The following is a 72,089-nucleotide window of genomic DNA, read 5'->3' on the forward strand; positions in this document are numbered from 1 at the left end:
TGAATAAAGCAATGACAATACACACATATTAGTACTGATATGGCACTCATCTTAACCCAATATTAGTAGTAATTTAGCTCTACATTAACATTCTTCCAACTAAAGTGTTATTATAGAATATAAATAACATAAACTTGAAGGCAATTCTTCCATGAAAAAGGTAGGAAATTTCCTCATATCAATGATAATATTCTAGTGAGGTGGAAAAATAATTAATGACATAAAGCATACAAAAGACAACATAGTCAGGAGAGATCATATTATTATTGGAAAAAATAGAATAGCAGAAATATAATAGAGAAAGAAAGAACTTCCAGCTTGATGCTATTGAATAATAGGTGCAAATTTATACAATAGCTTGACCCAACAAAATTCCTAAATGGCTTCTAATTAGATTGACAACAAATTACTTAATGATTGACAGCACACACATACTTGATAGCTAACTGAAACTTATCGACACCTAAGTCAACACATCTATAATAAGAACTTGATTCAAACTAAAACTCTTTGACTCACACCTAAACTAAACTTGTGTTGCCAACAACTCAACTAGGTTTTCCACATGTGCAACAATTATTATTGACTACTGTTGGAACATTAACTCCAACAATTATCACTGTTCGTTGATTCAAATTTGAAAATACCTAATAACATAGAAGGGTCTTCGTCATAAATTTATTGGGTGAGATATAAACCTTCTAATTTTCTCTAGTACTAATAACCAATAAATTTAGAACATAATGGAAAATACAGTGCTTTGCTCTATGAATATGGATCTCCATGACCTATCAATTTTGGAAAAATAAGAACTTTATTTAGAAAAATAAAATATATTGTGATTAAGACAATATCAACATCATTCTCTTCTTTGAAAACACACATTAATGACAGTGGATGGATAGTAGTGTGACCCAAAAAGTTCTAGTGAACAGTCTTATATGAAGGCTTGTAAAATGAGTTTGAATTATAGGATAATGGATAGATGCAAACATCTAGGGCATCATCTAATAAAGAAATTTCAAAAAGTGATGAAAGGGAGGAACTCCTTCCTTCCTCTTTGAAATTAGAAGATAAAAAGGGCAATGCAGGTGATACTTTGAAGATAAATAAACCGATTCTTCATAATTATAATCCAAAGATGAATAAATCTAGGATCAAATTGGACAAAGAACCTATTGTTTCCCTACAAGAACAATGTAAAAAAAAGTTTTTTTTTGAGAAATGGAAAGGGGTCAAGTTAAAAATTAAGGATGTCACTTTTGGATCGAGAACCACGTATGGTAAGAAAATAGGGTTAACAACTTTGGATCAAGATTTTATTTTGTTGATTATAGTGGCATTGAATTAAAACATCATTTGATCTCTGGTAATAACTTGACTTTTAAGAATCAACCTTTTAGATTTGTGCATTGGCAACCATTCTCTAATCCAAATAGTTTGGAATATTTCAAGGTAGATAGATCAATTTTACTTGTAATATACCTATAGAGATTTTGAAGAAAGAAATATTTAAATTAGTTGGAAACAAACTAGGTAAGTATGTAGCTTGTGAGGAGGAACAATTTTCCTATTCTTGTCTTGTTATTGTTGTTAGTATGGATATTAGTATCAAATCCCTTCAAAAAAAAAAAATTTGAGGTTAATAATCAATCGATATACATATAACATAGACATAAAGGTAACCTTAGGGAATGGATAGATTCATATAAAAAAGAAAACATGAATAATATTACTCACCCTATTTGCAATCTGAATATTCAAGTGATTTAGGATATCATTAAGGGGGGACCTTTTTATTAAGAATTCGAATGACAATGGAACCTTGGAAGATGGAGAAATCAGGGAAGAAAATATTACCCCTCCTTACAATGAATCCCTAGATAATATCCTAGAAGAGGAAAAATAGGCCTTACTTATATTCATATTAATTTTCCAAAGTGAGGACTATAGATGGGGAAGCATATGGATAGTCTAAACTTATTGTCATCTTAAATGTAGGGAAGGGGAATTTCCTTCCCAAGCTACCATGAATATTCTAAGCTAGAACGTTAGGGGTCTAAATGCCCCTAACAAACAACAACTACTTAAACACTCCATTTCTAAAGCTAAATTTGATATTCTTTTGATCCAGGAAATAAAGCTTAACCCTCTAGAAATTCAAGGTCTCAATCATAAACTAGGATTTAAGGAAATTTAGAATTCCCCTCCTTTAGGTGCCTTTGATGGATTGAAAATAATATGGGATCCTAGAAATATAATTCTCTATCCTAGAATTTCATAAAAAAATAGACCAGTGGTTTGATTTCTTTCCTTAAGCTTAATACATCTTTCACAATCATGAATGTTTATGGACCTACTTAGAATAAGGACAAAAGCCTAGTATGGAAGGAAATTGAAGCCTCTTTCTCAAGCTTAAACAATGAATTATGTATATTATAGGGGGTGTTCTAATGCAATTATTAAAACATTTGAAAAGTGGGGAGGTATCACCAAACTCTCTAAAGTTGCGTAAGATTTTGGCAACTGGGCAAGAAGAAACAACCTTTTAGAAGTAGAGACTTCTAGTAACTCTTTTACAACAACAATGCAAAGAAATTGGATAGGTTCTTTATCAAGGGAAGTTAAGTTGAGTTCCCCTTCTCCATGATTACTGAAGTAAAACAATTCTCAAGTTTAGATCATTATCTTTTACAACTAAAGTTGGTTTCATATTCACAACCAAATAAGTGCCCATTCAAATTTTAAAATGTGTGGCTAAGGGATGAAAATTTCCTCAAACTTATCAAACAATGGTGGCAGGAAGCTAAATCCAAGGGCTCTAATCTTTTTGTGGTTAAATGAACTTAAGTTAATCAAACAAAAATTGAAGGAATGGAATAAGAATAGTTTTGGTAATATATTTGAGATTAAAGAATCCCTGGAAGCCAACTTGAAGGAAGTTAATAATGAAGTAATGCTAGGAAGTATGGATGAATCCTTATATTGGAAAGAAAAAAACCTCTTGATGATTATGAGGACATTCTTGCAAAGGAAGAAATCTTTTGGAGGTAGAAATCCAAGGAGGTTTGGTTGTTAGAAGGGGACAAAAATTCAATATTTTTTCATAGAAGTACAAAAAAAGGAGGATGATAAATAAAATGATAAGAATTAGGGATAATAATGGTAATTTCTAAGAGGGTAAAAGTAAATTGATAATATTGTGACCAAACACTTTAAATAAGTATTTAATAATTTTAAAGACTCACTCTTAAATGAACAAAGGAACAGTCTGAAGCATCTACCAAAATTAACCTTGAAGGAACATAATGAATGCCTCTTAAAAAAACTTTCTGTTTGAGAAGTGGAATCTATACTAATGAAAATGAATTTAGATAAAGCCCTAGGTCGATATGTTTTCCCCATTGGCTTCTTCCATAAGTGTTGGGGCTTCATGGGTAAGGAAATTACTAATGCTTTGAAAGGGGTAAGTAATTGAGAAAATCTTCTAAGGGAGGTTAACACCACATTTATAACATTTGATGCCAAGAAAGATGGGACCAATGCTTTGAAAGGGGTAAGTAATTGAGAAAATCTTCTAAGGGAGGTTAACACCACAGTTATAACATTTGATGCCAAGAAAGATGGGACCAAAGTGTTTGATGATTACAGACCCATAACTTTGTGTAATACCTTAAACAAGATCTTTAGAAAGACCCTAGCTAGTAGACTTCAAAATTATTTTACCGTTTCTTATAAGATAAGAACAAATAAGGTTTGTCCTGGGAAGATCAATTCATGATGGAGCAATCATAGCACAAGAAGCAATTCATATGGTTAAGAACAACCTTTACCCCTCAATGCTCATAAAACTAGACATCCAAAAAGCTTATGATTGAGTGGACTAGAGATTTCTGTGTAAATGTTTGGAGGCATTTGGATTCTCTAAACAAAGGATAAACTTAATTTATGAATGTATTTCTATACCTAAAATATCAATCCTTGTTAATGGCTCTTCGACCATTTTTTTGGGATTTCTAGGGGACTAAGATAGGGAGATTTAATCTCTCGCTTTCTTTTCATCATCATGGTAGAATCCCTATGGAGTTCAATAACTAGACCTAGGGAGGAAGGGAACCTACAAGGTATAAGGATAATTAGGAATAAGGACCTTTCAACTCATTAGTAATTTTTGGATAATACTATGCTTTATGGCTAGAGTATGATAGAGGAAGCAAATATTTTTAAGGAGGCTTTAAACATCTATACTAGAGCCTTCTGGTCAGGATTTTAACATAGTTAAGTTGGAAATTTTCTTTTTTAACACTCCCCTAGAATTAGAAAACCAAATTTGTAACATCCTTAATTTTAGAAAAGGGAACCTACCATGTAAGTATTTAGGTCTACAGCTAGAATTAGGGTGTAGATCAACTCAACTATGAGACTTTACAATAGAGAAGATTAAAAACAAAATAGATTTTTGGAAAGTGAAATGTCTCTTAGTTGCAAGTAGAGCTACTATGGTTAAGAATGATCTTTTAGTGCAACCCATCTACTGGTTATCCCATTTTGACCTTCCAAACAATAAAAGGTAGAACTTAACAATTATCTACAACCTTTCTTCTAGAAAGACATAGGTGAAAAGAATAAATTTACCCTCATGGCATGAGATAAAGCTTGTAGGCCTAAATAATATGGGGGTGTTGGCATAAAAAATATTAGAGATCAAGGAAAAACACTAGGAGCCAAACTGGTTTGGAGAATGTACTGCTTGTCTCATCTAAAATGGGCAAGGATCATTATTTAGAAGAATCTAAACAATTCAAACCTAATTGATATTTTTAGAGAGAAAACTCCTCCTAAGGGGTCTAGAACCTGGAACTTCATGTTGGAATATCGTAGTGTTATTATGGAGAAGTTGACTCGGAACATTAGAAATGGGAGAGAAGCAAAAATCTAGCAAGACTCACGGGGTAGATATATTATTTTGGAAAAAGAGATGAAGTGGCCAGACTCAAAGGCTATTTTGGAAAATAAATAGGGTTCTAAAGTTAAGGAGTATGTAGAATGGGATGTTTTAGCTAATAAATGGAATTGGAAGAAGTTGGTTGACATTGACATCCCTCCCCTGGAAAAAGCTTCTCTTGAGGAATCCTTGAATTTTGGAAAGATTTTACCGAATCAAGTAAGTGATAAGCTATTTGGGATAGCAATAGTTCTAGGGAATATTTAATTAAGACATGATATCTTGTGTTGACTTCCAATCTCTTATATCCTAAATCTTATCTCCCTCTAAAGATATGTTGGGTTAAACTCTCTTTACCCAAGATTGGTATTTTCACTTGGCCAGTCCCCTAATAAGAAAGTTTAAACAACGAAAAAATTCAGGAGGATGGGCTATCAAGGACCAAGTAGATGCCTTATTTATGCAAATGTGGAGGAAGGTATAGATCATATATTTCTCCAATGCCCATATGCAAGCCAATGTTGGAAATGGATTAGCTCTCAGTTAGAATGGTCCTCCACCTTCCCCAACGCAATTTTAAAATTTCTTCAACGTTGGTACTGCCTTAAAAAATGTTGTATTTATTAGGGATTATGTATAATTATTCCCTCAATAATTCTATGGTAATTATGGAAGAAACATAAAAAAGAATCTTCCAAGATAAGAGACTCAATGTTAATTAACTTCTAAACAAAATCGAATCTTCAATCATATAGATTTCCAGTAATTGCATCCAAAATTATTTGGGTAAGGAAAAGGTTACGACTTATTGGGACAAGAAGCAATGAATGAAATGGATGGATCTCAAGCTACATCCCTTTATTAGTTCAAGAGAAAAATGCTCTCAACAATTGAGAAATGAATGTTCTTGGAAACTTCCTTTGTAAGGATGTTTTAAGTTAAATTTTGATAGAGAGTCAAGATATAATCCTATTAATGTTGGTATTAGATATTGCATCCATAATGTGATGGGATAAGGAATCACAATAATTGTGAAGGCTATAGGTAAAGAGACAAATAATTGGGCCAAGCTCTTAGCCTTTGTTGAGCGATTGAAACAATGCAAAGATTTGGGCATTTACAAATTAGAAATGAAAGGAAATTCTATCAATATTATTAACGCATTAAGGACTGCATCAACTCCAAATTGGAGACTAAATTTGTTACTATCCAAATCCTTATTTTAAATGTAAATTCCTTGACAATTTTACTATAAAACACATTTATAGGGAGGGTAATAAAAGAGAGAATGAATTGACAAATATAGAGGTTAATAAAGGTATCACTGGTAGTATGTCTTAGGGATATTCATTAGCTCTAATCACAAAGTAAGATTTTAATTATTTATCCCACAAAACTTTAATGAAGGAAAACTTAATTTTTTTAGGGAAGATAAACACATGTAATCTAAGTAAGATTCTATATGAGATATTGGAAGACTAATGATGTTGTGTTCAAATACGTTGATTCCGAGGGCTATTAGTACTTTATATTGATTCTTCAACTCTATTTTGCAGCCTTTATTATTCCTTTGACTAACTATTTCTTGACAAAAATCTTCTAGAGATGTGATTAAATATTCAACTATAGTATTGAGGTGATTTGAATTTTACTTTGCAATAATGAATTTATTATTCTTTTAAGAAATTATTATCTCAACATTCTTGGTCCTATTAAGATAATTGTTTTCCTCACCATATTTAGTTTTATTTCATGTTGATTTTATCTTTGTGTTGGCAAGAAAGAAAGTGTTTTTTTTGTAGATAACACAATCTTAAGAAAGGATATGATCCGAGTCTTGGCTATTCAATGGTTCAGACGAAGGGATGTGATGCTGGTTGATTTATTGAAAAACATGGTCTTTTCTAGAACTAAGTGAATAAAGAGTTCATATGTTAAATTTTTTACTTTTCTAACTAAAAAGACCATAGGTCTATTATTGGTCAAAAAAAAAAAATTATTTGAAGTTTTCCAATCTAACATGAATAATTTGAAGGTAATTTATTAGATTGTCATCAAATTCACTTTTGATAAACATTTTTTAACAATCTTTTAACAAATTATTACACCTTCTTTGGTACTTGAAGAATTATATTGACGTGACATTATTTTAGACTTATGTTTGACATGTATTGTCGCTCGCTAACCTTCATTTTGGAGAGGTTATAGATTAGAACTAGAAAAAGGTGATTAGAGAAATTATTTAATGTGTAAAATAAATAATTCAACTATGAGCTACGTGTATGAGTGGGAAATGAAACATAATTACAATATTATTTAACTAAAAAAATAGAATGAAGTAAAAGTATCACAATCTTCTAATTGAAAAATAAAGAGAATCTTAAAGTGATTTGGAAGTTGTAGTCAACCTTGTATGTCTAAGCTGGTAATAAGGTTATACTAAAACTAGATTTGACAAGTTGCACTCAACCTCATCCCTTTTAAATATGTCAAAAGTCTAGATTGGAATGAAATTGATTTAATCACATGAATTTAGTAGTTTCATTTTGTGCCTTTTTTAATACTTATAATATTTTACTGAACCTCACTATTTTTTAGTGTTTAAAGTATGAAAGTTTATCAAATTTATTTTTGATAAGATGTATTTTTTGTTTATTTTAATAGTGTTTTAAGAGTTTATCACACCTTTGTGGTAGTTGCATAATTATATTGATGTAACAATATTTTGGATTTATGTTTGACATAGATTATACGTTCTTTAACTTCCTTTTGAGAGATGTTATAGATTAAAATTAGGAAAACAACATTTTAAAAAGTTATTTTGTATGTAAAATAAATAATTGAATTGTGACCTGTGTGTATAAGTGGGAAATGGAACATAATTAAATTATTATTTTAGGTAGGAAAGCAATGAAGTAAAGATAACAACAATCTTTTAATTAGAACACAATGATAATTTTAAAGTAATTTGAGAGTTGTAGTCAACCTTGACGTTTGAGTTGGAATTAAGGCATTACTAAAATCAAATTTAGACTTGTACTCAACCTTATTACTTTAAAATATGTCAAAAATCCACAAAAGAATATTGTTCTTGACCAAATAAGATTAGTACTTGCATTTGGTATCCTCTTCTTTAAAACTTATATAGCCTTTCACTCAACCTTATTTCTTTTATATGTGTGAAGCATGCAAAATTGTGAAGTCAAAATAAATATAAAAGCCACATTTAACCTTATATATTTGATGCATATCACATGTTGAAGAGAACGATAACACTAGCTCAATTTTTTCTTTTACCATATCCATTTTATACATGTCTATAATGCTAAGCCAAAATTGACTTTGAATATGCTTTCCATCTCATCTCTTTATGCATGCCAACTTTTAGCAAGAAAGGCAAAATCAACTCAAGTGGTACACTTGGCTTCATCCATTCATGTGCCTTCTTTCTACAAAGAACTAATATATTATAAACAACATCTTGTTTATGATGAGAATAACTCATAATATAGAATATCAATACATTGACCACAATGTACCAACCTTTTAAACTCTTCCCTAATTTGACTTAGGAGAAGTATATCTAACACTAAGCGTAGGAAAATACAAAGAAAAAAATGAGCATTTTTACATTCAACTTCTAATAAAGTTTACATTTAACTATGGATGAAACTTTGTAGTTAAGCCCACTCGAGTTGGAGTAGTACTAAGATGGGTGACCTCCCAAGAAGTTCCAGTGCTTCACCCAAGTGTGAGCATCACCTAAATCCAATAAGTGTTAATGTTCCATTCATTATCATGAGAAATGGATTCTATGAACCACTACTCATGAAATATGGGTCAATGCATTTGATCAAAAACTATAAATCCTTATAGCAATATCACAATTTGTCTTGTTGTAGAAAATATCTCCTACTTATCAACTTATTAAAATTGAACTTATTAAAATTGTAAAACTAAGAAACTTATTGAAGAGAACATGAATTATTACAATTCAATAATCTCTTGGGATATTCTCATTTGTTAGTATTAAATCATTAATAAAGAATTAATATTGTAACAAATTTAATTGTAAAAATATGCGTTCACTAGATCAGATTTATAAATTAAGTAGTAGCTTCAAAATCATCCCCTTCCCACAAGGAGTTCCTAGTCTACATAGAGTTCAAAGTTAGTTTACATTCCAAAGTTCTTAACTTTCTATATTATGTACATACAATTATCTCTTGTATTTCATTCTTAATTTAAGAACTATATATATCACTTTTAAATTTCTAACAACTATTTTACTATTTGTCAAATTCCATTATATAAATTTATATTGTTTAATAATACTTACTTAATTAACATAAATAATATGTGATTAATTTTTTTTGGTAGTCTGGCAATGTAATATGAATAATTTGAAGGTAATTTATTAGATTATCATTAAATTTATTCTTGATAAACTTTTATTATTTTTTCTTAATAGTCTCTTAACAAATTATTACACCTTCTTTGGTAGTTGTACCATTTTATTGATGTGACATTATTTTAGACTTATGTTTGACATAGACTATTGTTAGCTAATTTTCATTTTGGATTATTTGGTATGTAAACTAAATAACTCAACTATAAGTTGCGTCGATTAATGGGAAATGGAACATAACTAAAATAATATTTAATTAAAAAATGGCATGAAGTAAATGCATCATAATCTTATAATTGACATAATATTTCACTCAACCTCGTTATTCTTTAATGTAAAGTATAAAAGGTTATCAAATTTATTTTTGATAAGTTGTATTTTTTATTTATCTTAATAGTGTTTTAACAAATTATCACACCTTTATGGTAATTGTATAATTACATTGATGTAATATTATTATAGAATTATGTTTGCCATAAATTGTACATTCTCTATCTTTCATTTAAGTGATGTTATAGATTAAAATTAAGATAAAATATTTTAATAAAAAGTTATTTTGTATGCTAAGTAAATAATTCAATTGTGGTTTATGTGTATAAGTGGGAAATGTAACAAAATTAAATTATTATTATTATTTTAGATAGGAAAGCAATGAAGTAAAAAATAAAGAGCATTTAAAAGTAATTTGGGAGTTGTACTCAACCTTTATGTCTAGGTTGGAAATAAGGTGTTATTAAAATCAATTTTAGATTTGTACTCAACCTTATTCCTTTAAAATATGTCAAAAGTCTACAAAAAGATATCACTTCTTGACTAAATAAAATTAGTACTTGCACTAGGTATCCTCTTTAAAAAAATTATGTATAGCATTTCACTCAACCTTATTTCTTTTATATGTGTAAACCATGAAAATTTGCAAAGTCAAAATAAATACAAAAGTCATACCTAACCTTGTATTTGATGCATATCATGTGTTGAATAGAATGATCACACTAGCTCAATTTTTTCTTATACCATATCCATTTTATACATGTCCAAATGCATATCATATGTTGAATAGAATGATCACACTAACTCAATTTTTTCTTATACCATATCCATTTTATACATGTCCAAAGTGACTTTGAATATGCTTTCCATCTCATCTCTTTATGCATGCCAACTTTTTCTAAGAAAGGTAAAATAAACTCAAGAGATACAATCAACTTCATCCATTCATGTGCTTTCTTTCTACAAAGAATTAATACATTATAAACAACACCCTATTTATGATGATATTTATTTATAATATAAAATATTAACACATTGACCACAATGTACCAACCCTTTGAACTCTTAATTTAACTTAGGATAAGTATATATAAGTCTAAGTATAGGAAAATTAGAAGCCAAAATGAGCATACTCACTTTCAAATGCCAATAAAGTTTACATATTTAAGTTGAATATAAGAAAAAGAAAAATAAAGTTTGAGCCAGTCATATTTCTTTTGGACATCACTCTTCCAAAAAAACCGAAAGTAAAGCCAAAATTAGCTTTACTGATGTTTGATTACATTCACATATACACACATTCTTTTAAAACTATGATTTAAATGACATTTAACTTCCATTCCCACCATTCCTACTTTCATTTTATTCAAAATTATTATTAAAATATTACAAAATTAGTTGAAAAATATTTCAACTATAATACTTTGTCACATTCTCCATATTTTAGGAATAAAAGTATTAAGATATAATTATATCACCATCAAATTCAACTTTAGTGTAAATGAAATGAATCATACACTATTATTTTATAATTGATTTACAAAAGAATAATATACATTCATGATAACAAGTATATTACTAAAACTATAATGAATGGCAAGGGTTAAAAAACCATTATAATTACAATCTTCTTACACTATTAAAAACATCATTAAATGTAATTTATAACTCAAAGAGAATCTTCATTTGAGGATATTAAATCTTTAATACATTCACCATTAATCTCTATGAGTACACCAAAATTACAAACTACTTTAGAATTAAAAAAAATTAAAGCTCATATGACATAGATGGCTTCTTACAGCTTTAGTGATCCACCAACTCCATGATTAAGAGTGGGAAAAGCAGAAAATGAAAAGTGAGTGGGTGGGGATGATTAAAAGTTTGGCCACATACAGAGAGGCCAACACACAAGTCCCCTATTGCAGGAGGGAACAGGGAATTGCAATCTAAATTAAAATTCCTCAGGAATATTAAAACATTTAATACAAATAAAATTCGATAATATAACAGGAGCGCATGTGACAGGCCCCGGGTTTCGCGGATCGGCAATCATACGGGAGAATAACGAGCTCCTTCTATTCCATTCCCCGCCCCAAAACCGGCGGTTTCACGAGTCCGGTCTCGGCACTGAAACCGGAGTGGTTTCAGTAGGTGTAGGCGGTAAGGGGGACACGCGGTGCGGGGCCGTGATGACGTGGCGACTGTAGCTGACATTGTTGCCGGCTCGTCAGTAAGAAAGCATAGGTAAAAGTGTACATTTTTTATCTTAAATTATTCTCCTGCTCTGTTTGTGTTGAAGTTATGTTTGGTTTTTTGTCTTCTGTAAGTGTGTTCTTCTCTGGTTGCCTTGTCTGCTGCCTGGGCTTATTGTGTCTGCTCTTTTATCTCGTCGGACGGCGCCGAAATCGGGTGGCAACATTCCTCACCGCCGGATCGGAGGCCATCTGCCTGGAGATTAAGCCCGGCTTCCTCTCTGGAGTCGAGGGTTCGAGGCCTAATCAGGCTCTGGCGATTCTTCTGGATTCGACCCGTTTCAGCTGTATTGGTTCTTCTTTTGCCTCGCCTTTGGTGGCTTCTGCGACAGGTAAGCTGTCAGGACTTTATCCGAGGTGTTCATTTTATTTGTTCTGAAGGGGCTCGTTTTGACTTGTTTCGATATTTGAGTGAAATAGAGCTGAGGTGTTGATATTCGGGGAAATGCTTTCCTTTTGCGAGAAAGCTTTGAAAAGCAATTGCGTTTGTAATAGGGGCTTTGAGATTTGAGCGTGTTGGCGATAGCTGCAGCCCCTCTTTTTTTGTTTTTGAAAGCTATTTTTGGTCTTATTGCGAGTGGAAGTAAGAGAAATGCTTTCCGTTTGTGAAAAAATTGAAAAATAAATGCGTTTTGGATATGGATTTCTAGATTTGCCTGTGCCGTGGTTTTAATCGCCGAGCGACAGCTGTAACTTTTTTTTGTCGCTTCTATCTATTTCTAACGAAATAGACGCGAATGCTTACTCTTACGAAGGAATTAGAGGAATATCCTCTGTATTCTAGGAAACTCGGGAAATAAATTTTGTTGCCAACATGAAATGAGAGATTAGGCAGAAGCGCATTTGTGGAATAAATTTAGGTGACATTGGTGAGATGCTACATTTGTATCTTCGATAGTGCGATTTCTCGTCTTGTTCAACGGTAGGATATTTTGAGCTCTGACCTCTCCAAACCTCCGTTCGTTGTCGTAGACGACAATGCTTTTCCTTGTCAAGATGTTTACGTATTGATTTTAATGGAAAGACGTTTCTCTGCATTGTTTTAAACGGATGTGTTTCAGCCTTTGTTCAGAACGTATTGTTTGCTTATGACGACGGCAAATTGTTTCTGGCAGTAACCGCTTAAAGTGGCATTTTTATTGTGGGATTCGACGAGTGTAGATAATACGTACAACTTTTAGAGAGTTCCGTGCTGTAACAATGTAGAATTCCTCAAAATGACTCCTGTCGTATGGTGAGAGGTTGAGGAATTCTAGTGCTTTGCAACACACCTCATTCCTTAAGCTTTATGTACTACTATTATTATTATTACAACAGACATTGGAATTCTTTTTTCTTCTTTTCAATGGCTTTCTTTTTCCGAAGGGCTAGAGGTTCGGCTTTTTGAGTAAGGTTAAATGCTTTCCTGTTATGACTTGTGAGTAATACAGTTAATTCCAAATTTTATATCACTAATTGGTAGCCCGAGGAATCCTTAAAGCTTTTAAAATACGTATACATCAGATGGTTTTATTCCATCAACTAGTGGCTTCAAAAATTACACAGGTAATTTTGAAATCAATATCACTAAATACTAGCCATTTCTTGAAATGTTTGAATAGATTAGTATTTCGCAGTTCACTCTATTTAGATTAGAAGCAGGCCGGTTCATTCCTGCTGGGAAGAATTAAAGGAATTTGGTTGATCTCACTATAGTTAAGTTAGAGCTCGACTGTGGCTCTCTCTTTATCCATGATGTAATAAATTTAAACCGTGGACACAACCTGTTTGTTATAATTTCACTATTGTTGACCTGTGAATGTTTAGAATCTTTAAAATATGTTAAAGATTTGCATTGTTACACCGTAATTAGTGTATTTTCCTTGTGTTCAATAGAATTTTCTTCCAAGCAATATTTTTTTCTTGCAGACACAGACTAATAATACCAATCAGTTATTGTTGTTTTCATTATCAAATTATTGTTGGATTGGAATTTAAAACTGTTTGGTTCATTCCAGTTGCGATGAATGGAAAGAAATCGGCTGACTTCACTTCATCTAAGCCCAGAGATCAGTTTTGAATCACTGTTCAACGCCTTCAATCACAGCCTTACAAATTTACACTTCGAAGATGACCTGCTTAATATAATGTTACTACTCTTTGCTTTACGATGTTAAGAATTTTTAACATAGGAATAAGAAATGCTTTGTTATGCTGTAGCTAGTGATTTCTCTTAGTGTGCTGAATATTGTTTTTCATAAGCCATCCCTTTCTTTGTAATATTCAATTGTTGTTGTTGTTGTTCTCGATTCTTGAGTATAGCTTATATTTAAATTTCTAGAAAATATATATATTATGCAAATGAAAAATTGATCGATGATAAGGGACTATTCATCAAATAAATTGATCGATGAGACTACAGAGAGAACAATGAGACTTATTTATATAATTTGTGATTTTTATTTTCACCGAATTCTGTGAACTGTGACCAGAGCTTTCCGTCATTGTTAAGCAGCATGTGGGCATGCATCCCTGGGGGTCTGGTGACATCCAGAATGGGAGTTCAGAATCTAGAGGGGGTGAACCCTATTTTTGGGACTGGATAGTCTGCCCAATTTGGAGCAAAAAATATAAAAAGGTAACCTTTTAAGGAGAATAACTATAAGACAAAAAAATCATAAGAAGATAAAAGGGGGTTTAATCAAGATTGCAAATGATATCATATTCACTTTTTGAATTCTGAGCTACTTTTGTTTTGTTTATGTTAGTATGACAACTCACCTGATGTCCCAGAACTTGGGAATTTTTTTGCCATCTGTGCAACTGTATCACCGGATTTCCATGTACTCCAATGCCAGAAACATTGTTGTTAAGAAAGATGAATTTTTTTGAAGGATCTATTAATACAGTAATTGCTGGGAATGATACCATTGAAAAAAAGTGGTTTGCAGGAAGTTTTGCTCCATTTGAGTTTATTTATGGAAAAATATTACTTAATAGGAAAATTTAGTGTGAATATTTGGAGAGCCTGTTTGTGCTAATATATAGTTAGTTTTGAATATTTGGTTATGTATCAATGCTTTACGGTTTGGAGAAATGATCTTTTTGTGGAAGAGTTAAATTAATAATACAATATCAACTGATCTAGAACTTTGTAGAAGAGATGCATTTGTAGAAATATGGTCCATTTTATAGTCACTTACAATAAATATTGAATTAACAGAGAGAAATCAGATGATGCAACTGAAAAATTGCCCGCATGAATGACAAGTAGGAGGTGTTATTTTTTGTATTGTATCCAATGATGATGTGCTTTTAGGATTCTACCGCATATTTTTTTAAGTTACCCAAATTTCATGAATAGTGGTTCACACAAGCCCATCTCTCATCAGCATGACATGGATGGTCTTCTTATGCTCATTGCATTCGGTTGATGCTCACAGTAGTGAAGCATTTGGACTTTCTAAGAGGTCACCCCTTCCAGTACTACTCTGATTCAAGCATGCTTATCTTGGATCTCCCCCCAAGATCCACTATTATTTTTGTGATCCCATTTGCAAAATCTTTAACATGTGTTGTGCCTTATGAACCATATATTATCGAACCCATTTTAGATCATCCAATAACAATTTATAGGTACTTTTTGTAGTATAGAAGAAATTACGATGTGTTATCAATATTCAATTGTGCATCTTGTGTCAATTGCATGACTATTTTTGTTCCTTATGGATCATCCATTGTAGACCCCTTTAGCCTATCCAATTACAAGTAGGAACTTTTTGTAGTATATAAAAATTAATGACATGTTATCAAGATTCAACTATGTATTTTTTGAGTTAATTGCATGAGCATGCTTATCTTGGATCTCCCCCCAAGATCCACTATTATTTTTGCGATCCCATTTGCAAAATCTTTAACATGTGTTGTGCCTTATGAACCATATATTATCGAACCCATTTTAGATCATCCAATAACAATTTATAGGTACTTTTTGAAGTATAGAAGAAATTATGATGTATTATCCATATCCAATTGTGCATCTTGTGCTAATTGCATGACTATTTTTGTTCCTTATGGATCATCCATTGTAGAACCCCTTTAGCCTATCCAATTACAAGTAGGAATTTTTTGTAGTATATAAAAATTATTGACATGTTATCAAGATTCAACTATTTATTTTTTGAGTCAACTGCATGAGCAGTGGTTTATTCGAATCCATGTTTCATGAACACAAATCTTCCACTTAGCATTCACTTCATCTAGGTGATGCTCATGAGAGTGGGTCATAGGAACTTCCCATGAAGTCACATACCTCATTACCACAACTTGAGTGCCAGCCATTTTGGACTCTAAATTATGTATAATTGTTTTTTTCCCTGAAAATTTGTGATGTGTGATTGTGAATTTGGTTCATTGCAACAATTGTCGGAAGGTAATTTGCACTCAAGTTTCTATTTTAATTTTTTTTGCAAATTTAAATGATGTGCTATTGAAACATCTGTCTGTTGTTCCTATTCTGAAATTCATGTTGCAGACAAGATATTTGTGCTTCAATCGTTTTCCCCAAATTTCTGCTTTATATTATCAATGTAAACAAAATAATTAATTCAATGTGCTGGATTGGAATTCGCAGATTGTAAGAGGAAGAGAAGCTCAGAAGAAATTATGAAAGAATGTAATCTACAATTATTCTGAGAGAGAATTTTTTTGTGAAATGCAACTTCTTTGTTTATTAGTCACCAGCTTTGCAGATATCACAGAAAGTGTGGATCATGGCAATTGAAGCTCCAAAAATGAAACCTCTTTCAACCAGCTGTATTTCTACAACTGTGGAGGGTAATTTTTTTAGCTTTCATGCATTATTGCTTTCAGGATTTTGTGTTGGAGAAGGGTTACAAGTGGAGTTGATAGTAATTGGATATTAATGGACTAGAGATATGAACAATTGCAATCACTTGTTTTATTTAACAGTCTATTTTTATTTTAGAAAATTAAGGGTCTGGATAAGCCATGTTTGATATTTTTGGTTCCATGTATTGAGTGTTAAATTCCTTATGGTCTATTCTTATGAATAGAGTTTGGGAGGGTAATTATATGACGTCGTTTTCTTGTTTCTAAATTCTTCCATATTGATATGTATAACCATAGTTGGCATAATCGCCGATTAATCCCGGAAAAAATCGTGACTCGGCACTTCTCAAAAACTCGCCATTTTTTTTAGTTTCCCAGCAGCAGATTAATCACGAGTTTTTACCTGTGACTCGGCCATGTGACAGATAGCAGTGTTAAAGGCAAAAAAATGTATTTTTTTGTTTACCAGTTTCATTTTCAGCGTTTTGAGGCTTGAGGAGTGGAGAAAAGAAGGGTTCCCAGGCATTCTTAGGTGATTGCAAGCTATTGAAGTTGGCTTTGAGAAAAAAAGTATTTTCAAATAAATTTAAGCGGTTTTTTAGGTTCCCAAGTTTTTTTGAAAAACTGGCCGATTTTTTTCCTGAATAAACTTTTAGGAGCTTGGCGAGTTGTTGCTGAGTGAGAGTTTTCCAACTATGGGTATAACAATGACAGTATAATTGGCAACTGACGTGATTGTGTCACAGAACTCAAATCAAGCATCTCTGCTATCATTCTCTCACATAAAGTTTAGCTTAATGTGATTCCCATGTTTTGGCCTTTGTAGAAGTCAAACTTGGTTTTAGTGTATTTTGTTGCAAAACTTCTTTTTATGTTATTCTGAAGGAGAAGAAATTTACAGTACTCTTCATTTCTTGTTTTAGTAGATGGAGTATGTGAAAAGTGCCAAGCTGAGCAGTCTAATAATACTTGTTCAGGAAAAGAGAATTTAGCTGGAAATATAGAGATTCTCTTTCCTTTTTTATCAATATAAATGGATCTTTCATCATATATTGCTCTTATTTATTCAAGAATGCTGGTATATTTTCCTATTTAACTCGTCAACATAATTTGCTCTTCAATGCTTTTCAAGTTGAAGCACAAGCAGAATTTGTTTTCTTCAAAGTACAATTTGGACGAGTATATTTTCCTTTTTGTAACCATTAATTTTCAGGATGTTGATATTGATTTGAAATTCTGTTTGAACCTTCACTTAGTTCACATACTAATTCAGGAAGTTTTGCCAGTAAATGGCCATTTTTTGTATGTTGAAAGGCAAATACTGGAATTCTTTGGTAGTAGTTCTATTTCTGAATCAGTTAGGATTAGAGTACAGTTTGTTGGAAAGAGAGATATTCCTGAGTAGAATGTTATAAAGATAGTAGAGGGAATCATTGAAATAGCAGTGCACTGAAAAGGCTTGACCTTTGGAAAACTGGGCTTTGCAATATTTCTTTTATTTATAACTACTGATAATCCAGATGTGTTGAATTTTTTAAGTAGTGATGGTATATTTGTAGGGAAACACATTGCTTGTTTTGTTAGCTGATGATAATTTACATTGTTTGTGGTGTTCCTGCATTGATGGCCTGTTTACAGGAGAACACAAAAGCATAAATTCTGAACTCTGGCATGCCTGTGCTGGTCCTCTTATTTCACTGCCTCCAGTTGGTAGTTATGTTTGTTACTTTCCACAAGGACACAGTGAGCAGGTGAGAATGCAGTCATTTCACATTAAAAAGCTGGCTAATCATATTTTTGCATTAACACATTTTTCATTGTATGTGTGTTTGTTTGGTTGCAAATTTTACATTCCTGGATGTTGTTTAGCACTAGTTTTGCACAAATCAACAAAACCTCAACCTACCAATGTAAGACATAAATATATAAGTTGCTGAATATTTAGATAGAAGATGCAGTGTGAACTGATTAACCATCTAAGTAAGTGCATTTCATGTGAACAAAAGAGAAACTAAACCAATGTAAGATATAAATATAAGTTACTGAATATTTAGATAGAAGGTGCAGTGTGAACTGTTTAACGAATCTAAGTAAATGCATTTCATTCGAACAAAAGAGAAACTATCTTCTTCTTGTACAGTCATTTGGTCATATGAAATCAAATTGTCTATGGAGACAAGGTTGTCTTTATGTGTTATTACTTGCATTGGAACTAAATACAAATTAAGCTTAACTTCTTTGGTGTAATTTCCCAGTATTTAGGAAGGTAAGTTTGCATAGGTAACTGTCACTTGAAATGCATTGCTTTATCTGCATATCCTGTAGGTTTCACATGCCTTCCTCTATTCCAACCCTTTTACTAAGATATTAAGACTACAGAATACCTTTCTCAGATGAAGAGGTCTTTCAGCCTTTGACGACTATTATGACCAGGACATAGAGATAGCACTTGAAAAGTATAAAATATTCTGATTAGCTCTACTGTCTAGGAAGAAATGTTTAATACTTCCAAAAAGTAACATCTAATGGTTGAGAATACTAACCTGATAAACCTAGATCAATATTACAGGAAGCTATTAGCATCTGCTTATCCTAGAAAGTTGTCTTTATAGACAGGAAGAACTAAGAGTATCGTAAGTATAGTTTTTCATTTTCGATCTTGTAAGTGATTTCTTAAAGTATGATTATGTTTGTAGTTTGAATGTTAAGGAGTTAGAGACATGGTTCTTGAATCATTTCTACATGTATTCTGTCTGGTGCCTAGTATTTGTGGCTAGTGTTTCTTTTGAGGAATGACCTCTCCCTTATACTCAGCATTTCACTTCAGTTCTATACTTAAAACCAGAGTTCCGATAATCACCATGAAATCGCCTGAATCGCCGGTTTGGCGAATCGATTCAACCTGGGTGATTTTTCATGAGTTGTGAATTGGATCAGGTGATTTTTTCTCATGAATTGCCTGAATCGCCGATTCATGCGATTCATGGAAAAAATCACCTGAATCGGCTCCATGAATTGGCAAGGCAAGATATAAAGTAATTCAAGAAACATACAAAGGATTAAAGAATCATCATTCATGGTATGTTTGAGCAGACTTGCAGGAGATTCATGAAAACATAGACAGAACAAAAATAACATCCATGGCATTGTGTATATTACCATATATACTTCACTTACCAGATCCAGAACAGGAACTGCATTGCTAGAGACTCATATCAAATAAATGTAGCGCTGAAGGTATATGTATTGCATTCTTTTTGTAAACATACGGGTGATGGAATATTCCCCAGTATTAAAGAAGCGTTGAAGGATACAATGTACACAATAAAAATATTCCAGTCAGCATATCATGAAGTATTAGTGGAAAAACGTAATACTAAATACACATCATGTCATGTACAATAACCAGTTTTGCACTATTAATATGGAATAAAATAATAGGATGAAATCAGTAAGATGCTCAACGATTAGTATGAACAATTCAATATACAAGCAGAGACATACACATGGAACTTGATAAATCTAAGGATGTGGCAACAAAAGTTAAGAACTAATCAGCGAAAACAATAAAATCTCCCAAGTTTGATCAACATCAATAAAAAGACTCGAACTGTTGTGTGTGTATGCCTATGCAGTGATAAAAGTCAAACCTGCTGCATCAGCAAAGTAATAAGAATGTTGAGTAATTTATTGTGTATCTAATATTTCAAGCGTGCCATTTATGGAACCATTTAGAGAAAGGATATTTGTGTTTCAACTTTGAATCATTATGATCATATGATTTCTATTTACTTCAGCTACAGCCTACAATTTACATTTTACGTGTAACATAGTTACGTATGTGATGGATTTATCATTTATGTTCCATGTTTATGTACGTTAACTTCTATTTGATGATGTTATAGTGTGTTTAAGTTATATTCAATAAAGGGTCATGAAATAAGTTATAAATTGTTAAAATTTCTAAATTTAAAGGGTTTTTTAAAATTTGCCGATTCATAGCCGATTCATGGGCGATTCATGGGCAATTCACGATTCGATTCAGCCTTGCCGATTCTGATCTGATTCTGATTCTCGTTACTTTGCTTAAAATTGTTGAAATCCTACTTAATTCATCTCTGGTGCATTCTCCATGTATCATGGTTTGAGAATAATGATATATGCAAAATGGTCAGTGAAATTGAGTTCACTTGCAAACAACTCTCTCTTTGATGAAGATAGAAAGAGATTTAAGAAACAAATCTATCCAAGAAACAAATTAAATGAGGCATATTGTCATTGACATGTTTTTGCTCCTTGGAATGTTATTGGTAATAGCACCTTGAAATTCTCTGAAATCCTTTTACGTAAAGCTCTTGTGAATAACTTAACCACTCTCTAGTTTATTATTCAGCATTTAGCATATGACAAGATTTCTTCTTATCTCTGCTCCTGCTGTAGTTATCTTCTCCTTGCTTGATTGGCATCTGGTCAAGTGCTGTTTTAGTTTTACTTTTATCAGGAGTAGTATCTGAAGAGTGGATTAATGGAATGGGAGGCAGCAAAATAATGTTGCTGATGCTCCACCTGGTGAAATTCCGCACCCACAACCTTCTTGCTCTGGATATATAAATGTATATGTAAATATCGAACTGGTAATTACTAATTTACCAACTTGATTTATGCTTTCCCACATCCTTTTTGACCCTTTGCATTCCTTATGGACACATATTGCATTTCTTGTGGACACATATATTTCACATTTCATGGGCTCACAAGTTATCACTTGTCCAATGCATGTGACTGCTTGATGATATAACCATTCCAATGAATTCACTGTTTGACATCCCTTTGATTTTGGTATGTGATAGTAGCCTTGGCAGTTATATTTATTTTAGCAGATCAAGTGGTTTCTCTGCTCTTCTTAAGAGCCAACTCAGGCCTCAGGACAAACTATTCAAGATAATGATGGACAATAATTGTTGAAAAGGCTAAGTGTAAAGATTGCTTCCTCTATGAATCTCAGCCTCAAAGAAAACCAGTTGGCCTTAGAAAATATAATGGCCTCAATGTAAAATTCTGCTGCTACTGTGTGATTGCCCTTCAACTGAATGGTATAGCTGCAGCATCCTCAACAGAAGCCTCAATAGAAGCCTCAACCATAGGATCATGTTCTGAATGGGATGAACCTCTGTTGTTGGCTCATTATCTCCGCCTTGTGCCTTTTTAAATATTACTACCTCGACTTGCCATTCTATTACCCTCCTTTCAAAATTATAGCCAAATCATCATCTATGAATGAAATATGCACATCTTACGAACAATTTTAAAATGAATTGATTTCATCGAAGTCAAGCATACAATGAGTCCTCGGCCCCTCTTCCTTCTTTGCATGCAACCAAATTTTTTATGGCTCAAAGATAAGGTCATTCAAGCACTTTTGAGTCAACATATTGTAATTTTTTTGGGGATCGCCTAAAGTACATTCCAGTCATGTTCACAACCAGAAATATCATATGGCTAGGACAAAATGTGGATGGAAAGGTTTTGAAGATTGGTGGTTGTTCCAAACATCTATAGGTTTATTTGTAAACATAAACCTAAAAGTTAAACTAATTAGAGGACTTAAATTAAATATATTTGTTTGTTTTACCTAATCATAAAGTGGCCTGTCTTTGAGTACACAGAGGTGAAGAAAACATCCCCTTAGCTCTCTTACGAATTTGTAGCTAAATATTAGTATCTTGTTCCAGAATTGCTTAATGTTGATTAGCATGGGCTGGAACCCCTTGAGGGGTGGAGATGCCCCTTACCTAGCAGCTCCCTTATGAATCTGTAGCTCATCACATATGGTGTCTTTAAGGTTCTCATTAATGACTATCCTTTCCATACATGTGTAAGGTCCATCCATAACCTCCTCATCTCCTTTGAATAAAGTGGAGAAGAAAGAGTAGTAGGCAACAACATGAATATGTTGTTGGAGTTCTAGCTTCCACCTTTGACAAATAAAGCAACATATGGTTTCAAATTTCTTTCTATTCAACCATGCAAATGTTAAATGCTTTGGTCATATATGCGGTTTATCTCCATCCACTAATTGTAGTAGCCCAACCAATAGTTTGACACCTAAAAAAAAGAGAATGTTAGAAAATTAAACTAAACGAAATCTTAATTAGAAAACTAAAATAACATATTAAAATATCATAATTTTACAAAATTTACAGAATTTTATTTTATAAAATGTATTAGAAAAGTGTACATTTCCGACTAAAAATGAAATTAGAAAATTAATCTAAATTGAATATTAATAAAAAAACTAAAATCAACAATTTAAAATATCTTAATTTCACTTAATGTTCTTGTTTTTAGATTTGATTGTGTGAGAAGTTTTAACATCAATGTTTCAGATCGCACTCCGTGACCCATCATCTTTCTTTTCTTGCTCCTCTCTTACATCTTGATGATGGATCATGGAGTTTGATCCAATAAGTTGATGTTAAAAATTCACACACAATTGAATCCATAAATAAGAGTATTATTATTATGGATTCTAGAAATCTGATAGCTTTAAATTTTAATTTTATAAAATGCATAAAAAACCATCAATTTGTTACCGAAAACTTTGACAGTTTCACCCACGTCCCTGGCAAATGCTTCATAAAAAATGGTCTTCACAACCCTCTCAAATTAAGACTTGCAGCAGGGACTCTCCAACTACCTTCCCACTTGTGCTTGACACTAGGTGATTCAGTTGTGCTACTCTGCAAGGTAATGAAATCAGCGGCAATGTGTGTGACTTCAAATTATAGAAGCTCCTTGCTATTAATGTGCTCTATCAAGAAAATCAAGACCTGAGTGTAGTTGTATATTTTTTTTGTGACATTCTTTGCATCTTCTACCACCTTTTTCACCCGACATAGTTGTCCTATGGTGTTCCTTAAGTAAAGGTTAAGGCAGTGGGCAGCACAAGTGCTCCAGAACAATCTGTTAGTTATACATAGCTGTATTGCCTGTCACTATTTTGACAATATTTTCCACTCCTAACTTCTTCATTCTACAAGTTGCTCAAGGGCTTGGCATTTTTTACTTCATTGGAGGCGGCTTCTCTTAAAGCCAGTAGAAAGCTAATCACCAACTTATCTTTGCCATCTTTTCAGATTTTAGGGAAAATGTTTTTTGAACTCTTTTTGAAAGCTAGTTTTTCTTTTGCCACTAGTTGATCTGTGTTTTTTATCACATCTTGCAATTATAGGCTACTCGACAATGGATAACTGTTCAAAGCCGTTCAACCCCTATTTGCCACAATCAATGCAATGATCAGTTGCTTCCAGTTAGGACTTGTATCAACATTAAACAAAAATATTGTACTGACCACATGTCAGCTTTGCTTCATGTTGCAGTTCCTTATTCCGTTCAGTTTTTGCCAATGAAGGTTGCATACACCGGATATGCAAGGAAAAGAAATTTGGAAATATCCATCTTGCAATAGTTGCAAAAACAATTCCTAGCTATGTACTTCTTGTCTCAAGTTTCCAAGCAAAATGGAAATAAACCATAGAAAAAGAGAAACAAGAAATAACATAAAAAATAAAACAAAAAATTAGCATTGTATAAGTAAACAAAATAAAGACTTTGGACTGGTTACTAAACCCTGGCAGTAAAAATAAAATAAAAGAGATAACCCTTGCTCCAAGATTGTTGCTAAAAAAAGAGCCCCCAAAACTATGCACAATGACCTTTTTTTGTACAAATTTGCATTGTGAAACTTGGGTGCATAGTCGATGAATTTTTTGTGAGTTTTTGTCAATAACTCAGAACTGAGTTGTGAGTTTTAAAGTTACTTGTGAGCTGATTTGGCTCGTGAGCAGTTGGCAAGTTTTTCAACTATGTTACTTAGATATATACGTATTAAAAACACAAACATAATATAACAAAATAAATATCATAAATATCATAAACATAAATATATGAAATTTGAAAGGTATATAAAAATATATTTTGTGAAGCTATTCTCAAGACCCTATATAGTTGAATAATATTTTTATAATTGTTATATCTAGCTTATTTATGTATAACTTTAGACTTATAAATAGATGAATATATGCATACTTTTGTAATTATTGTATATAGCTGTATTTGTATCAAGGAAGATTTTGAAAATTCGCTGTATCTGTATCCATGCAATCTGGTTGAATGAAAATGAAATTTAGCAGGGTTATTAACTTCGTAATTTTATAGATTGAAGCTCGACCCAAGTTTTCTGTACAATGGAAAATTAGTCTGCTTCAGAATTACTGTTACTTCTAAGTTATTGGTCATTTCATTCTGGGGTATTATTTTCATTGCAAGCAAAAGATTTTTGGAAAATAACACCATTTTCTTTCTCCATTTTTTTGTGAATTTTAAAATCCATGTGATCTTAATGTTCTTAGTAATTAATATTAACTAGTTCTTTTCTTTTTATAGGTTGCAGCTTCTACTCAGAAAGCTGTTGAGACACACATTCCAAACTACCCTAATCTTCCTCCCCAATTAACTTGTCAGCTTCACAATGTTACAATGCATGTAAGGCTATCTGGTTCATTTGACTTTAAAACAATCTTTATGTTTAATATTGAGAATATGGTGTGCACATCAAACTTATTCTGTTGTCACGGTTATATCAGGCAGATGTGGAGACCGATGAAGTATATGCACAGATGACTCTGCAACCTGTGAACGGTGTAAGTCACAATGATGATTGGCAAGTAGATGTGTTGATAGATTCCTTAAAGAACTTATTAAAAAAAGTTGAAGATTTGTTTATACTCAATGTGGCAGTTCTTAAATCATTATAGTATTATACCATGGTTAGGATATCTGTGACAGTAAAACCAACCAGTCTATATATAGGTTATCTTAGTTGTCATGTTCCTCACATATTATTGGCATACTCCAATAATGTTCTAAAACATGGTGTTTGGTGAAGATTCACATGTTTCTCACATATCATTGGCATACTCCAATAATTTTCTTTTTGCCGAGGTTCCTTTTTCTAGTGACTTGGATGTCAGGATTTGTTAGAGTATTTCCCCCAATTACACAGGTTTTTGAGACTACATTATTGCTGCTTTGGAAAATTTCTTTTTAGATGGCTTTGCAGTTAGTAAATTCTGCATTTGAATAGAATGTTCTTGAAACTCAGAGGCCACACACATTAATGATTTAAAACTTCATCTGCTTGTTCTTTTTACAGTGCACTTTATGTCGCAAATGGCCTGCTTTGGTCACTATTAGACCTTATATATTTTATTTCTTTCTTAATAAGTTCTATAACAAAAAACATTCCTATATATCTTGGCTGTTTCTTTTTTCTTTTCGGGACCAAAAGTTTAAATAAATTATCACATGTTGTTAGTATGTCCAAAAATTGTATTTATTGCAGATAGAGAATAATATATGAATACAACCCACCATTCGTTGTGCTTAAATCAAGTCCATCTACCTATCTAATCATTATCATTCAAAAAATTGTATTCTATGATCCTTAGAACTGGTTTTGTTTACCTTTCTTCCCTTTCTTCTTGAGAAAGGTCTTCTGATTCTTTATGATCATTCTATGATGGGATGGTTCATTGACATTCTACTCCTTGGGACTAGACATTTCACTGAAGCCTTTGTCTTGAAAAGGTGGAGACATCATTTCACGCAGGAGGCATGGCACAGGGATTCAGGAAGTTTCTTTCTAGCTATGGTCAATATGGAACAAGGTTTTGCATTTCGAACCTCACATTGTATTGAGAAGAAACAATCCTGCAATATCACCATAACTTTAGGAAAGAGCAGATCGGGCTGTAGGTTTGAGATTTCTTTGACAAACCATGCAATTGCTGTTGATGCTATTTTCATTACAGATCTACTTGGAATGGACATTTAAATTCACACAGTAAAGTTGTTAACAAATGTGTTTTGAAATCAGAAGGAAAATGTGCATGTGTGCTTGTGATTTGGAACTAGAACTTTCTGTCATCAAAAGTCTCAATTCAATATACCTAGTGCAATCAGGAAATGATTTGCATTAATAATATATAAGTGACATTCCAGCATAAATGAAACATCTTTGTCTTTGAACTTTCATATCTCATCTTGGCATTTTTAAAACTGTGCCCAATAGATGAAATTTAGAGAATTGTGTTTTGGCCACATTGTAATACATAAGCATGCATGGATGTACGTCCTTAGCAGATGTTTCAGTATATATGTTCGTCATTCACACTATTGAAAGAATTAGTTGAGAATCCAGTCTAGTTTGGTCAGATGATTAATATTTTAATTTTTGCAGTACAATGAGGATGCTGTCTTAACATCTGATCTTGGGCTTAAGCAAACCAAACACCCAACAGAATTCTTCTGCAAGACCTTGACTGCAAGTGATACGAGTACCCATGGCGGCTTCTCTGTCCCTCGTCGTGCAGCAGAGAAAGTTTTTCCTCCACTTGTATGATTCTGCTCAAACCTTCCATGAAACGAAGTCTTTCAAACAGTATTAATTAGTCTAGTTTATTTAACTATCCTGATTCCTATAGGTACAAATATCTTTTTAAGCTTATTTGTTTGATGTTCTCCATCTTACCATGATCTGATGTTTCAGGATTATTCACAGCAACCACCGGCTCAAGTGCTTGTGGCCAGAGACCTGCATGACAATGAATGGACATTTCGACATATATACCGCGGTAGGCAATTGCTTAAGTAAATACTGTTGGTTGCTTTTTTTGGCATGTAAAGATTGCCCAAGTTGATGACAAAAAGTTTAAACTCACGGATGTGTATTGGAGGATTGGCCCCTTGAATTGCACTGTGTTGAGTCAATTGATAATTGAGGTTTTTCAGATTTCATGGCTTGTAAACTCTTGTCTTCTTTTTTCCTCATGTTTTTAGGGTTTTTGATTTTCAGGTCCAGGTGAAGTTTTCATGTCTATTTAGTGCTGTGTGTTTTCCTATGTCAGGTCAGCCAAAGAGACATCTTCTAACAACGGGATGGAGTGTATTTGTTAGTGCAAAGAGACTCGTTGCGGGAGATTCTGTCCTATTTATAAGGTAGTGGTAATGAATTTGGTCACATCACCTGAAATATATCAACTTTGATTCTTTCTAGCAATAAAGTATTTGCTCTCTGTCAATATGTTTTGTTCTGGATAAGTCCGTGTGCCAGCTTCCTTCAACCTTCAGATTTAAAAATGGTAAATAAGATAAGAGGAAAAATAAATGTTAGATATGATTAGATGACAGTTTTGAGGACATTCCCTTCATTAAGTATGGAGTTTTAAATGGTGGGATACAAGGGTGATAATTTAGAAAGGCTGCTGTATGGATGTTCACTGTTACTATGTGTTGAAACAAGGGTTGATACAGATAATATGCTTGGTAAATTTCTAAGTACACTTAGGTTTCAATAATAATTGGTGTAAAAAATGAGCACTTTTCCCAAGATGTTAACCTTGACTTAAAAGGTCTGCAACATATTCAACACATGAAAATACGTTCCCAAATTACTCTACTTGTAGACATATTAAAATTTAATTTCAAATGCTGGTTTTTTACAGGATGAGTCTGTTTACACTATGCAATGAACTTTCATCATTATTCCATGTTACAGCCTCTGACATATATTATGGTCTTTTATTATAACTGTCTCTTGATATTCAATATATCTTCATTAAACAGGGATGAGAAGTCACAACTACTTCTTGGTATCAGACGTGCAAATCGGCAGCAAACACCGATGCCATTGGCAGTTCTGTCCAGTGACAGTATGCATATTGGTGTTCTTGCAGCAGCAGCTCACGCGGCTGCGAATCAAAGTCCGTTTACTGTATTTTACAATCCAAGGTCTGTATAAGTGTAATATCAGTAATATTTTAATTTTTAATTGATCATCACAAATAATTTTTTTGTAATGACTTGCTCTAGGAGATATTTTAATGGCTTAAAACCTTTTATATCACAACAGGACAAGCCCATCAGAGTTTGTTGTTCCCTTAGCAAAGTACAATAAAGCACTTTATGGTACACAAGTTTCGGTTGGCATGCGCTTTAGAATGATGTTTGAAACGGAGGAATCAAGTGTACGCAGGTAATTCTTGTTTCATATTCATTTGTTATCACTAATCTTTAAGGTTGATCATGTTACCTATTTAAAGCATTTAAAAAAAATGTACAAGAGATACCTATCATAACTAGAAGAGTAGGTGGCACGGTATCACTGTACTGATGATGCAAGTGGAATAATATACTGCTGCATGGAAACTCAAACATATGAGATCTCAGATGTGGATGTGGTGAAGAAATTTCAATGTTCAAGAGCCCCTAATATTTATATGACTAGATACAACTATTATAAAAATGCACATGATAAACAATTATTTGTGGATCTTAAGGGCACAAAATATGATATTAAGAATTAATAGATGAAAATTTTATTTTTTAAATTATTTTCATTTATAGTACTTATTTTCAATATTGTATCTGTCTTTTTTGGCATGTGGAAATGTGTGTACATGAATGAATGATTTATTTTTTGTCAAAGTTACCGGAAACTCCTCTGTCCTTTCTTGGGCACATGCACCCCTCTATCCAATTTGGAAATGTATCCGATACTGCCTGGATACACGTTGAATATTGTACCCATGTTTCCCTAAAAAATGTTGATTTTCCAAGTGTGCCAGATACTACGTAATTTGATTTTTTAAAGATGTGGCATAAATCTTCTCAAATTTAATTTAAAAAACTTTATTAATACAACTTTTTAAAAGACTGGTATAAACAAAACCCGCACCAAATGAGAAAGACAAATAAAATGTTTTTCTATTCAGCAACCGATTTTGTTGGGTTATCTTCTAATGCAACTCTACAATTTTTGCACATTGTAAAGTGTTAAATTAAGTTATAAATATATATGTAGCATTTATGTGCCCATATTGTTTTTGAAGTAATGAAAAACTCCTCTAATAACTTAGAAAATTGTGTTAAATATGTATATGTGATATTTATTAATGTTGCATCCAGCTGTATCCTATTGGGGATCTTAATTAATGGTCGTATCCATACCCAATACCGTATTTGTATTTCTATCTGTATCCCTATCCATGCAACTTTGTTTTTTCATGTTTCATTTATTTATTTGCAAACTCTGAAGGTTTTTTCAGAACACAAAACTGATATGGCAGGAGATGGGCTTGTACTGTATTAAGATATCTTGGAGACAGCCTAAATATGATATGTTGCACACAGTACTTGTGTTTTCAGGAATACCATATCTATATCGAATATCTGATGTGGAGATACACACATCCGGGTAGGGGAGGGGAAAAATCTGCCTACTCAATATTCTGGCTCCATATAAATTTTGTCTACAAAGCTTTAAAAATTATCCCTGGGACAGTGAGCAGCAACAATGTAGGGCAGCAAATGAGATGGTTGTTTGAAGAACATTTCTAAAATGTTATATTTTCTCATTTCTAATCTTTTTCATAATTAACCTACAGTATTTAAAATAGAAGAAATGCAAGACTAATAGTTAAAACAATGTGCATTGTGAGATAACATAGATTAATCTACATCAAATAACAAATAAGATTTACATTTCTTCTTGACTTGTAATTTGCTGCCTGTAGTTATTCTCTAATAAATATGGCAGTAAAGCAGTCAATAGGATGCTTACAAAAAAAAATGTGGTTGTGGCATTTCATTTTTGCATACCAAATGGGAAGGGATGAATATGCTTGGTCATTACAGGATACCATATATACAGAAGGTATAGGGAAGAGCAAATGTGTCTTTTCTTTTCACGATTGTCCTATTGTTTTTGAATATTTGTTGAGCCAAGCCTCCCAAGTGCCAAAAACTCAGTCAATCTTTGTTAGTAAACCAAATCTAATTTTAGGGCAGAAGTGCAGCATGGTTACCAACTTAGCATATACATTCTTGTTCCTCACTTTCCATAGACAGTCAAACTTGAAAATTACAGTTTGGAAAGTGAGCCATCTTTTGGGGAGGGTGGCAGAACAAGTTTCGTTAAGATGATGCACAAAATAATTGACTGCAAAAGTATCAATCAAACTTATAACATTTTGACAAATTTCTACCAGAAAGGGTGTCCATAGACAAAGTGATCCCTTCTGCTATGCCAAATCATGATGCTTATTTCCAGTGTTTGAATACCCTGTAGATAATTCTTTTCTTTTGGGTGCTCCATAGGCCATTTTGGAGCCTTATATGTTTTACACTAGCTCAAGGTCAAATCTTGACTGAAGTATATGCATTGATATGTATCTAAATGAGGGTATCCTTCTAGAGATTGAGATAAATTCTTTACTTGTTCCTTATTCCATGATGCAGACGTTGCAATTCCTTGTGGTGGAGGCCTACATGCCCAAAATGTTAATTCTGTAACTCTGATATCATAACTGATCTGAACTGCCAGATCGTACAGATCTAGTAAAGCATGAAGATCGTTAGATAGGATTAGCCTCTTAATACCTTATATAATTAAACCTAATCGGTGTCTTCCTTGGGAACATTTAATAATGTTCTATTTGCATAGTTATAGTTAGTATATTTACTAACTAATTGTAAATCCTTGAGATGCCGATCTTGGCAATATAATTATTGGTTTATATGTAGGGCCGACCTGGAAAGAGTCATGTCCTTTCTAAGGACATGCCTCTTGGGTGCTATATAAGTAAGAGGTAAGAATGTGGATAAAGGACACATGAAATACAATAAGTCTGCTCCTTTAGCATTGCTGCCTTATGCGAGTTATAGCAGGGATAAAAACACTTTCAGAATAATTATCATACTCCAAGCAACACTTAATATACAAGTCTGGTATATTTAAAGGCCATCTTCAGCAAGACTAGAAAGGGATTATATCAGTTTGGTTGTTCATAATTTGCAGAAATTTTACATGGTATTAGAGCTCTAGTAGTCGAACCTAGGCTCTGCAAATTGACAATCAGATTTAACATATTTAGCAACATTCTTCTACCTTCAATGGCTAGCACAGTTAGAGCCGAAGACACGTTTGATGGAAAGGAACACTTCGTTGCTTGGAAATTCAGAATTATGATGATTCTTGAAGACAATGATGCAATATAGTTTGTTGATAAGTAATCCAAGCAACCTGATGCTGATCCTCATAAAACTATTTGGATTAAAGGAAACAGGAAAGCCATGCAGATCATATTAGATAGAGTTAAAAATGAAATAGTACCTATGCTAATGAAACATCATACATCATTTAATATGATGAGTGCATTATCGAATGCATATGAAGTTAACAATGCAACTAGAACCCTTGCACTAAAAAGACAACTAAATCATATAAAGATAAGGAAGGGAGAATTTATGAATTCATACTTCCTAAGGGTGGCTAGTCCAAGAGATGAACTTACAAGTATAGGGACAATAATTGAAGACAGAGCTATCACTTGTGGCTATAGATGGGTTATCGGATTCATGGGAAACATTCTCACAAGGAGTAAGTGCTTAAGGAGATTGCCTTCAAGAAGAATCTAGGCAACTCAAGAAAGGAGTGAAATTAAAAATTGAAGATGAAGAACTTCATGTCCTCAACACAATTTCCTATAAAGGTAAGAAGAAGCACTCCAAGAAGAAGGGTAATCTGAGAAATGACAAACATAAGAGAGATTTATCCAAAATAAAACGCTTCAAATGTGAAAAATTTGGACGCTATAAATCTAATTGCCCCGAGAATGCAAAGCAACAAGTTAATTGTACAAATGTTACTAGTAAAGGGGAAAACTATGATCCTGAGAAACGTATATTCTATTCAGCACTATCAAATGAACTATCAAGCAAAGCATGGGTAATTGATAGTGGATCATCTCGACACATTACAGGATACAAAAAAGTATTAGACTCAATATCAGAAGAAGTTAATGGCGGAGTTACCATAGGTGATAATTCCACTCATTCTGTCAAAGGAATTGGGAACTGCACCTTGAAATTGTAGTCGGGTATTTCTCTTCATCTCAAAAGAGTACTCAATGTACCAGGAATCAAGAGGAATCTAATTTCTGTTACAACACTTGAAGATGATGGACATAAGGTTGCATTCATGGACGGTAAAGTAATGACTTGGTCTAAGAACTCTTCATTTAATAAATCAAAGTTGATTGGTCAAAGAAAGAGATACTTGTATGAATTAAATATAGAACCTATTCAAGCCTTAAATCATGAAGTTGTTGATATAAACGAAATGTGGCATAGTAAGTTAGGACATCTAAACTTCAAAACCTTATTGACTATGGAAAAAATGGTCATTGGTTTACCTAAGTTGAATAAAGATCATTCGAGCATATGCAAAGGATGCGCTCTAGGTAAGAACGTGGGAAGTCCATTTCAAGATAGCATTAGAAAAACTAACAATCTTTTAGAATTAGTCTATTCAGATTTATGTGGACCTATGCATGTTCCTTCTCTTGGAGGATTATGGTACTATATACTTTTTATAGATGATTTCTTTAGGAAAACATGGATTTACTTCTTAAAATGTAAAGACTCAGAAGAAATCCTTAAGAGATTTAAAGAATTCAAATCCTTAACTAAAAACCTATCAAGACTCAAAATTAAAACTCTTATGACTGATAATGGAGGGGAATATACTTCAGATTTGTTTAAAGATATTTATAAATAAGCATAAATTAAGAGGGAGTATACTGCTCCTTATAACCCATAGCAAAATGGGGTAGTAGAAAGGAAGAATAGAACAATTATAGAAGCAACAAGAGCTATGATATTTGAGCAAAATTTAGAATATTATCTTTGGGCAGAAAACTCATGTACTGCTGTCTATATTCAAATCAGAAGTCCTCCCTCCCATTTTAGAGATAAAACTCTTGAATAAGTCTTTTCTAAGGTTAAACCAAATATAAGTCATCTTAGGATATTTGGGTGCCCAGTATACATACATGTTCCAAAAGAAAAGAGAGCTCAGTTAGAACCCTCCGAGAGGAAAGGTATTTTTGTCGGGTATAGTGAAACATCTAAAGCATATAGAGTTTCCATACTTGGTCAGAAAAAATTGAACTTAGTAAGGATGTAATATTTGAAGAAGATTTAGCATTCAAAATAGTCCTAAGTTCTGAAAATCCTACACATATACTTAGTTCTGAAAAAAATCATGACTCTGTTTCAAAGGGAGAACATTGAAGAAACTGAAAGTGAAATTCAAAATTTTAATCTTGAGGAAACTCAAAATTCTAAGAAAAGACCACTTTGGGCTATTAAGATTGTGGAGGAAGCACAAGACTTTGTTGCACCATTTGGAACCTTCAGAGAAAGCAAAAGACCCAAAAGATTTTCTAGCTATGCAACAAACATGAGTGATTTATCTAAATCAGAACCAACCAATGTTTCAGAGGCTATGACGGAAGAATACCAATCCATTATTAAGAATATTTAATAAATTGTTCCAAGGCTTGAAGGAAAATTTGTTGTTTCTTCTAAATGGATATTTAAAATCAAGCATGTTGCTGATGGTAGCATTGAAAAATATAAAGCCAGATTCGTAGCCAGAGGATTCTCTTAGAAGGAGGGAATTGATTACGAAGAAACCTTTGCTCCAGTTGCTAGATACACCTTTGTAAGAGTAGTCCTAGCTATTGCAGCATCCAAGGGATGGAAAGTACATCAAATGGATGTGAAAACTACATTTTTGAATGAAAAGATTATAGAAGAGGTATATTTGGAACAACTTGAAGGATTTGAAACTCATAATCCTAAAATCTTTGTTTGCAGACTCAAGCAAGCTCTCTAAGTGCTTAAATAGGCTCCCAGGGCATGGTATGAAAGAACTAATACATATCTCACTAGTTTAGGTTTCTCTAAGAATGAAGCTGATCCAAATCTCTATTATAAAAGGAATAAAGATGATATGATAATTTTGATACTATATGTTAATGATTTACTAATAATAGGTGATGATCATCTTATAAATCAATGCAAGAAAGATCTAATCAAAGAATTTGATATGAAAGATTTAGAACTCCTACATTACTTCTTAGGACTGGAAGTGTGGCAGAACTCTGACAACATCATACTTAATCAAGGAAAGTATACATTAGACATCTTGAAGAGATTTGGAATGTGGAACTGCAAACCTATGTCTTTTCCAATAGAGACTAATCTACACAAACTTAAGGAAGAAGCAACAAAATCACCTTCCATAGATTCTACTCTTACAGACAGCTGATTGGGTCCCTTATGTACTTGGTAAATACAAGACTTGATATTTGCTATGCTGATAATGCTTTAAGTCAGTTTATGTGTGAGCCAAAGGAGATTCACCTAGTTGTAGTCAAACACATTATTAGTTACTTACAAGGCACTCTTAATCTTGGGTTCAAATATGAGCAAGTTGACTAGGACTTTCATGGGTTCACAGACTCAAATTGGGCTGAAAGTGTCATTGATAGGAAAAACACTTCAGGATGCTATTTCAATTTAGGCTCAATGATGATATCATGGATATGCAGAAAGCAGACATCAATAGCACAGAGTTCCACATAAGCTGAATACATTGCAACAACAATGACCTCTCGAGAAGCAGTTTGGCTTAGAAAGTTACTTGTGGGATTATTTGGTCAACACATGAATCCCACTATTATTTACTATGATAATCAGAGTTCTATCAAGCTTTCTGTGAATCCAGTTTTTCATAACAGGTCCAAGCATATTGAAATTCCTTACCATTATGTAAAAGATATGGTAGACAGGAAAATGGTCGAGTTAGAATACATTTGTATTGCAGATTAGACAACAACTTGAGTGAAGATGGATCACTTTAGAAAAAGACTTGGTATGGTTGAATTATAATACATTTGTATTCTTTAAATTATTAATAAAATAATTTTGTGTTTAAAATTATTATTATCAGGTTATTGACTGTTATGGGTTTCACCATTTGTATTCATTCTCTAAGAGGTGATGATCTCTGAGATAATTAACACTTGTATAAAAGACATTATGAGAGATGACGATCTCTAAGATAATTTACTGAACAATAGAGAACTACTGTCATGAGTTCAAGATCACATTGTGATGTAGACATTTCTATGTCTATGAGTCACAACTTGGATAAAAGAAGAATTTAATCATTTTTCGGATTTTATCCTGTGGATTGGTAGATTTTAACTCAGGATCATATTGTGATATAGTTCTGCCAGTACCTACGAGTCACAACTTGGATAAAGGAAAAATTTAATCATTCTCGGATTTTATCCTGTATATTGCATTCCATGCAATATTGTTATCACAAGTGATAAGTCATATCATAGGTATAGTAATATGACATGGTATCATGTGTTCAATGATACCACATGCTTAGAAGATTCAAATAGATATAGAGTATCAATCTATGCTTATTCATCTTAATTGATGGTGCTAGGTATGTTATCTATCAGTATGCTTATCAAGTTTAGAGGGAGTGTTAATTTGGTAACTCTGATACCATAACTGATCTGAACTGCAGATCGTACAGATCTAGTAAAGCATGAAGATCCTCAGAAAGAATTGGCCTCTAAATACCTTATATAATTAAACCTAATCGGCGTCTTCCTTGGGAACATTTAATAATGTTATATTTGCATAGTTATAGTTAGTATATTGACTAACTGATTTTAAATCCTTGAGACGACGATCTTGGCAATATAATTATTGGCTTATATGTAGGGCCGACTTGGAAAGAGTCATGTCCTTTCTAAGGACATGCCTCTTGGGTGCTATGTAAGTAAGAGGTAAGAATGTGGATAAAGGACACACAAAATACAATAATTCTGCTCCTTTAGCATTGCTGCCTTATGAGATTTATAGCAGGGATAAAAACACTTTCAGAATAATTATCATACTCCAAGCAACACTTAATATACAGGTCTGGTATATTTAAAGACCATCTTCAGCAAGATTAGAAAGGGATTATATCAGTTTGGTTGTTCAGAATTTGCAGAAACTTTACACAAAACACTCGAGTTTGTTAGTTTATCATCTCTTGTAGAGGCCTTTGATTGCGGACTGATAATCCTATTCTGTTTCTTGTCATATAATTGAACACATAAATCTGTCCCAGTAGTCCATATGAGCTTGAAATGTTTCTGGATTTGACTCTAAACTTTTTTTTTAACATTTCAAGCTAGTGTCCTGTAAGCTATTTATTAGACTCAATTCCTGCCTATGGTAAATTATAGGGGGGCAGACATGAGTTTTTGTTCTGCTTATCCTTGCCCACTATAACCACTTTTCCAAGTATGACTTGATTCAAAGAATGTGTTTTTGAAATGTCATTTTACTTTTTAGGAGTTTTATTTGATTCTCAGGGCTCTATCTTAGTTTCTTGTTGTTTCTGTGCAGGTATATGGGAACCATTACTGGGATTAGTGATCTGGATTCTGTTAGATGGCGAAATTCACAGTGGCGTAATCTTCAGGTATACATGTTACAAAGGAAAAGAAACAAACTGTAGTTCCTATCCTGGTTTCGTTGTGGTACAATATTATTCTCTGTTTTGTATCAGGTAATCTAACTATTTTACGCTTTAAACAGGTTGGGTGGGACGAATCAGGTGCTGGTGATAGACAGAATAGGGTTTCCATTTGGGAGATCGAGACTGTTGCAACCCCCTTTTTTATCTGTCCTCCCTTTTTTAGGCTCAAGCGACCGTTGCAGCCTGGGATGATGGGTAACAACACTTCAAAACCTGTCTAAAATTTGGCATTTGATTCAAAATGATAAAGATCTTGTCAATTTGATGCCTGCTCTCTTTCACACCCTTGCAAAATACAAGTCCCTTAATTACTGTATGAATTAAAATCATTGTATTAAATATAGCTACTGGTCGATTAGTATGCTAGAGGATTTGTTTTATTCTGGGAACAACTTAAGTGATTAGGCTGAACAATTTTTTATATGGCCACTAATAGAATGTGTGAACTGAAAATATCACAACAAAAAGAATCATTAATATTAAGTTAAATTGGAATTTGGGACTTAGAATGGCTTCCTTTATAACATATTTGAGCTTTGAATGTTGAATGGCATTGTGATGAGACCAATTGGCTGTCTTTAGAGAAGTCAGTAGTGTCTTTGTTTCTTAAGTTCATTCTCCAAGCTGGTCTATCATAAAATATCCTTCCACTTTTGTTTCCACTTGTTTATACTGAAAGTAACAAAACTTTCTCAGAAACAAACTGTGCACTCTAGGTTTCTTGACTTGTAATTTGAAGCAGGCACACAGAAAATAATGTAGGCTGTTAAAATCTTCCTATTGATTTTTATTTATTTATGATGTTCACAACAGAAGCAGTATATCATTAACTTCAGTTCTTGTACCTTCTAAATACATTAATAAGTTCCTGTACCTTCTAAATAGATTGATGGGCTTAAAACAGCTGAATTTTCTATGATAGTTTGAAATTAAGTTAAAATAATACCTTGAGAACAAATATTTGGCATTCCTAAAGCAGATTATTGCTTTGCCAGTATCAATAACTATACGCCAAATCATTGCCTTCTGTGTCTAAATAGTGCATTTTATTACTCATTTATGATATCACCAATGCAGATGATTGATAAAATAGAGAAAAAATGCGTATAATTGTTCTTTTCTTTTTTCTATCCACTCCCCAAATTGTTGCTGTCAGTCAATAAAATAGTGCAGCTATCACTCATTTATAGTTTTATGGCATCACTTAAGCAAATGAGTGATAAATGAAGGAAAAAAATGCATATAATTTGTTTTTGTTCCTACCCCTTGAATTATGTTTTGATAATATTTCCGCTCATCTTTGCTTTTAGCAATCCATTTTCTTTATGGTGGATTTTTTTGTTTAAGCTATCTACTTTCTATCCGCTGTATTTTCACATATAGAAACTTCTGGAACTCTATTTCACATTCACAGTAAACTTCAAGCTCAAGGATTCAATAATTGTATTCTTGAGCTTCATGATTCTAAGGTGTAATTACAAACTACAAAGAGTACAATTCTAATGCAAATAATAGAGCCTGATGTAAGAATGCCATATGTTATGTTCTGGTCATATATTTGCTCAACCACTCAGGAAAGCCTCAGGTACTGACTTTTAAAGTCAAATGTTTTTCAGGAGAACAAACAGACTTTGAAAGCACTGCTAAAAGATCTTGGCCCTGGCTAAGAGAAGAACAAAACATTCTAGATTTTCAAAACCCTTTATCAGGTCTTGGGTTAGAACAGTGGATGGGGTTGCAGCAGAGACATGAAATGGTGAATCCAGCTGTCCAATTAGAATTCTACCGTAACATGGCTGCTGCTGCATTACAGGATTTCCGGACAAATGATGCATCTAAAGAGCTCTGTGCACCTCAACAGACATTACAGCCTTGTCATACGTTGCTTAGTGTTACACAACCACAACAGCAAGACCATCAACACCAACCTCAAATCTCATGGCAACAGATGCAAAAACAAATTCAGTACCAACAGCAACAATTGCCATCACAGCAAACAATTCTTCAGCAGAATACAGGTCTGCAGCAGTTTCAAGTGAATGTGCCAGCACAACAGTTACAGCAGCAAGTGCATCTGACCTCATCACTGCCACAGTCACAACAGTCAGTTCAGCAGACCTCTGCGCTGCCACAGTTACAGCAGCCAGTGCAACAGGCTTCATCGTTACCACAGTTACAGCAGCAAAATCAGCAAAACTCATCATTACAGCAGTTACAACATCAGCATCTGCTTCTACAACAGTTACAACATCATCAACCGCCACATCAGTCAAAGCAGTTGCAGCAACCGTTACCACTTAAACAGTTGCAGCAACCGTTACCAGATCTTAAACAGTTGCAGCAACCATTACCAGATTTGAAACAGTTGCAACAACCATTACCGGATTTGAAACAGTTGCAGAATCGACCTCTGCAACAGTTACCGCAGTTACAACAGACACAGCCATCTCTAATAGGACAGCAACAGATTCAGCAGCCATTACCACCAGCTTCACAGCAAAAAACTTTGGCAACAACGACACAGCAATTACAGCAGCAGCCACAGGTACGACAGTCTCCTTTGTCAAGTCAGTCAACAGAAAACCAACTCCATAGCCAGGAGTTTCTGCAACATGAGCAAACTATTATGGAGCATTATTTGGCACAGCAGCATCTGCCATCACGTCAGCAAATTCAGATTCAGAAAATACAAGAATCATCTCCACCACACCAACTTGGGCGAAAACATTCTCCTGAACATTGCATCAATGGACATCCACAATTGCAACCGCAACAATCGATGCAGTTGCATGAATTAGAAAGCAAGATGCAGATGTCATCTACTCGACCCATGGGTCCATGTAATGTGTCAGTGCCAGCCAGATCTCGATCCGGCTTCACTGAATCTGATGTTTCCTTTTGTTCAACCTCAACTTCTGCCAACAGTTGCCCATTGCAGAATATTCTTACAAGGTCACAGTCAGGCACAGTTACTTCAGAGGAGAAATCTCAATATGCTAACATTTCAAGACCTGCTCCAGTTAATACACAAGGCTCAAGTTTTATTTCAAATGGTGTTTCAGAACCACCAGTTTCTTCTTGGTTTACTTCTAACAAGGAGCCAAGTCAAAGTGTATTACAAACTCTGCCAAATTTCCAGTGCACTGAATTAGAAGCCCCATCTTTTGGGCCACCATTTTCTACAATGCAGGCTAATGCTGTTGTTGAACAAGGTTTTCCCAATCTACCGAACCAATCTACTTCATTTTGGTTTGGAAATAATTCTCAGGATGGTGATGATCACGCTGATCCTCGTAACAGTATACTATTTGGTGTTAATATTGATGGTCCCATCGATCCTTCCACATCGAGTCCCTTGGTAGCCAGAAGATTAAATGTGGGAAAGGAGGCTCCAGGACAGCTCTCTGCTGAAAGTATGTTAACTAGCTTCAGTACAAGTAAGGAAGTTAAACCACAAATTTCTTCTGCGAGCATGCTTAGTTCCCATTCATTGTCCATACAAGACCTTCCAGACAATTCTGATGTTGCAAGCACTGTGGAGTTGGAATTGGAAGACAGTAGCTTGTTACAGAGAGGCTCGTTTCAAAAGCTACCGCAACCTGTGCGGACCTATACTAAGGTAAATTGCCACTTTGCTACTCTGATGGATGATGTAAAATCTTTGATGTTTAATTCTTGCAATGTTACGAGGAACATTTATTCAACAATGCATTCTTGGTAGCTGTCATGATTATTTTAAAAAATATTGTGAGGGTTCTAGTTAGTTGAAAGAGCTGTTATCTCTTGGTGGGTTGCAGAGGTGATTTTGATTTTTGAACTGCAGGTATACAAGCTGGGATCTGTTGGAAGATCCATAGATGTCACACGATATAAAAATTATGGTGATCTTCGCCGTGAGCTTGCTCGCATGTTCGGGTTGGAAGGTCAACTTGAAGACCCGAAAAGGACAGGTTGGCAACTAGTGTTTGTCGATAATGAGAATGATGTCCTACTTGTGGGAGATGATCCCTGGGAGTAAGTCTCACACCTGCTTCATTCCATATTTATGATGTCCAATGCTCATTCTGTGTAGAATCAAAATAGAGTCTACTTAATAATGCAAAAAGACTTTGTTTTTTCTGTAATTTTCATGTGTACATCACTTTCCGTGTTTTCAAAGAAAATCAGTCTCCCTGGGACCTATACACTAAATTCAATTAAAAAATGGAGTCTCTAGTGGTGTGGTAAATTTTTTTAACATGTGCTTGAAAACTTAAAACCATGAACTTTCTGATAAGAAGCAAAAGAAGACTCACCTTTCTTAACAAAATGGATTCAAACAAATAATTTATTAGACCTATTTGACAAGTTTCAGTAGAATATCTTAAGTAAAACGAGTCCTGGTTTTTTGAAATATTGATCAAACAAAGAAATTGTGGGGTCAAATTATTACACAACCATGAATTTTAGTTTTGTGTAAGTTATGGTTGTGAAAGTTCTGTAAATATCACCATTCATTCTCCTGAGAGATGGGTTCTTGTGAACTACTCAAAAACTACACAGTTGAATCTTGATAGCAATATAACAATTTGAACCAATTTATCACTGTTGAATCTTGATAGCAATATCACAGTTGTCCTACTTATCAAGTTATGGTTAGTTCATCAAATTGAGCCAATTTTCATTCAAGTTGAATTGAGCATTTAAAATTAGGCAGCATCAAGTTTGAAAATTCCCTTGTAATTAAACCAAGGCTACTTGCTCAGTTTAGGATTTTTATATTGTTTTTTTCATTAGTTGAGTAGTTACACTTTGTTGGACTTTTTACCATCATCTTTAGGTAAGTCTTTGTTTATGTAATCCCCCATTATTCTTTTGCATATGCTCTCTTGCTCTTTAAACAATTGCGACAGACGACATCAAGAGTACAGAAGATATGGTATAATTCAAATAAAGTGCTTAGAAATTGGCATGGGCTTGCACCATTGCAATCTTTTGGTTGCAGTTCCCATTAGCAAAGGTATCTGCAATAAATTAGGATATTTTTGTAATTATAAATAGTCCTTACAAGTAGAACTAGAAGAATGCTTAGAAATATCTAAAAACATCTCCAAAGACAAGGTACTGTGATTGGCGTTCCTCCTGCATTTTTTTATTGACTGACAGAATCTGGTTCAACATAGAATTTGACATAGCAACATCGGATAATATTGATAAATATGAAAGACACTATTGATAAATATGAATCTGTTTTCAGCGCTAATTGCAATGTCTTAAAGCTTGAACAAGCTATTTTTTCTTTATTTTTTCACCAAGGAATACATACTATTTTCTCTTGTCTGAATGAGATGATGCCATTTTTTACAGGGAATTTGTAAGCTGTGTTCGTTATATCAAGATCTTATCACCTTGTGAAGTGTTGCAAATGAGTCAAGATGGCATGGAGATTGTGAATAATCCACCAATGCAGTTGCAAAATGGTAGCTGTTCAGACGATCAAAATGTTTGGAGAGATCCTCCTTATCAGAATTATACTAATCCTTCAAGATCTTTTAATCATTAGCATAATTGGTAACTCTCCTTAGGTTGCAACATGTGGTCGTGTTAAGTACTACCCCATTGGGAGATTGAGAATCTGTACAGCTGAAGGAGCATTGCCAACTGCTCATCCTTCTGAGTAGACTGCTTCGATGTACTGAATAGCTCTCAATCAACATCCATGCAACCATGTTTTTAGAGAAATTAAAGAGCAAATATTGTTCCAACTATTTGCCTCGACGGAAGTTGTATGGAACACTTCTGTCTACTAATTTCCAGAGGCTGGTTTCAGTTCTGAAATTGGAGCTTGGGGAAGTTATATGGAACATTTACTAATCATACACCGGTCACTGCAATCTTGTATTATATACTTTAATGTCAACCTGAATGGCATGTCTAAAGGGTCGGGAGCTGAGATGAAACATGCCATTGCTATGTGCCCATTTTAACCTATGAGAAGCTTCTGATTTGGTTGTGGTGGCAGTGTTTTGATGAACAAGCAGTTCTACTAAAAACTTGAAACTTGTCAGATGTGTAAGTTGATTGGCCATAAGGATCTACCAGGTTGAACTTGAAGCTTTCTTGGCCAATTGAAGTGAGGATGCTGTGCAGTAACTGATCCATAAGTTCTTGGTCCCATCCAAGTTTGAAATGCAAACCACTTTCCAGGTGATGCTTGGAGAGCCATGTAATTTAAATGAACTATGTACCATATGCTTTTGTCTAAATGTGTTGTCATATGACCAGCCAAAGCCATTGGTGGATTTCTTTTAGGTAAATTGCAATATTATACATAGAGGCCAAAACGTTACATTTGACTGATACCCAAAATTTTGCTGCTGAAGTTGTTTTTTTAAGAAATGCCTGGGATTTATAGATAGTTTGGTTCTTTTATATTGACTCACTTGCCATTAACCAGCTGTACCAAAATTAGAAAGCTTCTTTCCTAAAGAAATTAGCTCAAGATACCTCAAGGACAGTTCTTGGCCTTTGATCCCTATAAATGGATCATGAAAACAGCATTAAGATGATCATTGGCTTCTTTCGTAGGAAATTAAGATGATCTCTATATGGATCATGGAAACAGCCTTCTGTTATTTAATATTTTGACCACGAGAGTTTGTCATTTTGTGTATAGTCGGCATATCATAAGAGTAATACTGCTTTTATTTACAAATTATAACTAATGCTGATGAAGAAATGAAAATGTATCCAATAAATTATAAACTAATGTCAAACAGTTGCTTTGAGCGCTTTAACTGCAGAGGGAGTAACTTTGAGGGAGCCATGCCTCTGTTAGTCTTCCTACAAAATGGGGAGGGGGAAAAAGGAAAAGCGCACAAAGATTTGGGGTCGCATGGAAGTGGCTTGTTGGTACTTCTTTCACAAAAATATGTGGTTTGGAATATTTTACTCGAAGCAAACATTTTGGTACTACTATCAGAAATAGAAGATTGAATGGTTGCCCGCAATCGATGGGGTTAAGACAACCCTTATTGATGCCTTAAACAGGTTTTTCTTTAGCTTGATTCAAAATTCCGATCTCTCAAAGGTCAATATGAGTTTATTATAAAGGCTTTTCTATAGCTTGACAACAAAATTCCAATCTTCGAAGGTCAATGGGTTCATTTAAAAAATATAGAGAGATTTCTAAATTATCAAGAAGAGTAGATGGTCAATATCTTCATTTGTAGGAATGTTTTGTTGGGATAAGGTGACTTGAGCTTAAGATCTTTTATTGGTTAATTAATTGTGTATTTTTTGGAAATATGCTTAAATGGGACCAAATATTGTACAAGGATAAACTTGGAGTTAAAATTAGAAAGTTCATTTTTTAGGTACATTCTCTTGAATTTGTATTTTATGCAAGAGTGTACACAAATGAAGTTTCCAGAAATAGATTGTAAATAATTGTGTAGATGTTTTAAAAATCATTTTTTTGTATGAGATTTCTATAAGATACAATGTTGCTAAAGAGAATGGTGAGAAAAGTATTTGAAGAGCATATTGTTAAAAGTATTTTAGATTTAGAAATTATTGAGCGGGAAGGTGATAGAATTAGTTTGCAACAGTCTCCATTAAGAAGTGTGTAAAATCTTATACCTATGTCTCCATGCTGTACAACCAATAGCTATATGAATAGCATTAATATTTTCAGCAGTTGAAGTTCACTCATCATCATAAAATTTAGACAATAAGCAGTTGAAGTTAACTCATCATCATAAAATTTAGACAATACATCTCTTGCTCCTTTTGGGTTAAGGATTATGGATACCTAAGTTTAGAGGACCAATTGTAGCTCCCCATGACAAAGCCATTACAATTATGGGAGTGCTAAAGGGTACGAGTTTTATGACCACAAGTAGGATAGTACCGAGAAGGATAGGCCCTTGATAAATTGGAGATACATGGGCTTTAGGTGGAGGTGGAGGTGGAGGTTTACTTCTTGACCTTTGGGTTGGGGAGAATATAGTTGATGGATTTGAGTTATACAATTAGTGAAATATTTGATCAATTAACCCCTCACAATGGGTGTATTGTCTCGACTCTAGTATGATGGCTTTATGTTTTAAATCCCATCTTAGTTGTTGATTTCCTTGAACTATAGGAGCCTTGCCTACTTGTAAATTTCTTTCCCACCTTAGTCTTTGTCTTGCTAACCAAAGACCAAAGACTCAAGTTTTCAACCAACTCTTTCTTTTCCAAGATTCGACTCACCCTTTGCTATTCCTCAGTGTTCTTCCTAATCCTCCTGGCCAAAGTATTCAATTGGCTTACAATGTCTCCTTGATCATCTTGGAAACCTAGGTTTAGTTGCAATGTCGGAAAAATGTTCTCTTACAGTCTCACCATTATTAAACATTATGCTTGAGCTAATCTGCACTTTCAATGACTCCCTAATAGAGTCCTCAAATAAATAGTTGGCTAACAAATTGTCCTTTTCCCTTTTAACTCAAAGTAATGACTCTTCATTAGGTCTATTAGGTTTATCTTTAGTGATCTTTGAATTTTGACAAGGTACAAGTCCCTCAAATTGATAGTCAATGAATTATCAACTGATTATTGCTAACAAATGCTTTCTACCAAAAAGCACAAAAAGGCAAGAACATTTATCACATCTATATATAATGATTACATCGAATATAAAATGGGTTATCCTTTCTACATAGAGACATAAATCATATATTACTATAACGAAAATATTCTAGGAATTAATTATTGATATTCCACTATACATTTTAATCATATACATGTTAGTACAAATAATGAGATCAAATTGAAATGAGCTTCAACAAAACACATACCATAAGTCTCAAAACACATATTTTAGAAGACTGATCTATTTTCCAATAAAGGAAGCTTTCATGCATGAATAAGAGTTTTCACTTTCTAGCATATATCTATATAAAAAATATAAAGTTATAATACAAAATGTACTTGCAGACCAATATTTAGAAAAAGTGTCTACACTCTATGCCAATCATACAATCATACTTGCAGATCAATATTTAGAAAAGTGTCTACACACTATGCCAATCATACAATTAGTTATATAGTTTATTACATAACCAAATATTAAAATATGGCTTGAATTTTTTTTTGGTTGAAAATATGGGTTAATTTTTAACCACTATTCTATTGAAAGTTTTGAGAGATAACTATCCTAGTACCTAAAAACTAAAAACTTCTTCAAGAGATAACTATCCTAGTACCTAACTCTCTACTCTCTACTCTACCAAAACTACCCAAAAATCTATCTAATTCTGTTCATGCATAGGCTAAGATTGGGTTGCTTCTCCAAATCTTGTAGGATGAGTTGGCTGGTGGCTTTCCACTCCTTGTATAACCCCACTGATTCCTAAATCACTTGCACATCGGGCACGTTAATGTGAGACATTTTCTACCTCCAAACTTCTCCCCTTTCATTTCCTTAATCTTGCTCAAACGAGCAGTCAAGTGCTCAAAGAACACGTGCACTAAGGCCTCGATATGTGCTAGTTTTGATATGTCTTCTATTGGTATAATCATGGTTTCTTTGACCTTGCCCACTTCTTCATTCAAAGCCTATGGTGTAGGAACACCTAAGTTATGTAGCAACTTTTTATGCGTTTTAAGTTACTCGTGTGTAATAAGATCCATTGGCAACAAATATAGTAAGAGTGAGCTAATGGAGTGCAATATTGGCTTATAAGTTCCGAAAGTTGCTTTGGAGCAACTTAAGGTCCAATTTCACCACGTGTGGTAATTAGTGAGTCACCGTGTAGTTAGGCATGTTAGGAGGTCAATATGATGTTTTGATGACTCCTAGGAGGTGTAAAAACCTTTGTATCAAGTTTAAGGAAGAGATGTTAAAGTTTTGCAAAAGTTGACAACTTTTATACCTTTTTGTACAAGAATGCAAAAATGCCACTTAGGACTTGACAATCAGTTAGGAACTATCTTAATCGATCCAAGAGCATACAAAGGTCTGGGAAATTTGCTTTTAGGAGTTAGTTGATCAAGACAACTTTCTTAGCAATTTGCTCTATTTTTTTGTTTTTTTTGGTACAGTTTTTGTACTACATTGTACTTTCTTGCAGTGAAATTGATTGGAGATTGTAGAGAAGAGAGTTAGCTTTCATTTGCAATTTTTCTGAGGTTCTAAAGTGCCAATAGGAGAAAGAGCCGTGAGTTTGAAGCTTCACCGGTCACAAACCCTCCGAAACAAGGGCTTTGACAAAGAAATGACTCAAAACCTTACATTCCATGGTTAGAAAATCAAATTGCTTGGTTGAATGCTAGGTTAGGATGTATAGGATCCAATTATGGTAGTTTTAGCCAAGTCTTGTTTGATTTTCTATTTTTGCATCAAAGCCCTAGGCTGATCATTGTGTAGTGTTGAGCTAGGGAAGATGGTAAAAGAATCCTGAATAATGGCAAGATGGATTGAAGAGTGTGATCAAGAGTTGGTTTAATGTTCTTTAGACTCTGGTAGATCTATTGCAACCATTGTTTTGTTGTGGTTTTGACATCCATTTCAAACTCGGAAGAAGTGATTGTTCATAAAGTCTAATTAGACTAAAAATGGCTAAATTTGGGTTTGGTGGCCTAACGATCAACCCACATCCAATTCTGTGAAATTGTTTGAAACTCCCAAATGGGTGTTACGAATGGTGAAAAGATCCTAGCCTTGTTCAGTCAATTTCAGAATTAGGTTGGAAAAACTCAAATTGGAGCACTAATACATTTTAAAGCAAATAGCGACAACTATGTGTTGTAGTTGTGACACATGTTGGCATTGCAACAATTCCGTCGCCACTTGTGATGCTTCCAGTCGTTTGTTGCAATTTGGCTATGCAACTGCTTCCACATTCTGTCACAATCTTAGTGTTGGTGTTGCAATTACGATAGATGTTTGTGGAAAATTCCCACAGCAGTGCCATCGTTTGCACAACACAACCGTGGGAATCGACGTCGCCATTTCTTAAAATGTGTTGCAATTGCGACGAGTACTTGTGGAAAATACCCACGACAGTGCCGTCATTTTCAAAACACAACCACGAGAATTAGCATCGCAATTTCTTACGAGGTGTCGTAATTGCAATAGGAACATGTGGAAAATTCCCATGATAGTGCCGTTGTTTACACGATCACGGGAATTGGTGTCGCAATATAAGGTTTTGTGTCGCAATTGCGATGACAGGTACATGGTCTTTGATAGGGTCATTTCCTTCTTAAAGATCACCTTTGAGACGCAACGCTTGAATGCGACACAGATAGCTCTCTATCGTTAGTCTTCGATCCTCCTCACAATGGCCATAATTCGACAGTCGTGAGAGTCATCAGCTCTCTTTTGTAAGTTAAAAATCAAAGCAACGAATATGCTGCAATTTAAAACATACAGAAGAAAACAAATGAATCCTGATTGTCAAATTCTGACCATTGCGGGGGATCAAGGACTAACAACAGTGACCTATCTCTATTGCATTCAAGTCAGGCATGTTGAACATGACCTTCAAGAAGAAGATGACCCTATCAAAAACCATAATGCATCCCCCAAATTATGTCATTTTCTGCAAGCATCCACAACCAATTAAAGAATGAGACAAACATTAGTTAAGAAAAACTATTTCATTGTTAGAACAAGAAAAAAACAAGACAAACTCAGAAGCTAGTTGTAGTTTTTAGTACCTTGGACTTGAAGATCAACACAACACTAAGAAAAATTCAACCACAAGTTAGTGTGTTGATCCTAATGATGCTAGATAGATTAATAAGGGAGTGCAAACAAGACTAGTTGGAAAGTGCACTAAATGAATCACTAGTTGATATACATAGCAAGATAATCCCAAACTGTACAACACGGGATACTCCCAAATGAGATAATCCCATATGCACTGTGTAATTTTCACAATATATAACTTTTAGGCTTTCTAATATGCCTATATCAATTTAAAAGATTTGTGTAATTTTCTTCTCTCCTTTAACATTATGTGCCACTCTAGAAGATCTTAATCAAGATTACCTAGCATAACTCTAATGCATGAATTTGAACATAGATATAGCCCTCTTTGTTTTTGGCACTTGCCTAATGTCAAACCTTGATGATGATGATTAATAGATGCATGAATTTGAACATAGATATAACCCTCTTTGTTTTTGGCACTTGCCTAATGTCAAACCTTGATGATGATTATTAATAGCGATCACATTCACAACTAGGTACACAAGGGGAATTTGTAATTAGAATTTGTAATTGTGGATAGGAAATTTAACAACATATGGTTTAGGGTTTCTATTCTAACCTTGACATCTACTAAGTTTTGTGACATAACTATCACCATTTGAAAAATAATTCCAAACACAAGTTCTAAACTTTAAGTGAATTTTCTTAGTAGCAACAATGCCAATTAAAGTCCTATTAGGACAAGGTTAAGGCATAAGGGCCCATAGATTGGCACAATAATTCAAACCTTAACTTACAATTTAAAAAATAAAATTAGTTTGGTGTTAAGAGACACTTTATCCCTTGACTGATCGACCTATCTAGGGATGGGACATGATAATCTTGTCTTCTTCAAATTAGTTGTCCTCAAGCAATATAAAACTTGGCTGCTAAAAAATCTCTATTACTTTTCATGTAGTTTTAATTAAGGATTGTTCTATTAAATCTCTATCTCTATTTTATTTCAACATCTAGTGCGTGTATCTCTAATGAAGGATTGTTCTATTGTCCAACTACTTTCTTTAGGCATGACATATGAAAAATGCTATAAATTTTGCCATTCTCTTGAAATTCCACTTCATGAGCCACCTCATCAATCTTCATTATGATCTTGTAGGGTCAATAAAATTGTAGCTTCAACTCTCAACTTCACTTCCCTTAAGGGAATATTGCCTATAAGGATGCAACCTCAAAATTATTATTATTATTTACTATGAATTATTAAGACAAGTGCAAGCTCATCATGTTTACTAAGAATTATTATTTACTTATATAGAGCATGCCAATTTTCATGGCATTTATCAATATCAAGATTAATGGAAAAAAGAGACAAAATATAGTAGTTTTAACTTAAATTCAAAGGCAAATAAGAGATAGTGCAAAAAAGAGAACAAGATGTCAAGTACCTTGAACACGACACCAAAACCCCATTGTCATAGTTTACAACTCGGATGAAAGTTCTTAGTAGGATCTTTTAGCACATGATATTGGCATCTTGTGACTTGCTTATCAAGATAACAAAGTCCTACAAGAATGCTATTTTAATACCGAGTTAGAAATTTATAATGTAGTCAGAGGTTAATATTGAGCTTCACTTTGTTTTGAGAATAATTTAATATTCTCTACTAAACAGGGCCAACCACATGAAGGTGAAAGCTCATTTGGCGCCCCCTTAACATGATTCTAAATTCCCCATTAACATCTACCATTAGTCATTCTTTTAATCATACTCATTCATAAATAAAATGTAACATTCATTCATTATACATGATAACATTCATTAAGAAATTTGATTCAATATTAACACGAACATTCATAAATATTCATTACCACATTATATAATTCATGAACATTACTCAATTGCACATAATTAAATTTGTTGGCAAATAAAATTCAGTAGACATCAAATAAGGTACATAGTTTAGAATCATTTTTCCCTCTTGATCTTTATGTAATCCCTAAGAGGAGTATCAATGTCATCACAATTTCCCCCTTGATTAGTTCTTCTAGTGAGCTCTTCTTGTGATCTTATTGTATGCCTATTGCTATGACGTTGAATAAGGGAGGACTTTGCAATAGAAAATAAAAGGATTAAATTATACACATTTATTGTAATTGTTACAATTATTTCATTCTGTTAAAGAACATAACTTTGATGCTATTTACTTGTTTTGGCCACATCATTTTGTCTGACCTCAATCTCAACATGCTCTTGAACACCAACCTCTCAATCCATTGGAGTATTGTAAAACAAAATGTTACATTAATCCAAACACCAATTTCTATTGAATTTGTGTTGCTACACCACAAACAATTTAAGATGTTTACTTGTACTAATTATTACATAGAAAATGTGTACCTCCACTACTGCGATGCACATCTGAAACATCATCATCAACAGATTTTGTAGTAGGATTCTCAGACTGCATTCCAATGTCATGAAAATTAAGATGACACTTTATATGAGACAAATGAAGGCAATGACTATTTGAGATAATAGACTACTTGGTAAAGTATTAAATTCGAAATTTTAATTTTTTGTTTAGCTTACTTACCTGGATGGGCACATGTCCATCATTATAACCTTGGGCACTCATCTCAGCTCGTATCTATTTAGCCATGGCTTTAAAGCCATGCTGGAAGCCTATCTTTTTATCTTCTTCTGTGAGAGCTCTACGTAACTCCATGCACTACATTTTTTCTTTGCATCGTCAATTTTACTTACATTGTTTCATCAAAATAAAATTCATTGCAATTTATAAATATTTACATGCAGTTTTTTATTTTTTGATACTTACAGCTTGTGTGACAAGTTTGGAATAAACACCAGAGCCGAGTTTGTGTTGCCCCTGTTTATCTATTCTTGCTTGTGTTACCTTTGATGTATCAAATAATCTATGAAAAGTTTAAAATACGTTAGATCATACAAATATAATTACTAATCGGTACATGATTAAATTCTAAATGTTATCGCATACCTTTTTTTACCATATGCTAGTGTACCTATGTGATGTAGGAGCATCCTGGGTTGCCTTGTTATCCTCCTCATCTTTGTTCATCTTGCATGTTGGTGCCGAGTTATTGTAGCTCTAATGGATGCCGAGTTATTTTAGCAATCTAGTGTTGACCGAGTGTTCCTTCATGTGCCGAGTTACCTAGTATATGTTGAGTGACTCTTCATGTGCTAAGTTACCTAGTGTATGTCGAGTGAACCTTCATGTGCAAAGTTTTCCTGTTTATGCCGAGTGTTAGCATTTTGGACATGATTTCTGCATTTTTAGTGCGAACCGACTTGTGGGATTTATTTTAATTGTGACATTTATGTTAAGATCTTTTCTTGGGATGTGTCTAGACCGTTATTGGGTTGGCTTTCCTCTTATGTAATATTCTAGAATGATCTATAAGCCATTTTGGAAAGTATAAATAACGTGTTTAGGCTTAGAGTTAGGACATTTTTTTGGAGGGAGTCTAGAGCAGAACAAGAAAGTTTGGAAAGTTCGTTGCTATATATATTTGGAGCTACGAATTTGATGTTGGATCTTTGTTCTTGAATATATTTTTTATCTAGCTATAACCTAGAAGGCCTTATAGTTGGGCATGTATGCTGATATTTTCATGAATCAATAAAGTGTTTTGTTCTCCCTCTCTATGTGGCGTTGTTCTCTTTATGTGTTTTCTTCTGTTGTGTTAACTCTGCAAGGTTGGTTTGGATTGTTGGGTTTGCCTTTGGGCCTGGTGATTCCTCGCCCTCCTTGCGTCAGGTGGTATCAGATTGTAATGTTCGTCCTTATGGTGATTGGATCATGTAGAACCCTGAGTGAATTGGGTTGTAGGGTTGTAGATCTGTGAATTTGACCTATAACTTGTAAAGGGTTATGATCTTGTAGGAACTTGATTTGTAAAGATGGTTTGAGGTAGAGAAAATGTTGATAATGCAATATTGGATACATTGAGATAAATTGTAGCCAGATTAGATGCTGTGGAGAAAACCCAAAGAGGAGGAGCACATCTTGATGATGTAAGTGATGATGAAGCAATAGCACAAAACCCTAAATCAAAACCTAAAGAAGACCAAGATGAAGCAAGGTTGTTGAGAATGTTATCTCGAGCAAATTCAAAGCCTACTATGGAAGTTGTTCCTTATGATGAAAAATTGGATACCAATGCTATGTTGGATTGGATCTAGGATATGGAGAAGTTCTTTGAGTATGAAAACTCTTCTAATAATAGGAAGGTGAAGATTGAAATTACTAGGTTGAAAGGTCATGCCTCACTATGGTGGGAGCATTTGCAAACTGATAGACAAAGGAGAGGAAAGGAGAAGATTAGAATTTGGCCAAAGATGGTGAACAAGGTGAAGAACAAATTCCTAATTACTGATTACCAAGTTAGTTTGTTGAGGAAAATGCAAAATTTGAGGCAAAGGGACATAAGTGTGAAGGAGTATACTAAGAAATTCTACAGGTTGGATATTAGATCTGGACATGTGGATGATGATGTCGAGAAAATTGCAAGATACATAAATGGTTTGAGATCTAAAATTCAAGATGAAATAAGTTTTGTGAAGTTGGAAAGTGTGGAAGAAGCACACGAATATGCTTTGAAGGATGAGGAGATCTTGACAAAGAAGCATGAACAAAGACAAAGAGGTATAGGTGGTAGATTCCAGAGAGGCAGAGGTAGATCTTATGGTGAAGGTGGCAGATCTGAAAATTCTATACAAGATAAGGGAAAATCCAAATGGAAAAGTTATGATAGAAACAAGAATAAATGGAAAGGTGGTAATTCTTATCGAGGGGGTACTAATTCTTATCGAGGAAGATGTAATTTATTTCAGAGGTGTTTTTCATGGTAATTGTTTTAGATGTGGTAAAGAGGGACATAGATCTTTTGAATGTAGATCCTTTGAAGGTGGGCAAGGTAATAGAAATGTTGTGATTCAAGGAGAAGATGAGGGTTCACCAAGTGGACCTAAGGCCGAAGAAAATCTGATTGTGAGAAGAACCTTATGTAATCAGAGAAGTGATGAGGAACCTATTTTAAGGAGAAGTCTTTTCAAGACAAGATGTAAGATGGTTGGAAAATGTTGCAAAGTGATCATTGATAGTGGAAGTTCTACAAATTTGGCATAAGAAGAGCTGGTTACAAAGTTGCAATTGCAGAGGTTGAAGCATCCTAAACCCTATCATGTTTCATGGATCAAAGATGAGCATAAGATATTGGTAAGTGAGCAATGCCTTGTGAAGTTCAAAATTGGACATTATTTTGATGAAGTTTTGTGTGATATTATACCTATGGATTATTGTCATATTCTATTGGGTAGACCTTGGAAATATGATAGATATGCTGTACATGATGGAAGATTGAATCAATAAACTCTTTTGGGTGAATGAGAAGAAGCAAATATTGCTACCTATGATTGAAAGTCCAGATGAGGTTAGTTGTACGACAATAAAAGTTTGCATGGTTAATGGGAGACAATTTGAAAAAGAAGTGAAGAAGAATTAAGTCTATTTTTCCATAATTCCTAGAGGACCGAGTGTTGGTAGTAATGATCGAGTAGCAGAAGTTGGTAATGACCGAGTGACAATAGATAGTGATATCCGAGTACCGGTAAAAAGTATAAAATTGTTGAATGAGTATAAGGATGTTGTTACTGAGGATATTCCTGATGGTTTACCGCTTGTGAGAAGTATAAGTCATTGTATGGATCTGATTCCTGGAGCTAGTTTTCCGAACAAAGCACCATATAGATTAACACCTACAAAGAATGAAGAACTTAACATGCAAGTACATGAGTTGCTGTAGAAGGGTTTAATCAGAGATAGTTTGAGTCCATGTGCTGTACTTGTTATATTAGCTCCTAAAAAGAATGGAGAATGGAGAATGGAGAATGTGTACTGATTCCAGAGTTATTAACAAGATCACAGTGAAATATAGGTTTCCTATGCCGAGGATGGATGACATAATAGATTGTTTGAGTGGAGCAAAGTATTTTACAAAAAATGATTTGAAGAGTGGTTATCATCAGATTAGAATTTGAGAAGGTGATGAATGGAAAATTGCTTTCAAGACAAAAGATGGTTTATATGAATGGTTGGTTGTGCCTTTTGGTTTGAGTAATGCACATAGTACTTTCATGAGGTTGATGAATGAAGTTCTCAAAAGACTTTTGGGTAAGTTTGTGACTATTTATTTGGATGACATTCAGACATTCAGTAAGACTAAGGAAGAACATCTTGAGCATGTTAGACAAGTATTGTAGAGATTGAAAGAGGAGTTTATGATTAATTTGAAAAAGTGTTCTTTTATGCAAGAGGTGATTGTGTATTTGGCATTTGTGATTTCAGTTGATAGTTTGAAAATGGATCCTAAGAAGGTAAAAACAATTTTGGAATGGCTTACACCTGAGAATGTGGGTGAGGTAAGATCATTTCATGGTCTGGCTAGTTTCTATAGAAAGTTTATAAAGAATTTCAATTTTGTTTGTAATGCTATGACTGAGACTATGAGAGGAGATAAAAAGGAATTCAAGTGGACACATGGAACTGATAAGAGTCTTGAGACTTTGAAATAAAAGGTTTTTGAGTTACCTATATTGGCTTTGCCTGATTTCAATAAGGTATTTCAAGTTGAATGTGATGTAAGTGGTAGTGCAATAGGAGCTATGTTAACTCAAGAAGGTAAACCTATTGCTTTCTTTAGTGAGAAGTAATTTGATGTTAAAAGGAGTTATTCTATGTATGATCAACAATTTTATGCTATTGTTCAAGCATTGAAGAAGTGGAGACATTATTTGATTCCTAAGGAGTTCATGTTGTATACTAATCAGAAAGCTTTACAGTACTTGGGAAGTCAACATAAATTGAATGAAAGACATATGAAGTGGGTTGAGTACTTGTAGAGTTTCACATGTGCCATTAAGCATAAGAGTGGAGTTACTAATAGAGTTGTTGATGCATTGAGTAGAAGATGTTCTTTGTTGACTAAAATGAAGGTTGAAATTCTTGGTTTTGATGAAATGAAAGAGTTGTATGATGCTGATCCTGATTTTTTTGAGGTGTGGAGAGAGTGTAGGGCACCATATCTGATAGATCACATCAGTAAGTATGATGAATATTTCATTAAAAAAGGTATGTTGTTCAAAGGTATTCAGTTGTGTATACCTAGAAGTTCTATGAGATTTAATCTGATTAAGGAAAAACCTAGTGGTGGATTGGTTGGACATTTTGGAATTGAGAAGACATTGAGTTTTCTGAAAGAGAAGTACTGTTGGCCACAAATGTATAAGGATTTTTAGAAATTTATAAAGAGTTGTGGGGTTTGTCAAGTTGCAAAAAGAGTAAGTCAAAATACTAGTTTGTATACACCTATTACTGTTCTTGAGAAACCTCAGAGTGACATCACTATGTATTTTGTTCTTGGATTGCCTAAGACAATGAAGGGGTATGATTCTATATTTGTTGTGGTGCATAGATTTTCTAAAATGGCTCATTTCATACCATGTAAGAAGACATCAAATGCTGAGCATGTTGCTGAACTTTTCTTTAAAGAGATCGTGAGATTGCATGGATTACCAAGAAGTATTATTTCTGATAGAGACAATAAGTTTGCTGGTTATTTTTGGAAGATTTTATGAAAGAAGATGGGTACTGAGTCGAAGTTTAGTTCTACATTCTATCCACAGACAGATGGACATATAGAGTTTATGAATAGAAGCTTGGATAATTTGCTAAGATGTTTAGTTAGAGATAAGCCAAGTGATTGGGAAGTAGTGTTGGCACAAGTTGAGTTTGCACATGACTATTCTATAAATAGGAGTACAGGGAAAACACCTTTTGAGATTGTTACTAGAATGCAACCTAGAGGTAATCAGATTTGAGAGATATTGTTGGTGAAGAAAAGAGAAGTGTTGCAAGAGAAGAATTTGCTGATTTTATGGAGTCTTTTCATAAAGAAGTGAAGTTGAGATTGGAACAAAGTAATCAAAAGTATAAGGAGAATGTTGATAAGTCTAGTAGACATCATGATTTTGAAGTTGGGGATGAGGTGATGGTTTATTTGAAGAAAGGAAGATTTCCTGTTAGAACATATTGTAAGTTGAAGATGAAGAAGTTTAGACCTTGTAAGATCTTGAAGAAGTTTGATAGTGGTAACACTTATGAATTTGAGTTACCTGATGACATGGATATTTCTCCTATATTCAATATTGCTGATTTGTATAAGTATCATGAGTTAGATGATGAAGTTTTTGTATTAGAAGATTATCCTAAGAAGCAAATTGAAGAATTTGAATAGATATTGGATCAAAGAGTTGGTAAGAGCACATGAGGAAAAGATTACTATGAATATTTGGTGAAGTGGAAAAATAGACCTATTGAAGATGCTTCATGGATTTTCCAATCTGAGTTGGATTCAACTTAGATTGTGGCATCTCAATGATTCATGAGAATCATTTCTTTCAACCTCGATTGTTTGATGCAAGAGCATCCTAGATTGCATTGTTATCCAGCTCATCTTTGTTCATTCTGCATGTTGGTACCGAGTTACTGTAGCTCTAATGGATGCCGAGTTATTGTAGCTCTAGTAGATGCCGAGTTAATGTAGTAATCTAGTGTTGACCGAGTGTTCCTTCATGTGGCAAGTTACCTAGTGTATGATGAGTGACTCTTCATGTTCTAAGTTACCTAGTGTATGCCAAGTGAACCTTCATGTGTCGAGTTTTCCTGTTTATGCTGAGTGTCTACATTTTGGAAGTGATTTCTGCATTTTTGGTGTGAGCCAACTTGCAGGATTTATTTTGATTGCGACATTTATGTTAAGATATTTTCTTGGGATCTGTCCAGCCCATTGTTGGGTCAACCTTCCTCTTATGTAATATTCTAGAATGATCTGCAATCCATTTTGGCAAGTATAAATATAGTGTTTAGGCTTAGAGTTAGGGCAGTTTTTTGGAGGGAGTTTAGAGCAGAACGAGAAAGTTTGGAAAGTTTGTTGCTATACATATTTGAAGCTACGAATTTGATGTTGGATCTTTGTTCTTGAATATTTTTTTTATCTGGCTATAACCCAAAAGGCCTTGCAACTAGGCATGTATGCTGATATTTTCATGAATCAATAAAGTGTTTTGTTCTCCCTCTTTGTGTGGTGTTGTTCTCTTTATGTGTTTGCTTCCATTGTGTTAACTCTACTAGGTTGGTTTGGATTGTTGGGTGTGCCTTTGGCCCTAGTGATTCTTTGTCCTCCTTGCATCACTATGTCCTTGCCATCCAAAATTAGAGCCTACTACTTAGCATCAAGAACGTAGGGTAGATGATCGTGCTTGAGGTTAAGCTTTAAACTTTTCTTGTATTGGTCCCTAGTATATTTCAAACATTATTTGGCTTTCTCTAGGAGTTAGTTTTCCTCAAATGCAGCATGTCCAAAAAGTTGGGTCATACTCTTTACAAGATCATCATTTTAACTTTGGATCTTGTTGATTCCACCTTTTAAGTAAAAAAGAAGAAGTTAATTTCATAAATGAAGTGAAACTACCTTTAATATAGTTCATGAAATAGATCAAAGGGAAACTATTATAGTAGTGATATGAAATAAAAATAGTGGATATGGGTTTTAATTATTTAGGATATGATGTTCCACCATGTACGAAGGGTGGGCTCGAATATGCGCAAAGACTCCTCATGAAGTTTTCTATACAACATATCGTTCCTTGCAAAAAAATCATGGTATCATTAGTCGAAGAAGACTAACGAATGAGTAAATTACTATTTTCTAATAATAATAATTGCTTTATAGTACCTAGAAGCTTGGATACTTTTACAGGAACACCATCTTTGTCGCTCATGATCATTTTGTAGTTCTTTACCGTTCCTATACTAGGAATAATGATACATCAAGGAAATGAGTCTACATCATCATGTGTTGCATTAAGTACTGCATAAAGCAAAACCATTATCAAAACGCCTCCAAGAAAGAAAACTTCAAGGGAGATAAATTGGTGCAAGGGAAAGAATACATCATAAACACATAACACTTAAAACTCATAACAAAAGAGAGGTAAAAAGAGGGATCTGCATACCATTAGTTGTTGCAACATCTGATGTTTGCATCCTGTGTGTTGTTGACATTGTAGTCAAAAATACATTTCTGAGTCTCCTCATCAGAGGTGTCGTCATCATAGGATCAATGAAAAGAGCTGAAGAATAAGATTGTTAGAGCATGGAGAAGAATTTTAGAGCATTAAAAAAGATTGTTCGAGTATATATTGTCATTGATTATCATCATTCCTCTATATATTTAGTGGAATATAGAATTGGGGGATAGAACATGTTATCTACCTGAACTACATATAGTACCCTCATCATGGCAAGATGGATCATAATTACGCAAATATTTAAAAAAAAAAACACATCCATATTTTAGTTAATAAAATGAAAGAGCATAACATAAAAACTATTATTGCACTTTTGTTATTATTATTATTTTTTAATTAATACTTACTTTGAGGTTTTTAGAATGATGCAACAATTCATTAACCCTCACTATTATCTACGGAGTTTGATGCTGTATGTTTGATAGACGAAGAGTTTCTTATCTAATTTTCTTGATCTACCTTCTAATGGAACCGATCGGCTCATCGATCTTTGCTAAATCATCAAATAGTGGGTCTTGGACAGAGGGGGCTCAGGCACCTAAAGCCAAATTATAACATTCACCTCAATCCTATACAAGCAACTGGAAAGCATCAAAATATAACTGATCAAAGACTCAAAGGTTACACCAGAAAAGTTACACTATTCACCTTAGTTCTATACAAGAAACTAGAAAGCATTAACAAACAACAAATCAAATCTCATATAGAGAATACATGACACATCACCATGGTCGGGTATAAAAGATAATATACATAAAATCATCACAGAACAAAACTCCCAGGCCTCTAGTAAATATCTTGATTGGTCAAAGAACTAAGTCAAACTCGGAACCTAATGTAAAATACAACATACATCTCAACAACATTTTAAAACATTATTTTCATAGTTTAATTCTTTTTCAAAACACAAAAATTTGATATACAAGTAGGGTTTTAGTTTCTGTCTTTTCGAAGTATGATAATTACTAAGGTTTTTGAATAATAAATTTTCCCTAGTATTATAAATCATTTTCATACAAAATTGTACCCTCAAACAAAACCCAAGTTTACTTAAAATATTCATTTTTCCAAATTTGAATTTATCAATTTACTTTCCAAATATGTTTTAATAATTAGAAATCCTTAATATAAATATTGTTTAAATTCAACAATAATCAATTAAATTATTAATGATAGGCAAGAGCCTACAACACAACGACAAATTGTGAGCCTCTTATCGAAGAGGTCTTGGATTCAAATCTACCCATACTTAATAAAATAATAATTAACAACAATACATAATAATTAATCTTGGCTTCGACCTCTTACCAATAAAAAATAAAAATAAATTATTAATGATACTAATTATTTATTATTAATAAAATAATTTAAATAATTTTATTAATAAAACAATTTCTTATCTATTAATAAAATAATAATAATTATTAACCATAGTAATAGTTATATTATTTAATAATTAATAATAAAAATATTTAATAAAACTTAATATTAAAAATGTGTCTTAATTAATATATTTATTAAAAATACTAATAACAAAATATAATAATTAAAAAAACTCAAAAAAATTAAAACACACTTACCATTATCATTTATAGCCCATAGACTCTTACTGTTGATGACAACGCTAGCTGCTTAGGCAACCTTGGCAGCCGCAACAACTATGCTATTGGTAGTAGCCCTGGTTGCCTTCGCGGCTAGCGGCTGTAGCCTTAAAGGAAGGGGGACGGGGATGTGGTTGCCTCCGTTCCCAAGTTTATTATTTTTAAATTTTTTTTTAATAAAAAAAATTACTAGTCCCCCCCAATGAAGATGCTCCATAAAAATTTCTATTTACCATAGTAATTAAAATAAAAAAATAAAATAAAAAAATACAATGTATTTCCAATGTATATTTGATAGGGCAACAATAATAAAACAACCAAAAATTATAAATTAAATCCGTTTATCTTTTCCAAACCCTATCCTGAAACATAATTTTCTAAATCGATTCTATCTATGAATTACCAAATTAATCCAACAGGGTTTCATATTAAATCACATACAATTTAATAACATAAATCAATTTTTTTCAAACAAGGGTTTCAACCCAAATGAATTATGAAAACAATTTCATTTAGACACGGAGAAGACAAATATTTTCAATGCGCAAAGAATATGCGCAAAGACTCCTCATGAAGTTTTCTATACAACATATCGTTCCTTGCAAAAAAATCATGGTATCATTAGTCGAAGAAGACTAACGAATGAGTAAATTACTATTTTCTAATAATAATAATTGCTTTATAGTACCTAGAAGCTTGGATACTTTTATAGGAACACCATCTTTGTCGCTCATGATCATTTTGTAGTTCTTTATCATTCCTATACTAGGAATAATGATACATCAAGGAAATGAGTCTACATCATCATGTGTTGCATTAAGTACTGCATAAAGAAAAACCATTATCAAAACGCCTCCAAGAAAGAAAACTTCAAGGGAGATAAATTGGTGCAAGGGAAAGAATACATCATAAACACATAACACTTAAAACTCATAACAAAAGAGAGGTAAAAAGAGGGATTTGCATACCATTAGTTGTTGCAACATCTGATGTTTGCATCCTGTGTGTTGTTGACATTGTAGTCAAAAATACATTTCTGAGTCTCCTCGTCAGAGGTGTCGTCATCATAGGATCAATGAAAAGAGCTGAAGAATAAGATTGTTAGAGCATGGATAAGAATTTTAGAGCATTAAAAAAGATTGTTCGAGTATATATTGTCATTGATTATCATCATTCCTCTATATATTTAGTGGAATATAGGATTGGGGGATAGAACATGTTATCTACCTGAACTACATATAGTACCCTCATCATGGCAAGATGGATCATAATTACGCAAATATTTTAAAAAAAAAACACATCCATATTTTAGTTAATAAAATGAAAGAGCATAACATAAAAACTATTATTGCACTTTTGTTATTATTATTATTTTTTAATTAATACTTACTTTGAGGTTTTTAGAATGATGCAACAATTCATTAACCCTCACTATTATCTACGGAGTTTGATGCTGTATGTTTGATAGACGAAGAGTTTCTTATCTAATTTTCTTGATCTACCTTCTAATGGAACCGATCGGCTCATCGATCTTTGCTAAATCATCAAATAGTGGGTCTTGGACAGAGGGGGCTCAGGCACCTAAAGCCAAATTATAACATTCACCTCAATCCTATACAAGCAACTGGAAAGCATCAAAATATAACTGATCAAAGACTCAAAGGTTACACCAGAAAAGTTACACTATTCACCTTAGTTCTATACAAGAAACTAGAAAGCATTAACAAACAACAAATCAAATCTCATATAGAGAATACATGACACATCACCATGGTCGGGTATAAAAGATAATATACATAAAATCATCACAGAACAAAACTCCCAAGCCTCTAGTAAATATCTTGATTGGTCAAAGAACTAAGTCAAACTCGAAACCTAATGTAAAATACAACATACATCTCAACAACATTATAAAACATTATTTTCATAGTTTAATTCTTTTTCAAAACACAAAAATTTGATATACAAGTAGGGTTTTAGTTTCTGTCTTTTCGAAGTATGATAATTACTAAGGTTTTTGAATAATAAATTTTCCCTAGTATTATAAATCATTTTCATACAAAATTGTACCCTCAAACAAAACCCAAGTTTACTTAAAATATTCATTTTCCCAAATTTGAATTTATCAATTTACTTTCCAAATATGTTTTAATAATTAGAAATCCTTAATATAAATATTGTTTAAATTCAACAATAATCAATTAAATTATTAATGATAGGCAAGAGCCTACAACACAACGACAAATTGTGAGCCTCTTATCGAAGAGGTCTTGGATTCAAATCTACCCATACTTAATAAAATAATAATTAACAACAATACATAATAATTAATCTTGGCTTCGACCTCTTACCAATAAAAAATAAAAATAAATTATTAATGATACTAATTATTTATTATTAATAAAATAATTTAAGTAATTTTATTAATAAAACAATTTCTTATCTATTAATAAAATAATAATAATTATTAACCATAGTAATAGTTATATTATTTAATAATTAATAATAAAAATATTTAATAAAACTTAATATTAAAAATGTGTCTTAATTAATATATTTATTAAAAATACTAATAACAAAATATAATAATTAAAAAAACTCAAAAAAATTAAAACACACTTACCATTATCATTTATAGCCCATAGACTCTTACTGTTGATGACAACGCTAGCTGCTTAGGCAGCCTTGGCAGCCGCAACAACTATGCTATTGGTAGTAGCCCTGGTTGCCTTCGCGGCTAGCGGCTGTAGCCTTAAAGGAAGGGGGACGGGGATGTGGTTGCCTCCGTTCCCAAGTTTATTATTTTTAAATTTTTTTTTAATAAAAAAAATTACTAGTCCCCCCCAACGAAGATGCTCCATAAAAATTTCTATTTACCATAGTAATTAAAATAAAAAAATAAAATAAAAAAATACAATGTATTTCCAATGTATATTTGATAGGGCAACAATAATAAAACAACCAAAAATTATAAATTAAATCCGTTTATCTTTTCCAAACCCTATCCTGAAACATAATTTTCTAAATCGATTCTATCTATGAATTACCGAATTAATCCAACAGGGTTTCATATTAAATCACATACAATTTAATAACATAAATCAATTTTTTTCAAACAAGGGTTTCAACCCAAATGAATTATGAAAACAATTTCATTTAGACACGGAGAAGACAAATATTTTCAATGAAAGAACTACTGTAAAAATCCAAAAAATCCTACCTAGATATGATGCTAAACAATGAATGCACAAAGCTTGTAAGCAATTCCCTTTTTCCTTTGAAACCCTCTTCTCAGAAAATCGCTCCTCCAAACTGCATTATTGAGAAATGAACTCTAATTTTCTAATAAAGAGCTTTCCCGAAATTAGGGCTTCAATTGTGCAATCACGCAAAACCCTTTTTCCTTTATTATTTATTACACTTTAATTTTCATGTGCAACCGTTTTGCAAATTAATTAAAATATCTTTATTAAATTAATTTCTTTCTCTCTTTAATTAAATCACGAGACATTTTTAATAATATATTTATTAATTCAACTAATAATATTATATAGAGTTTATTATTAAAATGAAACTCCTAAATAAATTATTATTAAATTAAATAAATATAAATATGCTAAAATTAGAACTTTAATAAAATCTTTTAAATTTAATTATATTATTTAATTAATTTCTCAATTAATTAAATATTGAATTTTCTTTATAAATTTTCCATTAATTTAAATCATTAAATTTTCTTTTAACTTGATTTAATTATAACTGAAAATCATCACAAACCCACAAGACTAAATACAAAAACCCATAATAAAGGACAAAGCACAGATTCAAACTCCAAGGTCAAAATCACAAATTCACGTCACTTGAAGAATTCAGAAGGGTGAACAACTTAGATACTTATCCTACTTTCTAGGACAATTGGCTTAGGTTAGGATTTGGACTCAAGAATTATCTTCTCACTTTTACCATTGAGATACTGCGATAGGGCATGCTCATCCTGGCGATTCAGGGAAGTCGATGCCCAGTACCTGCAATCCACATAAAATTTGAGCATACACACACACACACATAATCTAAACTAAACATGCAATGGTGGAAAGTGGTGCATTGTGTAGATCTTGACTAGCAGGTGACTATGACTCCCTCCCTCAACCACATCAGGAATGTCAACCATAAAGTAAGGTAGACAAGTACACCATACACATGCAAGTATGGGGTAAGTAACCATAGAATTGCATATATATATAATCCATCTACTATCACCATGAGATAACTGAAAATACTATATGAACATACATGTATCATCATTGAAAGCATAATCATGAATTCATGAAATAACTGAGTATCAAGTAGTTCATCACATATAAATCAACTACATATGAAATAACATCTAATCAAATTTGGTAACCAAGTACTGCTAATCATAAGACATAACCATCAAACTATCCTAAAAGAGTTTGACAGTACGACATGAAAAGTCAACTAGGGGTAGGCATTACAAACTATGAGATCTTGATTGGTAGAGAACTTGTAAGGTAGTCAAGTTGTGGAGTTGAATTGCCTAGCCTAACTAGTGAATGGATGGACAAGTATAAGCTTGAATTGGAGGAAATCTTGGGAAGGTAGAATCAATCTTAGAGTGACATTGGGAAGGTCTTGAATTTTCTCCCCCTTGGAGGGTTATGAGCTAAAATGATAGAAGAATTGGGAACTTAATCTCATGAGTACCTTTACATCATATTGGTATTAGAGCCAATAGTTGAAGTAAAAATTTAGTGTATTCCAAACACTAAAAAATCAATATTATTTGTATCATAGCCAATAGTTGAAGTGAAACTTTAGTGTATGTGAGACACTACAGAAGCAATATTCCTTGATGAGTCATAGGTCTGCACAATTCTTCCCAAAGCATTAAATGTTGATGTTGTGAAATAACTAGTTTAAGAAATGCTAAAACCACAAAAATAAGATGTCAAGGTAGAAAAGAGTAAGGAGAAGGGTAAGTTAATTGAGTTGGGAGATGTGACTAATGAAGAGGAAGCATACTCTTTAGTACAAGTCAGTGTGTCTCTTTTTGGCTAAAGAGCAAAAGGTATTCTTGATGCCTTAAAATCAATTAATAAAAACCATTTTGAGGGATTGTCCATATTTTATGGTAACCTTAATGGGGAGGAGCTTCTAGATTGGATTGATGTTGTGAATAATAATTTTGACCTCAAGGAGGTATTTGAAGACAAGAAGGTGAGTGTAGCCAAAGCAAGGTTGAAAGGATCCACTCTAGTGTGGTGGAATGTTATGCAAGAGGAGAGAGTGAATCCTAGGAAGAAGAAAATCACTTCTTGGGAAAGCATGTGAATTAGAATCAAGGCTCAAGTTCTTCCTATATATTATGAAGTCCAATTGCATATGAAATTAAAAAACCTAAACAAAGAGACCTGGAATGGTATAGAAGAAAGGAGAAAAAAGTTAGTAATAGAGGCAACACAAGCTATGATGTTTGAGAACAATGTCTCAAAGACATTTTGGAGAGAAGAAGTTAACAAAACAATATATACAATGAACACAATTCATATTAAACAAGCTACTAGTAAGACCCCCTATGAGCTTATGTTTGGACATGCACCCTCAATTATTTTAGAATTTTTGGAAGTGTTATATTAATAGAGAAGATGATATTGGTACGTTTGATTCAAGAAGTGATGAAGGTATGTTTCTTGATTATTCATTGAAAAAAAAAAGCTTATAGATATTTTAATATAAGAACCAAGACTATTGTTGAGAGGAAAAATGTTAATGAGAAGTTTGGAATTAAAGAAAGAATGCTTGATTATAATTATGATGAAGAGATTAATTCATAGGATAACCAAGATAATGTTGAGCTATTTTATGAGACTAACACATATTTGTAAAATGACATAGAGTTTGTGGAACATAGAGAAGAACAAGGGAGTGAACCTAGAGCTTAAGTTAGAGTTGAGACAGTGACTCCTATTAGGAATTTGATAAAGAATCATCCTACTAATAAGATTATTGGCAACAAAGAAAAAGGAGTGATGACAAGGAATGAGGTACAAAGAGAAGAACTATGTTTGATTTCTCAAGTAGAGCCTAAGAGTGATGATGAATCTAGTAAAGATGATTTTTGGATTCAAGCTATGAGAGAAAATTGGATCAGATTGAGAAAAATGATACTTGGGAATTGGTTCCTAAACCTAAGGATAAGAATGTTATAGGAACTAAATTGGTTTTTAGAAACAAGATGAATGAAAAAGGTGAGGTGAGAAATAAATCTAGACTGGTATGTAAAGGTTAGTCACAACAAGAAGGTATTGATTATGAGTAAACATTTGCACTTGTTTCTAGAATAGAAGAAGTTAGAATGTTTTTGGCATATGCAACTAACAAGAAATTCAAAGTGTATTAGATGGATGTCAAATCAACATTTGTGAATGGAGAACTTGAAGAAGAATTTGACATTGAGAAGTCTAAAGGTTTTCCTTTGACAAAAGGAGACATGGTCTGTAAGATGAAGAAAGCTCTGTATGGATTGACACAAGCACCAAGAGCCTGGTATGTATGGTTGGATATTTGGAAAAATTGGATTTGTTAAAGGTACTACAGATAGTAACTTGTATCTGAAGGAAATTGAGAATAATTTACTAATTGTTGAAGTATTTGTGGATGATATAATATTTGGAGACGATGATGACACAAGTGAAAAATTTATTGGTGAAATGAAGAAGGAATTTGAGATGAGCAAGATTGGTGAGATGAAGTATCTCTTGGGTTTGTAGATTGTGCGGAATAGGGATGATATTTATCACAAACTAAGTATTTGAAACACTTGTTGAAAAGACTTGGTTTGAAAAGTTGTAAACCTATTGGTACACCTATGGTAACTAGCCATAACCTATCTAGCAAAGATGAGACACCCACTATTTTAGTAGAAGTACATATCTATGATTGGAGGTTTTCAATATTTGATTTGTACAAGACTGAATTTAACTAATGTAGTTTGAATTGTAGTGAGATTTCAAGCTGATCCTAAAGAATCAGATTATGCAGCAGTAAAAATGATTTTTAGATATTTGAGGGGTACACCTAATTTTGGGTTATGGTATGACATATCAAATGATTTTACCTTATATGCATATACTGATGTTGATTGGGCAGGTAATATGGATGACGAAAAGAGTACAAATGGTGGAGTATTTTCTTAGGAGGAAGATTTGTTTCTTGGCCAAGTGAGAAATAAGATTGTATCTCATAGAGCACAATAGAAGTAGAGTATGTAGAAACATAACATAATTGAAATCAAATCACGTGGATGAAGAAGATGTTAAAGGACATTGGAGTTGAGTTTACATATTAGAGCTCTACATTTTAGTCTTCTCTCTTCACTACTTTAGGCAACTCCTAAAGTATGACTTTTTGCATCAGTTTGTAAGTGTTTCCATGATTTCAATCCCCTATTTTTTCAAGATTATAGGATTAGGGTTGTGTTAATATTTGGTGTCTATGTTTGGTTCAGGTTTTCATTAGGGTTTTCCCTCTCATATTTATCTTTGAATTTCCTAGGTGTGAATACAAGAATAGTGTAATAGATTCAATTAGGCTAGGTGACTAGGATTTGGGAGGGTAAGTTTCTGCATACCCTAGATGAGAGAGAGAGATAATCAGTTCTATTCATATATGAATACCTAACTCTATGATCAAGTGTTCCATTAAAGGAATAATACAAGTAGAATGGAGAGATCACATGCATAATCAGAGAATAAGATGACAAAGAATATTGATGACTAAGGCTTAAAGACAATATAAAAATCATGAGAATGAGTTACAAGCAAGATCAATTGAATTTGATGCAAAGTGAGCACAGAAAAATGCAAAAATGGCGAAGAATCTGGTCAAAGGTGACAAAGGCCAAAGTTGAAATCAAGTCGATGAATCAAAACACATATGAATGTCCACATCATCAAAACGAATAGTCAAGTCACCTTGGAAATAAGTCATGACCATCAAATGAAGACTAGATCAACGGATAATGTTTTAAGATGGAATTATGAACTGTCTAATGATGTATCTTGTTGATCGTTCGATTGAAAATAGATCTACGATCATCATTATCTCACTATTAAAAATTGCTTGCTCATTATTCATAGTGACATAATGAAGGATAATGACATGTCTCAATGGGACCATTATATTCCATTGGGTACAGATAGGCCAACATCAGATTCTTAGGTCAATAAAGTACTAGTACATGTATGGCACGAGGTATATAACTAGAAGGTAGACCTGCACTGCAAAGAAAATAGAAACTTAATATTTTTTGTTTCTGCCATTGGATCAAAATGGATCTATCTCTATCACCATCTCACTATGTAAAGTTGTGAGAAGAAATGTCATAGCGACATAATGTTGATCAAACACACAGAATAGATAGACCCATGATGCAAAGGGAAATTAGTGAGTTAAAAAAACTTTATATGAACATTGTCAGATTGGAAATGGATCTACATTTGTTCCCATCTCACCATGTAAATTTGCAAGGAAAATAATCTATGTGAAAAAAATGATGGAAATAGGTGTATACACTAAGGGACCCACGAAGGAAGGTCATGACATTTAATCACAATCGTTAATTTAAGGTTGACGACCAAAATTTGAAAATCCAGTGACTGTTGGAATATGAAATGCATGGGTTTGGCACAAAACAATAGGAGGTGAAGAATAAACAATTTTTTATAGAATTTTATGAGATCAAATGAAGAAGAACAATCATCAGGTGTTTTCAAAAATACCATGGATTCATAATCGTCAATAGAAGAAATACCACGTGCTCATATTATGATGCATATTTGATAATTTTATATTTTACTCTCATTTTCTTTTCTACTATGTGATTGTTGCTCTGCCAGAATTAAGAAAGGATAACAATGAACTATAAATGTAACCTCATTTTAAAATACAAAGGTGGGAAAACTTGATGGTGAATTGGTCTATAATTCCATTTACCCTATTCAAGCTTGTCATGTTTTGTTGCCCATGCATAGATTAGTTCTGCATTAATAGTTGAAGGACAATTATGTGTGATCTTGTGATAATTTCCATTTCATTTTGGTATTCATAGTAGAAGGTGATTCCATTTACTTCCTTTATATATGATTTTGCTTCCTCTCTTGTTCATTTCATTTCATATTATGTTAGATAGTTTCATTGGGAATTAAAGGATAGATGTGTATGAATCTATTAGTAACTTGCTGAATTCTATTTCATTCAAGTCTTGTAGTCAAAGCAATTCCATTTTCCCTCATGTGCATCTCTTTTTCCATCCCTCCTTCTATTTAGATGATTAACACTGCATTTAGATTAGAAGAGTAATGAATCTCAAGATAGTTTATTACAGTCATTCCATTGGGTTTGATAGGTTGCCCAAATCTTATTTTCCTAAATTTTGTGTGCCTACAAACAATTTGGTTATCCTTTACTACTCTTAGGTTAACAACTTATAATGTCAAGACTTCTGATCTCATAAAAATATATTCATTGCATATCAGTGCAAATCATAGGGAGCTCTACCTAGTCAATTCAGAGGGTAGTGATAGAATACATACACTGACCCATTTGTTGGTAAACATCCTTTTTTCTCTCCAAGCATTGGGTATCAAAGAGTCAAGATTATAAAATTTAATAGGAGAACAAACTATTAATGAACAATTTTTGATGACTCTGCTAGGGATGGAATCTAAGCCTACTATTTGGTTTGTCATTCTTAGAAATCTAAAGGTGTCTACCCTAGGATGAAGACTAGCGACTTTGTATGAAGGACCTATTCCCTTTGGTCTAAGAAGGTCTAATGTAACTAAATGGCCATGCCAAATTCAAATAATGGAAAAAGGCCAAGACCTAAGCCTATTCTTTAAGAGCTCAATGAGATTAATGAGAAGTTTCTACAAGAGCTTGCACTTCTATATAAGGAAAGCATCTCCCATGCTATCCAAAAGAATATTAGCATTAAAGATGATCATGTTTTTGCATCCTTGTGGAAATGTGTGTGCTCCAGATTCTACAAGCTAAAAGACATGCAAAGAGAGAAGCCAAGGTTGAAGCAAGAAAGGCTAAAGTTCATTCCTACTCTTGAAGAACTTTAGACCACAAATGACAAGGTACTTCATGAGCTTTTTGAATAGTATAGAGAAAGCATCTCCTATGCATCCTGAGAAAACATCAACATAAAAGATAATCATATGTCAAAGATGTTTTGGAATCACATATATGCCTGTTTCCAAAGACTCAAAGACCTATACGAAAGTGAAAAAAGGAAGTTGAAACAAGTACAAATAGTTGAGCATGAATTTTTTTTGGTAAGGTCACCTGACTCTATTCCTTATGGTTTTTAGATGTTTAAAGAGAAAGACAATATCCCTAATGTGAGCACCAAGGAAAGGACAAGATCTAAACCTACCCTTGAAGAGATCCATACAATCAAGGACAAGGTCTTTTAGAAGATCTTGTTAAATCTTGTAGAGAGTCTCAATAAAGGAGATGACCCCAAAGCAAAGAAGATATGGGACCATCATTACAATCTATTTCACCAGTTCAAGGATCAACAAAGGGACAAGAAAAAAGAGCTAAAACTAAATATATTATCTACACCTAATTATGAAGCTCCCATATTAATGTCACCTGATTCTAGCTCTCATATTATTGTAGTCTTTGGTAAACAAGAGGCTATTCTTGATGTTACAAACCAAGGTGACAATACTCCATCACAATCCTCTAAAGAAAAATCTTCTGATGATCATTTTCTTGCACTAGAGTATTCTACTTGTGATGTACCAAGGGCTACAAATCCAATTCTAGTTGAAGAAAGAGGCAATGAAGTTCATCTTGAAGAATGGTTGTGTCAGCATGAGGAAGAATTTCATGAAACCACTGGTCATATTCTTATCCTTGATAAAGATGTGATTGAAGAAAAGAGTCTTGAAACCAATTGTCAATTTATAGAAGAATCGGTACCATTAGTAGACACAACTTTCCCTTATAGTGAGGAAGACGAGATTGTTTGTGGCTTCTTGTCACCCTTCCAAATGGATGAATCCTCTCAAGATGACCTAGCTATAGAACTAAAACTTGAAGAAGTTTCATTAGCTTCTAATTCTCTTGTTGTACATTCAAATTATGAAGGTAGTGATAATACACTAAAAGAGAGAAGGGATGTAATTAATTTAGTTTTTCAAAGTAATGAGGTGCTTGATCATCAACTAGTGGATTCTATGGTAGAGGAGACATCTTCCTATTTTGAGGCTCATGAAGTAAGTTCAAACCACTGATAGAATGAGTTCATTTTCTTAAAAGAGGTGCATGTCTTTGGCACAATAGAA

At 33.3% G+C, this 72,089-nt stretch overlaps 1 protein-coding gene across 1 annotated transcript; it reads left to right on the top strand.

Annotated features, from left to right (window-relative positions):
• Nucleotides 1–12,071: 12,071 nt before the first annotated feature.
• On the top strand, nucleotides 12,072–43,640 carry LOC149554795 (auxin response factor 16-like). The gene is made up of 15 exons (XM_089828795.1): nucleotides 12,072–12,210; nucleotides 16,491–16,693; nucleotides 18,347–18,459; nucleotides 25,154–25,252; nucleotides 25,354–25,410; nucleotides 27,009–27,164; nucleotides 27,318–27,402; nucleotides 27,676–27,766; nucleotides 28,394–28,558; nucleotides 28,680–28,802; nucleotides 37,097–37,172; nucleotides 37,289–37,424; nucleotides 38,846–40,848; nucleotides 41,053–41,243; nucleotides 42,576–43,640. The coding sequence occupies exons 2-15, from the start codon at nucleotides 16,630–16,632 to the stop codon at nucleotides 42,769–42,771; spliced, it is 3,555 nt and encodes a 1,184-aa protein (XP_089684921.1). The 5' UTR covers nucleotides 12,072–12,210; nucleotides 16,491–16,629; the 3' UTR covers nucleotides 42,772–43,640.
• The last annotated feature ends 28,449 nt before the right edge of the window (nucleotides 43,641–72,089 follow it).

The sequence above is a fragment of the Cupressus sempervirens genome, chromosome 5, assembly GCF_028749045.1.
Source record: "Cupressus sempervirens isolate cs-2001-9-10 chromosome 5, ASM2874904v1, whole genome shotgun sequence".
In the NCBI taxonomy this organism is placed as follows: domain Eukaryota; kingdom Viridiplantae; phylum Streptophyta; class Pinopsida; order Cupressales; family Cupressaceae; genus Cupressus; species Cupressus sempervirens.

Bases quoted from the DNA above. Each gene is read 5' to 3' on its own strand.
- LOC149554795 (XM_089828795.1), top strand. From the start codon at position 16,630: ATGGCAATTGAAGCTCCAAAAATGAAACCTCTTTCAACCAGCTGTATT. The intron at 16,694-18,346 runs GTAATTTTTTTA...GCCTGTTTACAG, and splicing joins TATTTCTACAACTGTGGAGG to GAGAACACAAAAGCATAAAT. The intron at 28,803-37,096 runs GTAATTCTTGTT...GTTTCTGTGCAG, and splicing joins GAGGAATCAAGTGTACGCAG to GTATATGGGAACCATTACTG.